Here is a 72,089-nt window from a genome sequence, read left to right as displayed (position 1 = left end):
TGTAGCCTTCAATGTCCAGGATTATTGGACATTATCTTGGTGACCTGCTGATATGTGTTGACTGTGGCACAAACCAATGCAGATGAAAAGCTATTGTGATGTGTTTGTGCTGCAGATGAAAAGCTATCGTTTTCCTGCTGGAGAGGATTGGGGGAAACTGAATGGGAGACTCGAAGGCTAGCCTCTCCTTCCTGCTCAAGCGTCTTGTCAGCTCTGCAGCTCTGGACGATATCTTGGTTACAATGATTGATAGAATTTTGCACTGGTGAAATGGAACAGAAATATCATTGACTTTTTGCATAACAAGTGAAGTCCTGGGAATTCATAGTGCCTTGTGTTCCCTTTTTTCACCTACAATTTGGAAAAGAATACTAACTTTTACACTTGGAGTCATTTTCAAATTGTTTCAAAATTTGAACTCATTTCTATTCATGTTACTAATGTCATTACGTTTTTACAGTAGACATCCCATGTAGTTTTAAGTAAAAGCCAACTCCCACCAGTCAATCTGCACTCTTTGTAAATTTGAATAAAATGTAACAAGCCTAAGAGTCAAGCAAATAATCTTGACCATCATATTGGATCTAATGTGAGATTTCCTTGCCTTTTCTAATGGAAGATACACACGAGAGTATGGAGCTTGGATTTGAGCTATTAGTCAACTTTATTAAATGGTGTTGTTAAACAGTACGGTGTGGACAGTCCCAATCTAAAATTTCTTACATATCTTTAGGGACCATTATTTCTGGGAAAGCAGAGCTGAAAATGTGTTGCTGGAAAAGCGCAGCAGGTCAGGCAGCATCCAAGGAGCAGGAGAATCGACGTTTCAGGCATAAGCCCTTCTTCAGGAATCCTGAAGAAGAGCTTATGCCCGAAACATCGATTCTCCTGTTCCTTGGATGCTGCCTGACCTGCTGCGCTTTTCCAGCAACACATTTTTAGCTCTGATCTCCAGCATCTGCAGTCCTCACTTTCTCCTTTCTGTGAAAGCAGTTTAACAAACTGGAGAATAGTTGACGTTTAGGCCCTTCTTCCTTGTCTTCTGTATCACTAGTTCGTACTTATAGCACAGAGAAAAAAGTACTTCTTTTCTAATAGTTTATTTCTCTTAAGGAACATTTCTGAATCTGCTCACACATGGCCTTATACGGCACATAATGAAATAGGTAAAGTAATGTTTTACCAATGAGTAGACAATTTCACACTGTTATCATTTATGGCCTAATGTCCTGTAACTGTGGATTGTCCAATGAGCAATCTAAGTTAAAATCAGATGGGTTATTACTTTAGCTGTTGAAGTGTGTGTCCTACTGCTGAAGCAAGGCAGGATAGTGTCAGAGTCATGATTAGAGTGGTGCTGACAAAGCACAGCAGGTGAGGCAGCATCTGAGGACCAGAAAAATCAAAGCTTTGGGCAAAAGCCCTTCATCAGGAATGAGACTCAATCTTGTCCACTCCTTTAATTTTCTGTTGAATGAGATGGATAGCCATTGCCAATGGGAGAAGGGTATTTTAGTATCTGTCAAGACTGGCGATTGATCAGTGGTTACCAGACCAACATTCCAAGATGTATTATCAAAAGAGTAAATCTTATTGAGAAATAGTTTTGCCACACCTTATCATGTTTGTTGACTGGCTTGTGCACTAACCGATATCAAGCATATTCAACTACTTCATCTCAGCGATCATACTTTTTTACATATGACCCTGACCCAAGTTAATAATTAGCTGGATCCAAGATGGCCCATCTTGGTACTGAGCATGGCACTGTGCTCACTTCATGTTGGGAGAGATACCACTTCAGCGGTGGAGCATGTCCTCCACCCTCCCCCAAGCCAGAGGGAAGAAAGTGGATTCCCAGCTGCAAACCTCAATTTGTCTGTAAGGCTCATTAATGAGACAATTGACACCCGTTGCCCCAAGACAGTTAAAAGTGAGTTGCATATTGCATAGGGACTGAACACTCTCCCATATCCTTGGAACGTAACCCAGCAAACACTCTTGGGTTTGCCAATGGCCTCCCAGACACTTTGTGCCCAATCGAGGGTGGGGGGGTCACTTTCTTCTGGCTTCCCTGCCCAATACCCCCTGCCTCGGACTATTGCCCCACAACTTCCATCCTGCCTTCACTCTCCTATGGTTTGGGGTGCCATGGCACTGGACTGGAGCTGCTGCCCTCTGAATAGCTGGTGGTTGGGACTTCATCATCCGGGATCTCCACTTGTGGCCAAAACCCAATAATCGTCACTTCACTTCCAGAAAAATGTCTGATTCTGTCAGGTCACAATGGCTCCCTGCTGGTTCTTCAATTCTACCCAACAAATACCCTGTCATTTTCCAACTCTACGAGGCATCATAGAAATTTCAATTCTGGCCTTACGTATCTACAATCATAGTTGGATAGCAATAAGTTGAAACCCATGTTGTGTCCCCGTCTAAACCCGAGCCAAGTCAAATTTAACTCCTCTGCTATTGTTTGTGCTGGGAACAATTAATTTGCTGCACACTTTGAACCAAATATTGAATGTTCCTTGTGTGGCTAAGTCAAATATTGATTGTAGAAGTAACTAACAGGCCCATCCAGAAAACTACAATATTTATCCCATTTGCTACATTAATTCAATGATACTAAAGAAAAGAAAAAAAAACTTTACACACATAACTACAGACTCTCCAGTTCTCTCTCACTCACACGCGAGCACATTGACTAATCATTGGCTGTGTTGAGACCTAGCTATTAATACCAACATAACCATGAATATAAACACCTGAACATGTTCTAAGAAATGGTCAATGTTTCTCACCACAGTCAGATCCACACAGTGGTTAAGTTTTTCATGGTCACATAACGCTGCTTTTTAGGTAGCATAGTTATCACTAGTTGTTACATTTGGGATATACGTTGAAAGGTAAGTTGCTGGAACTTCTGTATTGGTGTCTGGGAGGGATACAAACCATCTACTGCTGTTAGAGAATGTTACCTCAACCATACCCTTTAGTTCAGTATCCTGGAATTGATATTCTTGATATCATGAAAAAAAGCTTCAAAATAATAAAGATGGACAAATATGAAACCACCATAGCAATCTTGGCATATACTAAAGCTAAATACTAGCTTTGATGATAAAAGCCAGAGGCACCATGTCTGTAATATCCCAGCAATGGATTTTGCTAGATATCACTACTATTCGCCAATTGCTTCACCAGCTGAACGTAGCTGGGCAGAACAAATGGATGGAGAAGGTGAGGACTGCAAATGCTGGAGATCAGAGCTGAAAATGTGTTGCTGGAAAAGCGCAGCAGGTCAGGCAGCATCCAAGGAACAGGAGAATCAACGTTCCTGAAGAAGGGCTCATGCCTGAAACATCGATTCTCCTGTTCCTTGGATGCTGCCTGACCTGCTGCGCTTTTCCAGCAACACATTTTCAGATCAAATGGATGCTCAGCAAAATGTTCATGGTTTGGTGGTGGGCACCAAAGCACACATTTTCCATTGAAAAATTTATGAATTAAGGAGAAGGCAATGGAAAGTTAGGTTGTATGGGAAATACAATGTACAGTAGAACATTGTTATTGTAAAAAAGCCCTATCTTTATTTTAGTGTTCACAGCTGATGTATGAAGCAGTCCTTTGTTTCTTATTCAGCAAGTAATTACATTTCTCTGCATTTTTGCTTCCAAACTCATTTTAATTTTGATTTGCTACCACACATGCCACTTACACTGCACTAAACTGCTGCCCTGGTAAATGACCTTGAATTCTGCCAACAAAAATAAAAAAAATCAATTTTGTCATCCATCTGTTACTATGTAAACAAAACAAATGAGTTATTTTAAGCAATGGCTACAGTTATTCAGAAGTCCCTTCTTAAAATCTTTTTAGGTGCATTGAACACATCTCAACTTTCTGCAGTAAAACAAAATATTCTGATATTAACTAAAGGTGGGTGGGGGTGATTAATATATATGTATTTTTATAAATATGATTTTTAATAAATGTATTTTTCAGGAACATATCTATGTGTATTTTAGAATTTGCTATAATAGTTTCCAAGGTAATACTGACAAATTTCTACAGTGTCTTGTAGGTGTAGCCTACCCTGGGTTACATGGTTATGTTTTCATTGCTATTGGTTTGTCTCCCTCGGTCTAGTTTTACATATGTAGAAAGATGTTGCCCTGAAGATCAGTGTGATCAGGATTAAGGCGCCAACTCGAAGATACCTCCTCCTATCGCCCCTTCAACCACAACCTCAACCCCCATCACCAAACCATCATCTCCCAGACCGTACACAACCTCATTAGCTCAGGGGATTCCCCATCCACAGCTTCCAACCTCAAAGTTCGGGAACCCCGCACTGCCCGGTTCTACCTCCTACCCTCCACAAGCCTGACTACCCCAGCTGACCCATCATCTTGACCTGCTCCTGCCCCTTGATACTGTCCTATCTCCTCTGGTCCAGGAACTCCCCATACACATTCGGGATATCAGCCACGCCTTCCACCTCCTCCGAGATTTTCGTTTCCCTGGCCCCCAACACCTCATCTTCACCATGGACATCCAGTCCCTATACAAAGGGTCAGTTAGACTTGTAACATCAGCTGTTTTCTCTCCTTACAGATGAGCTGAGATTTTCCAGCATTTTCTCTTTTGGTTTCAAATTCTAGCATCCGCAGTAATTTGCTTTTATCCAGTCCCTATACACCTCTATCCGCTATGACCAGGGCTTCCAAGCCCTCTGTTTCTTCCTCTCCCCGTATCCCCACCAGTACCCTTCCACTGACACTCTCATTTGTTTGGCTGAACTGGTTCGTACCCTCAATAATTTCTACTTTGAATCCTTCCACTTCCTCCAGATGAAAGGGGTAGCCATGGGCCCCAGCTATGCCTGCCTCTTTGTCAGCTATGTGGCACAGTTTATCTTCTGCCATTACACTGGCACCATTCACACCTTTTCCTCTATACGTTGATGATTGTTTCGGTGCCACCTCAGGCTCACACGAGGAGGTTGAACAGTTCATCAACTTCTCCAACACATTCCACCTCGACCTTAAGTCCACCTGATCCATTTCAGACACCTCCCACCCCTTCCTGGAACTCTCCATCTCTATCAATGGTGACTGACTCAACACTGATATCTCTACAAACTCACCAACTCCCACAGCTACCCGGATTAAATCTCCTCCCACCCTGCTGCCGCATCTGCTCCCAGAAGAACCAGTTCCACCACACAACACAGCAGATGGCCTCCTTCTTTAAAGACTGCAACTTCCCCTTCCACGTGGTTGATGATGTCCTCCAGCGCACCTCCACCCTCAAACCCCACCCCTCCAACTGCAATAAGGATAGAACACCGTAAGGATCCTCACCTTCTACCCCACCAACCTTCGTATACATCACATCATCCTTCGCCATTTCCATCACATACAAACAGACTCCACCACCAGAGATATATTTCCCTCCCCACCCCTATCCGCTTTCTGTAAACACCATTCCCTCCGCGACTCTCTTGTCAGGTCTACGCCCCCTGCCAACCCACCCTCCCCTCCTGGCTCCTTCCCCTGCCACCACAAGGATTGCAAAACCTGCGCCCACACTTTCCCCCCTCACCTCTGTCCAAAGTCCCAAAGGAGCCTTCCACATCCATCAGCATTTTATCTGCACTTCCACAAAGGTCATTCACTACCACATCCATTGCTCCCGATGCGGTGTCCTCTAAACTGGGGAGACTGGACACCTACTCACAGAGTGCTTCAGAGAATATCTCCGGGACACCCGCACCGACCAACACCACTGCACCGTGGCTGAACACTTCAAATCCCCCCTCCCACTCCACCAAGGACATGCAGGTCCTGGGCATCCTCTATCGCCAAACCCTAACCACCCGACGCCTGGAGGAAGAATGCCTCATCTTCCGCCTGGGGACCCTCCAACCCCACAGCATCAATGTGGATTTCATGAGTTTTCTCATTTTCCCTTCTCCCACCTTATCCCAGTTCCAACCTTCCAATTCGGAACTGCCCTTGTGACCTGTCCTACCTGTCCATCTTCCTTTCCACCTATCGTCCTCTCTGACCCATCAGCATTACTCCCACCTCCATCCACCTATTGCACTCTCAGCTACCTTCTCCCCAGCCCCACCCCCCTCCCATTTATCTCTCCGGCCCCAAGGCTCCCAGCCTCATTCCTGATGAAGGGCTTTTGCCTGAAACGTCGATTCTCCTGCTCCTCGGAAGCTGCCTGATCTGCTGTCCTTTACCGGCAACACACTCTCGACTCTAATCCCCAGCACCTGCAGTCCTCAGTTTGGCCTACTTAATCCATCTAATGCCTACTGGCACATAACAATTCAATCTCAAGCTTGATTAGTGGAGCTGGATGCTGTCCCTGGCTCCAGCTGGGAAGGAACTATTATTTCAATTTACATTATTACCAAATGATCCCTTCTGTAAAAAAATTAAAACACTTTTAAATGAGTGCAAATCCTGGCCACAGATAGATTAGCGACAAATCTAAATAAACTGTACTGACAAACTGTGCTGAGACTTGTGTGCTGCTGAAGACACCTTGCATGTTGGGACTGAAACGTATGTAACACTACAGGTGCAGTAAACTCTGCCAGCAATGTATTGCGTAATGTATTATGGCTTTGCTGTATTTATTTTAGGTTCCCTCTTAGAAATAAACACAATGCCATTATCTAATTTGATTGCACCACTTTCAAAAATGTCATTCTTTTCCCCACTGGGAATTTTCTTGATTTAAAACTTTGTACTATTAGTTGTGGATACTTCAAAATAGTCTTCTACAGTTGTTAAATGTGCACACTTGAGAGTAGTAATTGTAGACTTCAATGTAAGTTTTAAATGTGCAGCTCAATGTCTTTCCCATCCCCCATCCCACTCTAATAGTCCAGTAGAAATTAACGTTTTTTTTTGCGGTGGTGTTAACTTGTAGAGATATCACTTCATCCCTGATCAATGATCAGACCAAGTGTTAAAATAGAACTGTAACATTATTCCAGTTTAATACTGCTTCAGAGGGTGAATTCATGATTACCGAGTAGATAGGTAGAATATTCACATATTACTGTGTGGTATTAACTACAGGTAGCCATTACATTAAAAAAAAGACTTGATTATCTGTTTCATGGGTCCAGTCTGAAGTACTACGGATTATAGCCCTTTGAGATTTTTAAAATTACTTTCCAACAGCTAATTCATGTAAAATGTTGTAGTGATGGAGGTGACAGAATTGTAGACAATTACATGATAAACAATTCCATTATTTGCAATCACATGTCCACAGTCATGAAGCCACATCCAGAGAACAGCCAATTTGACCTGTAATTTTAAGAACGCGAGCAGTGGATTAAGTGGTGCCGACTGTCCTCCACTGTGCTTCACCTCGCCACCTCCCCCCCACCCACGCCCCCCCCCCCCCCCCACCTCCACCCTCCCCACCTCAGGTTTAACCGAAGTTGTTGTGCTCAGCATAAAGATGTGGTTTCTAATGCTTCTGTATGGAAGAGCAGCATTCATCCTACCATTCATGATCTGGTAATACCCATCCATCAAGTAGATTTGCCACCTGTTTTATGCAAAGCAATTTGTTTTGATATCACAGAGATGAGCTTACTCCATTCGGGCCCTCCCAGGCTATCTTGTTCCAGTTCTTACATGGATTTTGTGAGGATAAGTAATACTGTCTACCTCGTTGAAATTTCTGTGTCAGTTGTTGTTGCTATGTCAACAAAATAATCCAACACATTAGCTTCCCCCATCCAGGGAAACAGCATTACGTAAGCTTGTGAGGACTTCAAACCTTTCATGTGACACACAGTACAACGTAGGAGCAAGTGGACCAGTCCTTTCAGGACTTGTGAAAAACAGGACATGGTGCAGCAGTAACTATTCAAACTGTTAAATAGGAAACCTCTTAGTCATCTGAAATCAGTGTGAATTTTCACAACAATGTACACTTTTTACACAAGAAACCAGGATCAGATTGGATATAGCACATTTAATGTTGACAGTAGGCCTTCATTATTTAAGGTAAAAACAATGACAGCAGATGCTGAAAATCAAATACTGGATTAGTGGTGCTGGAAGAGCACAGCAGTTCAGGCAGCATCCAACGAGCAGCGAAATCAACGTTTCGGGCAAAAGCCCTTCATCAGGAATAGACATAGTGACAGCTTGAATCACTCATATTAAGAGCCCAAAACTTAGATCAATTTCTCATCAAAATGCTGATCCTTTTATTTATTTGAAAAGCAGGCATTTTCATTCTCTGTTATCAATGCTACTGTCGGGCATTGATTGAATAATGCCCTTAAACAAATGTCCCCTGCCAACTCTCATTAACACCTTTTTTAAGTAACTCCAGAGCTTCAATTTGAGCAGATTATTTCTTCATTGGCTTGTTGATCTTCCATTTGTTTGTACAACTAACAGTTTTATACCCCCTCGTTACTTATTGGTAGAGTTACATTAAAGACGGAGAAATCAGAAGTGTGTTAGTTTATCTAAGAACCTCACAGCTAACAGCTGCTGCCGGGGATTGATCTTATTCTCACGGCCTGGTGACTTAAGAGTGGGCCCAGGCCTCATATCTGGTCAGATTTCAATTCAATCTTCAATGGGTGTTGCATGCATTCCAGCTGGCAACTGATATGATTACTCAGTAATTCCTCATTGGGGTTTTGCTGTTCTTACACGATAAATGAAATAAAAACATAGTACTTGGATGTTGTAATGTGGTTTCTATGTGGACCTTTTGTTTTTTAAAGAACAGATCAGCTAACGTATTTCAGCCATTAGCATGTTAGCTGTAGTTGGATACGAGACAGTGAAAATAATCGTTTCCTCTGGAATGAATGGAAAATTACATATAGATTTCTTTCTTCACAAACTGTACCCTGTGCTGGCTTGTAGAGACCATTATCTATGTTCTTATCTACTGTGTAGATAGCTGCTGAACTGTTTTGGATAAAATGATGAGTTCTCTCGAACTTGGTGTGGAGTTTTCAGGAGCACTTTTCACTATGAAGGAAGAGACGGGTTATCAATTGCCGATACAGAAGACAAGGTGATACTGCTTTTACAAGAATGACCGTTTACTGACCATGCCTTTGCTTGAACTCTACTCAAATGGATCCTATTAAAAGAGGAACAACAGGTAACGGAAAAAAGCTCAGGACAAGTTTGTCTGAAGTGACTAATGGAAGAATAAAGCAAACGTTTATGTACCATTTGACGGGAAAGTGGAGTATACAGTCTTTAATTATTGCAAAAAGCTGAATTCAAGGCAGTGATTGAGGTGATGCATATGTTCTATTCTTAATACTGAACAGCAATTACATACACTGGTGATGAGATCTGACTTTATATATGGTCCCTTCTGATTGAATGATTTAAAATAACTTAGCTGAATGAGATTTTTCTTGAAGCAAGGGTAAAATAATTTACCAAACTTGTGGAAATAGTATACTGAGCTGATTGCAGTATGGACTATCAATGTTAATTAAAGTTTGAAAAAAGAACTGATATAATACTTGATTATGTGTGAGACTGAAACATAGAAGGATGAATACAGATAGAGATATTTTGTGGAACGTAGATATTCTCGGGGTTATACAGGGAAGGTAGTAGCCAGCAATGAACATTGTAAGGTGTAAAGCATGTTCTGGAACTTTGCTTGATTTATAAATGGAAATTAAGTGTTTTTGAAGCATTCCAGAATAAAAATTATTGTTCATGATGTCTTGTGATACATGATTAATTTTCTTGATAAATAGGGCAGCGTTGCACTTTTTTCTCTCACAATTTGTTCCAGCTGTGGTAATAGATCAGATATTATCATTCATGGGAAATGGCTGCCTAAAGATGACAAACATTTTCTGTTCAAGGTACAGATCACAGAATGCTGGAGTGGGAATCTTGGCTTATTTTTCCTGTCTTTCCCAAAGTACCCACATTGCAATGTTGGTGCGAAAGATAATGCAATACAGACTACTAATGTGATCACCATATTTTCGTTAAGACCACATGTTGCACAAGCATGGGAGTCAGTACACCGACAGCTTGTGTTAAATGAGAAATTGGCATTGTCAATAAAAGTTCTATCTAAATGTTATTTTAATCTGATATACTTTGCCTGGAGAGTAATCCACATTCTTGGTATGTTTATTATGCCAAATTATTTCTGGTCTTTGGTTGAAAGTAGTTTAATTAAAGACTAGCAGTTATTATACAGCCTCAACACATCACAAAGGGCTTATAGCTAATGGAATATAATTGAAATGGCATCATGATTGCATGTAAGTTGGTGATAGGCACATGAAAGATAAGCAGATCTTGAGCATTGTTTTCTTTTTGAGAAAGACAGTTATTCATTGGATCTGTTTTAGTTCAGGATATAAAAAAGATCTTTACAATCTTTGCCTGTATTGAATGATGTTGTGTGTTGTATGAATACAGTTAAAATAGAGAATTAAGTAGAACTGTAGACTTTTCAGTCAGTCATTGGCAATTATGTTAGATCAGGACCATTCTGACAATTTCATATTGTTTAATGTAACCGTAAAGAATCACAGACATTTCTGTAGATATGGCCAGGTTTCATTTTTGGAAGTGTGAATCAAATTGATAAAAATGGAAGCCACATGATATCACACCTTGCCATTTTTCCTGTGATTTTTCATTATTTTAGGTGTAAAATATAAAGATATTAGCACATTTATAAAAAGACACATTTTGGAATGAGACAGAAGCCAGCTGGGGGACTTGGCCTGTCTGACTTGAGCATGTCTTACTGCCACTCCAATCCGTCCCACTTGAGAAGGCAGTCCATGACATAATATTGTTATTTCTGAACTTGGGTTTGACTGTGGTGAGAAAAATTGGTGTTATTTTTCAATTCTGTGAAAGTCTGGTACTTTTATAAATTTTAAATTTAATCTATTGCTCAAACCAGCCTGTTGAGAGACATTATTACACAGCTTTGCAGCAGGTGAGTCTTGAATTTGGGCCTCTCGATCCAGAAGTAGGGACATTACCACTGTACTACAAGAGGGCCCTCAGGTCTTTTTATAAAGGTCAGAATATTATTTTGAACAGTAAGTTCAAATCAAGCTCAGTGTCCAATAAGCCACCTGGGACGATGATTGCTAAAGAGTTTGGTAACTTAAGTTTTCAGACAAAGATGAAGGAGGGGGCAAAAACAATTCCAAGCAGTCAGGTCTGGGGAGAAGTCTTCAGAGAAAGTTCCAGAAGCTGAAGGCTCGGAAAGTATCAGAAAAGAAAACATCCTACAGCATTGTTTAGGGAGCACATGCTAAGCAACGACTGAAGATGGATTGGCAATTTGTTTTAAGGATCTTGTGGATCAGATACGAAATAAAATAATACCAAGAGTATACAGAGAAATTTGCCCAAATGGAGCTTTGCAGTTTAGTAAAAAATCTTTCATATGGAGATAGGAGTCATTATTTACTGAAGTTTGAGTGCATGTAAGGGTATTGCTATGATAAATCGGACAAATCTTCTTTTCCAATATTTGCAATTGTTCTTGTCTCAAATAATATAGTCTGTGTTTTCTTTTATGTAAAAATATTTATGTTCAGTTGTTAAAAGTATTTTGGGAGAAAGTGAGGACTGCAGATGCTGGAGATCAGAGCTGAAAATGTGTTGCTGGAAAAGCGCAGCAGGTCAGGCAGCATCCAAGGAGCAGGAGAATCGACGTTTCAGGAATTCCTGAAGAAGGGCTCATGCCCGAAACATCGATTCTCCTGCTCCTTGGATGCTGCCTGACCTGCTGCGCTTTTCCAGCAACACATTTTCAGCAAAAGTATTTTGGGAGTCTGTTATGAATATTTTCAACAACTGACTTCAATGTTAAGCAAAAAGGAAAATCAAACTAAGTTTCACTTTAAAGTGGCTGGATTCTGTTTATTTAGTGGATACTCTATACTTGCCTACATGAAAGCATCCCCAACAACACTCAAAAAGCTTGACGTCATTCAGTACAATGGAGCCCGCTTGATTGGCAGTCTATCCACTACCTTCAATATACACTCCGTTCACCATGAAGCACAGTGACAACATTCTACACCATTGATAAGATGTGCTGCAAAAAAAATCACCAAGGCTGCTCTGACAGCACCTTCCGGTCTCAGGATATCTACTGCTAGAAGGATAAGGACAGTTGATGCATGGGAAGGCCAATACATGCTCCATTCTGACTTGGAATGATTTCATTGTTTCTTCAGTGTACCTGGGTTAGAATCCTGGGAAGACCACAGGAAACAGTACTGTGCCTGTCCCAGTACCCCAAGACTAATGAGAACTCTCCACCACCTTCTCCATTGTAATTATGGATGGGTAATAAACACTGGCCCAACCAGCAATATCCAGTTCACCTCAACAAATAAAATAAATCTACTCAGCCCTGCAGTGATTGATTGTTTATGTCTAAGGCCTGGCTGCTGCAAAGCAATCATGTTCCCTGTCGATTCTGGTTGTAAATCTATATAAGTATCTGTAAATCTCTTCCTATTGTTGTAATATTCTACATCACAATTATCTCAGTCATCAATCATCAGATTTTCAAACACTGGTTGCTATTGAATACCTATACATTCAGTTCATGCAGCACATAGTTGACACAACGGTATTGATTGTACAGATTGAGATAAATAGCAGAAAAATTTAATCAAATATTTAATAGTTAACACAGAAGAGAAAAGCTGCCATTTTGTATGATACATTTAATTCTACAGGGAGTTGCCTACCCCATTAGTTTTCCTTAGACCACCTCAGTCCACAGTCTGGAGTTGTCTTTGAAACAGTAATTGATGTTTCAACAGTATTTCCTTAGCATGGTTTATAGTGTGTGATGCAATCAGAAATAAACGAGCCCTAAGCTTTCAAAGGAGAGATTCAAAAGGATGACCATAACCTTGGTCCAAAGAGGATAACCATAGGGAGGGTTCTGAAAAGAAATGAGGGAGGTGGAGAGGAACAAGCCATTGCAAATGGTATTCCAGAATGTGGCTCTTCGGCAGCTAATAACACAGCTGTAAGCGTCCAGCAAAAAGTTGGTATTGACCAAAATGGTTTAAGTGATACATAGATTTTGAGGTGAGGGCTATTTGGGTTAAATTTAGAGAGATGGGGATGAACTTTAGATGCAATGGTGAAAATTTTAAATTGGAGCTACTGTGTGGCGTGAAGTCAACATAAATTATCAGAAACGGCAGTAAGGTCTGAGCAAGACTTAGTGCAGGATAGGATTCACCAGGAGAGATTGGCATGGGCTGACCCATGGATGTGGGTGAGGAGTTCAGAAAAGCTTGGAATAAATCATGGCTGGAAATGACAAACACATTGAGGATTTCTAGGTAGATGGCAGGAGGCAGAGCCAGAGATAAGCATGGTTATGGAAATAAGTATTCTTTGTGATGAAGATAATAAATATCCAAAGTTCAGCTCAGTCAAATAGGAAGTCGAAGTTATGAACAATTTAGTTCTGCTGGACACAATGGTAAGAGAGACAGGGCTAAAATTGGTGGTAAGGATATGCTACCTGATCTAACATCTCCTGTTGTGGAGCTAATGAAGTTCTTAATTTGATTGTTTGACCTTAATGAGCATATAGAGTTTAAATAAAATTTCATTCAATCAAATGTGATGAAGGATGCTGTTTTTGTTAAAATATGCTTTGGATACATTGCATTGAAAATCAAAGCATGCAGAGGTAATAACTTTTTTCTAGCTCGAATGTTTTGATGCTTGGTAATATAGTCACTGTTCTGGTTGTCGTGACGTTATCAGTTCAGCTTAATAATCTGTTTCTTTTTGGATTGTTGGCAGCTTTGAATTGCACCCATTTCATTCATAGAAAGTATAGTACAATTTGTTCAAACCAAAGCAACCAGCCAAGCAGAGTGTACTACATTTGAGATCCATAAAATCAATCCTTTGTCTTGTGCTTTGAATGCTGCTATGAGATTTTATGAGGCTATTCTTTATCTACTCCTCTTGTACATTAAAAAAATCCAACTTCATATTTCCTCCTACTCTTCATTCACTTTTTTGTAAAGAATTACAGTGAACTAATGCAATGTCCTTGGACATAAACTCAAAGCATCTGGCATGCAAATGGACTGTAATCACAGTGTCTTTTGCTAATCAGCACCTCATCCTACAGAGCCAGTGCCAAAGACAGGTCTTTAGGTCCTTTGTTCCACCTTCTGCAGCAAACAATCATCCATCTTGCAGTCAGAATTAATATATTTTGCACCTATTTGTATCACCCTCATTAATTCCTCCAAAATATTATACACAAGTCAAAAAAGTCTAATTCTCTCTATTTTTTGAAACTTATCTGTATTCGGTACAAGCCCGCCTCCCACACAGACTTATGCTACTAGTAATCTCCGATATGATGCTTTAACTCCCTTTCTCTAGGTCAGTTATGAACACTGGGAATAGTCAAGATCCAGGGACTGAAGCCACTAAGTGGCACTCCCCAACTCAAACAGTACCCAATAATAATTAAACTCTGTTCTAAATTATCCAGAAGGTCTTAATTTTGATTCACTGCTTCTCCCTAATTCCATGAATTCCCTCACTCTTCATCCGTCTTTAGTGAATAACTTTATCAAACGTCTTTTGAAAGTCAAGATATGGAGCATCTGGTGGATTGCAATGGTTTGAAAAGTTGACAAATTGAAAAACTGTAAGAATTGATTTATCATTCATGTTTTTGTTTTCATTTTTAACATGTGATTCTAAATTCTATTTCCTGTTGGCTAATGATTCATTTTAATTGCTGTCTGTGGGATCTTGCCATGCACAGTTGGAGCGTTGCCCGAGCCTGCACAGTGGTCCCCGCACTTCAAAATGTGCAAAGCAACTTGGGAAGTTTCTGAAAGACAAAACACGATATAACAGCAAGTTTTTCTTTCAAATCTGCTTTTTATGTAATATGCTCCAGCATTTTTTCACTATTGCCAATGTTAAGTGTTTTGGCTTTTAATTCCTGTGGCTGTAGCTGTCAAATCCAAAATCCCCATGAACCGCTATTTAGCTATGGAGATCTCGTTACTGCTGAGTTGCTGATCCTTTCTGCCAAACATTTCTTTTATTAATTGTCTAACATGAAATAGTTCATAAAGCAAATACAGATGTAACTTTAAAAAACAGGCGGGAGATCCAGTGTTCAAAGAGTTAATGCAATCTTTTGTTACCTTTTGCTCGAGTTAGAGTAATGTATTTTCCCTGTGATACATGAAGCAATACAGACACTTTTATCATGAGACACAGTACAGACACTCTGTCATTTGTGCTTATCAGTGCTTTGAGAACAGAGACAGAATGTTTTTACAGAAAGTCACAGACTTGATCTGTTTTTCAAACATGATAGTGACAAGCAAATTAGCCGTCTTGTGATGCTGTCCGGTTTAACTGTATGTCATAATATGTCACAGTGGATTGGAAAGTATTCCACATGTGTGGTCAGTCTTATTGTAAACTGTCAGACAAGTGAAAGATTTTCTACTACTGACTCTGTTTAGAAAATGGAAACCCTGACAACAAGGATATATTGTGACCAATTTGCATTAGCTATAATAATCATGTAATATAATATTAAAATCACATTTTAAGAAAATGCCATAATATCCAATTGGAAAGGTCATAGTTAAGTCAGTTTTCAGACACTGAGCTGGGTTCTATTGTGCCAATTTTGTCTCTAGGTTAACAATTGAATTATTTCTTTGTTGCCATAACCTTTTGAGAACATGTCCATTCTGCATTGTCGCAGGGTTTTGGTCTGTTTTTGACTCAGCCTCTACTGTAGCCTTGCCACCATGTCCAGTATGTGGGTTCTTTAAGTCCTTAATGTGGGATAAAACATTAGCCTGTTTTCATCACTTGCCATTAACAAGAATTACCAAGTTCATGATGATGTAAAGAAAACACGGGTCATGTTTCATTAAATTGAAACATTATGTTTTATTAAGGCCATCACAATAACTTAAAACTCGACATGAAACAGTAATTGTACCAACTTTATTCAACATTCATTTCTCAATTGAAGTAATATTATAGCGCAGTATATTGAATTGTCTGGGATTCATTTCCATAACAATATTTTGTACAGATTTATTTTACATTGAACTTTCAGCACACAAATAGACCATTTGGCCCAACTTATCTCTTTCGGCCTTTATGTCCCACATGAAATGTTTCTTCCCACCCTACTTCTTCCAACTTTTCCAGCACAGCCTTCTATTCTCTTTTTTCTCATGTGCTTATCTAACTTCCTCGCTCATGCATCTACATTATTTGGCAGCAGGTTCCATGTTCTAATCACTCCCTGGATAAAGATGTTTCTTTTGAGTTCCTTGCTGGATTTATTAGCAACTATCTTATATTTATCATCCCAGTTTCTGACTCCTTTACAAGTGGAAACAAGTCAATGTTTATCCTGTTAAAGCCTTTCATAATTGCAAAGCTTTTATTTCACACGTCAACTTTCCCTGTTCTAGACAAAGTAATCGCTGGCTGGTTCAGTCTTTGGTATTAGTACACTCTCCCAGCTCTAGTATCATCCCTGTAAATCCTTAACAAATAGACTTGTAGATTTTAGAGATCCAACCAAGTTGGATAACTAGGGAAAAATTGTGAACATAATTTAGTTAGATTTATAATACTTGTGGAAACTTTTGCAAAAAGGCTTTAAATTGGAAAAAATTTGAACTAAGCTGACATGTGACTCGGCAAATGTGAACAGGAAACACTATCTGAAAGTTAATTATTGTTAGAGCAGTATCATTCAAGGAGAAGCTTGAGTATTCAGAACAAATATGTTCTCCCAAATGAACAAAAGTGAACTTTTGCATCTAGATCTCCTGGCTATCAAACAGCACAGAGGGTAGGTTAAGGCAAAAGGAAGGAAAGGTTATGACAGATATTTAGTGCTTGACATTGCAGTAAAACTAGAGGGGTATAGGGAGGGTAGGCATAATATTTCACTGGAAACTAGGAAAGCAAAGAGATAGCATGAAAAAGTATTGGCAGATCGTATCAAGGAAAACTCAACGATGTATTAAAAATGCATAAATTGCAGAAGAATAACTAAAGAAAAAAGCAGAACCAATCGGAGACCAAAATGACAACATGTAGAGGTGGAAAACATGAGCGTGATTCTGAATGATTATTACAGTGAAGGTGAAGCAGATGTTAAGGTTAAATAAGAGGAGGATAGCCATAGTGAGGGAGGAAATATCAACTGTTCAGCAGCCTTGAAAATAGATAAATCAAGAAATGCAAATAAATTATTTCAAAAGCTGCTAAGGGAAACAAAGGAAGAAATAGAGGAGACTCAATCCATCAATCCATCAATTTCCAATCCACTCCAGCTACAAGCATGATGTCAGAGGACTAGAGGATTGTTAATGTATTATTTAAAATAGAAAGAAGAATGGTGTAAACAGTTACATAGAACATGGAACATAGAAAAGTACAGCACAGAACAGGCCCTTCGGCCCACAATGTTGTGTGGAGGATTAATCCTAATGCAACATAAAATAACCCAACCTGTGCAATCGCTTAAATGTCCCTAATGACTCTGCTTTCACCATCACCGCAGGCAACGCATTCCATGCATTCACAACTCTTTGTGTAAAGAACCTACCTCTGACGTCTCCTCTATACCTTCCTCCTAATATCTTGAAACTATGACTCCTCGTGCCAGTCAGTCCTGCCCTGGGGAAAAGTCTCTGGCTATTGACCCTATTCATGCCTCTCATTACCCTGTATACCTCAATCAGTTCACCTCTCTTCCTCCTCTCCAGAGAGAAAAGTCCAAGCTTACTAACCAGTCAATCTAATTTTTATGGTAGGCAAGTTATTGCAAAAAGTACCAAGACATAATACAATACGCCTCGGGCAACTGTCTGTGGAGTTTGCACATTCTCCCCGTGTCTGCGTGGTTATCCTCCGGGTGCTCCGGTTTCCTCCCACAGTCCAAAGATGTGCAGGTTAGGTGAATTGGCCATGCTAAATTGCCCGTAGTGTTAGGTGGATTAGTCGGGGGTGAATGGAGGTGAATGGGTCTGGGTGGGTTGCTCTTCGGAGGGTCGGTGTGGACTTGTTGGGCTGTAGGGCCTGTTTCCACACTGTAGGTAATCTAATCTAATCTAATTTAATCTAACCATCATTTAGAGAGATATGAATTAATTAGGGGCCATCAGCATAGATTTGTTAAATGAAACTCATGCCTGACTAACTTGATAGAATTTTGTGAGAAAGTAATAAGGAAGATTGATTGCATGGATGGTGTTTGATACATGGATTTTAATCGGGCTCTTGACAGGACCCATATGACAGAACCCATGTTGTCAGAGTCACTCTACATCACTCTGTATCATAAACCCATCCAGCAAACTGACCCTTTCTGAAGGATCTAGATAGAGCAATTAGGAGGCACTTATTTTTAAAAGCAGAGAGATCATACTATAAATAGTAAGATTCTGAGAACTGTAGAGAAAGAAAAGGGTCTGGAGTATATGTCTCCCGAACCTTAAAGGCAGGAGTCACATGACACGAGATTACAGTCCAATAAGTTAATTTGAAATCACAAACTTCCAGAGCATAGCCCCTTGGTCAGCTGATGAAGGGGCTACACTCCGAAAGCTTGTGATTTCAAATAAATCTGTTGGACTGTAACCTAGTGTTTTATGGCGTTTGATTTAGTCCACCCCAGTCCAATGCCAGACCCTCCACATCATGATCCATGAAGGAAACAGGACCACGAAATGTGATAGGTGGTCAAGAAAGCATGTGGATATTTACCTTTAATGGCAATGACCTAAAGTATAAGGGCAGGGAGCTAGACTGTCTAAAACCGTAGTTAGACTGCAGATAGAGTACTGCAAGTTGTTTTGGCCTCCATGTTACAGGAAGGATGGGATTGTATGAGCAGCAGTACAGAGGAGATCAAGTATGTTGCCAGAAGTTGAAGGCTTTAGCTATGACAAAACTCTAGAAAAGCTGGTTTTGTTCTCTTTGAAACAGAATAGGCTCAGGGAGGTTTAATTGAGGGACATCGAATTATAAGGGACCTAGTTAGAACAGTTAGGAAGGGATTACCTTCAATAGCAGAGAAATCAATAACCAAGGGAGACATAGCCCTAAAGTTACTAATAGAAGAATGAAAGGGAAGTTCATGGAGTCAAGCTTTCGACCAGGGAGTAATAACAATCTACTGCTCATGACCTGAAAGGCTGGTAGAGGCAGAAACCTTCAATACATTTAAGGAAATGCACTTGAATTTCATTTGCACTATGGACCAAGATCTGGAAGGTGGGATTAAACTAGATTGATAGTTTTCAGCTCCCATCATAGCTACATTGGGTGGAATGTTCTCCTTCCTGGTGTGGCAACAGCAAAGGTTGGAAAACATGGGAAAAACATTTAAATTCTTGACATTGAAGAAGGTTTTGCCCTCAAGTCTTAGATGACAAGTTCAGGACCTCACTACGGAACAATGGCTCCCTTTTATCTGCGCAGCTCACTAAAGCCTCAATTTGCCTTAGTTCAGGCCACTTGCAATTTTCCTCTCCTTCACTACAAAACAGGACAGTGTAAATTCTCAATGAGTGTAAATCAGAGCAGGTAACTGGGAGCTGCAGCTTGCCGAATGTTTGCCTCAACTGTGTCTTCACCACCATTTTCCCGCATGCTCCATGGTGGTCACCTTCCTTGCTGCTTTGTTCACATTAGTCAGTAAACCATCAATTCCACCACATCACCACGATCAGTTCTCAGACCAACTCAGACTTCACTTCAGCCCTTCAACACTTTCCCCTGAAACTCAGGAAAACATATGAAATATATTTCTGCCAGGTTGCTATGTGCTCAGGGACACACAAACACTTATGATGCATCTCCTTGCTTTCTTAGTGTTCATTCACTTTGCCAGCTTCTGACTTCTATACATCACTTTCTTACGACATACTGACTGGCTTCAGCACTGACTTATGGGTTGGGCACCTCTGTGTGGGTCACATTGCTTTCTGTCAAGGTCTTTAGTGAATACTTGTTGGCAGTCAGCCTCTGACTTACATTTTCTTTAATATGGCGGAAGAGGTAGGCAGCTTGTCACAGTGGGAAGCTTTCAACAATCAAGGGAGCGGACGTGTTGATCTTATGTCAATATCAGACCTGTAACGTATACCAGCAATTTCTGTGACAAACAAGTCGATATGGCTACAAACAAATGTTTGTGTGTGAAAGTCAAAGGGAGCAGTTCTCTAATTGGGTAAAGGGGAACTACAAACTATCAGTGGATACCATCACAGTCTAGTTCATTCTCTTCCATTCCAGGAACTGGGCATTGTCCATCCTAAAAGTTAATAGCAACCAGTCCAGAGATTACAGTACATTAACTAGGGGGCTCTGGAGAGATTATTCTGGGGTTGGGCCAGTTTTTCCTGCAATGAGAGAAAGACAGGACTTGAGTGTGAAGTGGATAGGACAACAGTTAGTGGTGATGAATGAGTATGAGACATGGTGAGATGGTAAGATTTTCGCAGCGAATAAGTGGGAGGTTTAGTGGACAGGAAGGGTTAGTAGTGTTGAGAGAATATGATGGATAACAGGTGTCAAGTTGGGCATGATGCAGACAATAAAGAGTTGCAGTCCATGAATTAAATATGACAGGTAAGGAGTGGCAGAGTTAGAGTCTGTAGCAGCCCTGTGTGTCTGTGTGAGGTAGCAGGGAAAAGATTGTTGTATGCAGCTCTGAAAGAGCACAGAAGGTCATCACAGAAGAGTGTACTGCTTCATCTGGGACACAGCATTGACAAGCTGCAAACTCTGCCCAGCTGACTTTGTTTGGCGGCATGGCCTTCTTTGAGACGCAGCAAGAGAAAGAACAGGCCTCCACTCCATCAGCACCTCCAAGTGTCTGTCTGCAAAACCGGGAGAGAGCTCTCCTCTCCTCTGGCCTATGGCTGAATGTTAGAGCTTCAGTGCAACAATGTGAGGGTTAGTTCCTGGGTCGCAGCATCTGTGGTGAACTATGCCACACTTACAATTGACCAATCCTCTAAGTAATGTGCCCAAGAACCCAGCTGTATAATTAAATGAGATGAAGAGCAGAACAGTGTGTGAGAAGGTCCAAGCCATATCAACGCCATGAATCTCATTCAACAAAACACGTTAAATGAAAATGAAAATTTGGGCCTTTGAGCTAATTGACATTCTTCCATGTCATAAATATTTGTATGATAAAACTCAAACACTAATTTGAATTTAGCAATTTTTTCTTAATTGTTAAAGAAACAACTTTCTGATTTTAATCTTAATTTTAAACCTTTCATAATTACATAGCCTTTTACCTGTGGTGGATAACACATGCAACTCTGCAACAATATACAGCAGACGTTAGAAGTCAGAAATGAATCTTAGGTAAATCATTCATAATACAAGGTTTATGGATATACAAAATCTATTAGAACAAGCAGCTATTTAATGATTTATTAATTTACTGCACTGCATATACATAGTGGAGTACTGCTTTCATTGCTATGAATTTAGCACAAATTTCTTTCCGTCGGTTTGTGTGAACGGAGAGCTAATTGTCATTTTATTCTGAAAACATCCCATGCACTGACACAATAGTGATAGTGCTGTGTGATTGCAAACCAACAAGAATTTTTTTAATGAATTAACTATATGACTCATTAATTGGTCTTTGTGTACATATGAGGAACTGATTGAGCATAACTGTGGAAACATTGTGTTACGAATCATCCACTGTTTGGTTAGATTGGCTAAAGAGGTTAATATTGTAAAAGCAAAAAGATTTGAATCATTGGGCAGATATATAACAAATGGAAATTTAATAATGCAAAGAGATTGAGAAAAAATATATGACCTAAGTTCACAATGAAGTATTAAATGATTACTAAGAGACATGGGCTGGTTTATTTCAGAACCCATGAGATATTGTGAGCTGGCTCTCAGCGTTTACATTATTAAATTAAGCATTCTTATCCTGATAACTGACTCATCTGGGTCTACAGATCAAATGTGGGAATGAAAGGAACAAGCTCAAGCTCCTGAAATATGAATAAAGGCAATGCCACTATAACACAGTTTGGGTTATTTTCAACTAAATGTGAACCAAATTAAAGCATGGAATTATGTTGTTATCTCTCATACACAGACCCTTATTTCTCTTGCACAATGCTGTGTTGCTCTGAATATGATTGCCTCCATCTCAGGTGTTCAAAGTCATTCTTGCATTATTTTGGTTGATGTTCTTCAGGTTGCTTGGTCTTTGGTTATCTTATATTGCAATGTGGACAAAGTGTTTAGAACACCAGCTGAATCCGTGAATTATTAATATATTGGAAAAATAACTTTTACTTGGCCATCTTAAATTTTCAATCAAATTTTTTTTTAATTTCAAAGAATGTAAATGATTCTTAAATGTACAAACAATTTCCAAAGTTCCCTTACCGTCTTTAGAATCCTAGAAATATTCTTTCACTAGTAAATTGAATACCATCATGAAGTCTTTTATTTATTAGTTTGGTATCAAGCATGCTTGGATTAACTTTACAATGGACTATGTTTTAAAGTTTTCTAATCTTTGTAACCCAGATGGCTATTTGTCTTTTCCCTCTGAAAATGCTAATTTTGGAAAGCATTTCTGGCTACCATAATATAAACTCTACTGAATTTTCTCATGTGTCTAGCATGATATATTGTCTGTAGAAATATACCCTCCGAGAAGTGCAAATATCATATTAACCCTTAGGAATGCTAAGCTGCACTAAATAAATATAATTCAAAATAAATAGCATTTAAAAGAATAATTTCTTTCCTTGGAAAAAAATCTTACCAAATATTTCTTGTACAAAAAGCAAAGAATATTTGGGCTCATTGGGTCCTCTCAGTTTCTGGACCTCAGTAAAGGTAGGGCCAAAGAAATGCACTAACTTCTAGGTTAGGGACAAAAGCATCAGTCTAGGACTTTACCATCCAAGTTTAAGACGCCAATACTGACAGGCAGTCCCATCATTATCAAGTGTTTGTGCAGTTTCCTGATAACGCCAGTGTATTTCCATGGAGTGACTGAACAAATGCATGAGAAATTCTTCACAAATATCAGAAACTGGTATAATCAAGTGAATCTGCTAAATTCTAATTGCGATTTATTGAGCAGAGGTTTCTTGGGAAATTTCAACTGCAGTAAACTGATCCAATTACTGCAAAATTATAAAAATATTTTTAGAAGTCTGCTAGTCCTGTAACCAAAAGTGAAAAGTGTACTAACCTGAAATTGATCTTGTCACATGCAACTGAGAATGTTTAAATACATGAATTAGCCAACATGGCTGAAAGGGGAAATGTGTCTCTTTCTTGGCCAATTACAAAAACATTGGGATCACACAGAAAGAACATATTTACAATTCACTCGATCATTAACATTAAGTAGTAGTCTCCCAGATGTATGGTAGCAAATAACACAGTGAATGTACATACCAGATTTTAACTTTACCATTGCCAGCTTTGGCAATTTGTGTGTACATTGAATTTTATTATGACCATCAGATTCTATATTGAATATCAACCATTTTTTAAAATAATATCAGATGTTGCTCCAGGTAATGAATATGGGATGCAGTTTTGTAAGAGCATGAGAGTTATGACATGTAGTACACAATGGTTTAAGATGTGCAAGTGGAGAAATATAGTTTTAAACCAACAAATATTAATTGTTGTTAACTAAATCAAGCATTTAATCTTTGTTTAGTCAAAAGTTTCAAATGTGTCTGCTGCTGCTCAAAGCAGACAACATTTTGAGATTGATTTGCACACATTACAAAATGTAACAATGACATACCATTCAAAATATTGTATAAATATCTTTAATATAATAAATGCATTCTGATGAAATGCAAGCTAACAGGGAACAACTGTGGAGTATCAGTTTGTGTAGGAGCCTACAAAATCTTGATGCAGAGCTGCCAAAAATGTAAAGCCAATTCTAAAATCAACCCTCCAAATATCCTGCCATTTATTACATTACAATCACAGGGCTTTTATTGATCCCACAATCTCTATAGAGGGAAATCCTGTATTCTGTTTCTGCTGCCCAGATACCGTCAGTGTCCAAGCATGATTGTATCAACACTCCAACGGATTTAATCACCAGTGCAAATATAGTAACTGAGATAGTGAGAATGACTGGTGGCTCCATTTACATAGAATAAAGTCTGGCAATCACATTCCATTAGTAATCACAAAACCTTATGAAGCCTTCTTACAGTGTGAAAGATTGTTTGCAAAACTTTCTGATCAGAAGGTATCACGTAGAATTTGTCAACAGTGTTCATATCATTTTGTCATCAGTGTGTTATTGAATATTGCATTATGTGTAAAAATGTAATTTATTACACAGAAACTGCTAATTGCTGATTTTAACTAACATTGTTTAAAAACATTATTTTAGACAATATAAACACGTGAAAGAAGCAAATCACTTCTTTCATTGCATGATTTGTAAGTGCCCTTTCTTAGTATGATGGTCTGAATTTTGTGGTCAGCAGTAAATAGTTCAATATTGACCTCAGATAAAGCAGTCCAAAAGAAATCAACTAATTAATTCAATTAATTAAATTAAATTAATTAAATCAACTAACTAGGGATTTTCCACCATCAACCTCTTTCCAACACCAGTGATGGGAAATCTCTGCAATCCATCAATAGTGATGTTAAAAAGAGTCTAACGAGAGATTGGCATTGAAGGAATCTCATGGACAGCACACCAAGGACAGCAGTGAGAACTGGAGAAAAGCATTGATTATCCTCCTCCCTCTAATCATTTTACAGGAAATGATATAAAGATTGGGACACCTGCCAAGCTGAAATATCATTAGTAAACTTTAACAATTATATTTACATTTTTTAAGCATGGATATTTTCTATTAGAATGGATAAAGTTTGCACTTTACAGGCATAAATTTCGTTTTTTTTCAGGAACAAAGATTGTTGAACAATAAATCGGGACTTGTTGTTGAGTTAAACACCTAGTTACACCTCAAAAAGGCATAACATTTCAAGGATCTTGCAAGTGAAGCAATCATTTCACAATGCAAGTTATTATCAATTCAAATCAGTGATGATCTCTAACTGCAGAATTCTCTCAGTGGAAGCCTTGACATTAATTTTTGAACTTCTATGTTTAACTGATCATAAACAGGTACCACAAAGCTTCTCTGTCTGCAAAATCTGGTTCAATGTTTTCTATATTAATTCTCAAAAGGTTTAATTATCCTCACCTTTTCAATTCTCTCATTTTGTGTCCAGAAGGTCTCGCTTGAGGCAAAGGCATCAAATATCATCCAAGCTTTCCCCAAAATAGTCAGTCTTCAGGTGTGAGACCTCACGATTAGATTCAGTCGGTGCTTGGCTATAGGAAGATCATCAGTGAAGATTGGCCCTACCCCTATTCTTAATGTGCTGCTTCATTTGAAATAGGAGACACATACCAATGGCTAGATCTTTTTGAATCAATTTGTTCAGAGTTGTTACAAAAACACCTCTGGAACAGGTGGGATTTGAACCCAAACATTCTGACTCAGAGTAGGGATACTACCACTGCACCACTAGAATCTTTCACATCAATGGCTACAAACTCACACATCCAGCAAGTCATCTGATGGAGGTTAGGCACTGGCAGATTTTACTCTTGTGTCATGAGAAGCCTAATGGTCATTGCAGCTCAGATATCTGGTTCTATTTGAAGAGGAAGAACGTAAGGGTTGTCTGAGATAGCTCAGTTGAAAGGGAGGAACTGGCACAGGCCCGATAGTAATATAATTCTGCACTTAACCCATCTGAACTAAGAAGACACCATATCAAACTATGAACACTGCTTCAGCTGGGTTTGTGTGACAACAAGTACTATCATTATCTATCTAGCTTGCATTTAGCATATTTCACGGTTCAGAATTTGTAGTTAACAGTGAAAATACAGCATGCACCATTCATAGCACTTACATTTGCCTGCAGACTTTCCTTAGGCTTGTGCATTGTAATATGTGGTCATTGGAGGGTCAAAAATGCACTCCAGAGATCTGGAACCTGTATGAGCTTTTCAAGTAATAATATGTCTACTGAACAATTCAATGAAGAATCCTTACTGAAGCTCATGTACTCTAAATCAGGGATATAAGTTAAAAACTTAATTCAATGCAATCAGAAAATCAAATAATTTGCAGTGAAATAGTGCTCAGATTAATAGAGAGACGAAATTAACTAAAAGAAAGAATAAATGAAAAAGTATTTGAATTGTATTCAAAACATTGATTCTGTTTCTGTCTCCAAAGATGTTGCCAGACTTGCTGAGTTCCTCCAGCACTTGGTATTCATTTGATTTTTTAATTGTTTTAAATCTCCCATTGTATGAAAAGCTGAAGGATGATGTTCCACACTTGTAAAAGTAAAATGTTGGTGTCAGTGAGGTTATATTTAATACTTATCACACTAGTAAACATATTTTTACTTGAATGGTAGCCCTATTTTTTTTCTGACAGGTGTTGAGGAATCAAGTGGGAATGCTTTCAATTTCCTACATTTCCACATATGTGAGACATTATCTGTATGAAGCTATTGAAGATGTAGAGTGTAGGACCTACCAAACAGTAACTTACTGATTTCCACAAGTAGGTGTAAGAAGTTGCTGTCTGCTATGCTCCTTAAAAACCAAAAACTGTAAAATTAATTTATCAGATACATCATCCAGTCACATGTTGAGAGTGCAATGCATGTTTTGTGAAGTATTTACATTAAATAAATATTTGCCCTCTTAAAGGCATCTGAACTGTAATTTCAAGCAAATTTGCAATTAACCCCACCCTTCAGAGGTGAATTATTTCAAGCAATACTGTAATTGCTGAATGACCTCACTTCTTCAACCCAGTTTGTCTTCTCTCTCTCTCTCTCTCTCTTTCTGTCTATCCCTCAATTAACTAGAAAGAGCAAAGCAAATATGAATGTGACCCTGTCACATATATTTATGGAAATTTGGCTCCTTAAAATATGAAACTGTGCTGATATGATTCCACAGGTGCTGTCTGTTAACTTCATATGTCTATGCAGGGCTTAATCTCTCTAGTACTATTCATCTGAGACCATTTGAAATGATAGGACACGTTTCCCCAATGTGGGCATGTATTTGTAAAATTACCTTCATGTTGCCTTAGCTAGCCCACTATCCCATGCTTAATCTTAAACTGATTGTATTTGATAAACCTTTGTTAAGGTGAAATCTTGATATCAATTGGTTTACTACCAGCAACATCACATTAAGCCAAGTTATAGTGTGATTAAAAGTATTTTTAGCCTGCAATTTGCCTTCTTTGTAGTCAGTACCCTTAACTCCACTCCCTTCTGAATGTAGTCAATTCCCACCCTAGTGCATATTGGGGAAGCCATTTTAAACTGAGTTTGAGGCAAAATACTTGAAAAATTCAATGTGCCAAATGACTGTATAGATCAAGGTCAGTAAGAGTTATTTTGTTTCCATGAAAAGCAGAAACAATGTTATTAGTTTTTAAAAATTCATATTAATGCATTACTAAATTTTTTAGAGGTGGTATTTTATTGAGCAAGTTAGATCATGTGAATTGTGATTTTAGATTAACTTTAGTGTACTCCATCCATGGAGTATATGCTTCAATAATAACATGACTTCTTTGGATAATGGATAAGCATTTTTTAAGATAGTCATAGATTTCAGGAATGGAAAGAATAAAAGTTGATAGTTCACTGAACTTTAAAATGTTGCCAGGACTCTGTAGACATCTCCAAGGCATTGCAGCAGGAGCAAAATTCTCCATTCCCTTAGTCAATGCCTTTTATGTGAAGCTTATAAAATGCCTGCCCATAATAAAGAGATAGTTCATACAATAAAGTTAGTTTATAAATATACCGATGGCTTGTGACCCCCATATGTAATCTCTTCTCAATTTATCCCTATTCACAGAGAGCATCTTGCTCTCTGGGAGAGTATAATTGTACGCACCTTTCAATCCACATATTACCACACCACAGCTTTGTTTCCATATTACACGGTTTTACATTTCTGCTCTTGGCAAATTATAATAGCCCCTCTGGCAGAGTCAAGAATGAAGGATTGTGTACCTTGTGTCCCTGAGGTGTCCAATACTCTGCTACATTTTCCAGGCCTGTGGAGTTTTCTATAGGCAAATATTATTGCTGTTGTTTGATTGGGTCTTTTTCACTGCTTCATATTATAACTGAATGGTTCCTCCATTCCTCAATGTTCATACACTTCTACTGAACTTGATAGTTGGTTGAAGATAGCTCAAGCCTAGTTGGTATAGCCTGACTTCAGGTCACACTGAATGTTGGAAATTTTCAGTCTGTTAATTGCTGAAATCTTCAGTACAACATTACCCATGCCAGGCTGTGTAGCTACCTCAAGCTACAAGTGGAAAGAACCATCAGTCATATCACACCAGCTTATACTGTCAAAAGTGCAGTAACACCACGCTTCCAGAGACTTTTTAAAAACTATATACAGAATATTAGATGTTTGGAAGTGACAGTGAAGCCTTCTTCCCTTAAAAATATGTAAAAGAGTTTTTGCAAAGGTAGCAGGGAGTTAAATTCATCGACAGTAGTGTGCAACAGGCTCATAGTCAGTTTTTCATTGTGAGAGAGTATGTTTAGCATTGACTTGGAAAATACTGCCAGGACTCTGTTTTTAGGTTTCAGGCCACGTAAAAATAACAGTGAGACTAGGAGAGAATTCTTCAAAAAGCGTATGTGTTATTGTTCTGTGAATGTCAGTGAAAAAATGTTGGATTGTCAGCTTGACCCTCTTAAACACTGGCCCCAGCACATGCACACATACATATAAACAAGTAAGCTATGAAGAAAGCCCAGTCACAATGGCATAATGCTCTAATATCCTTTCTAAAGTAAATACTGCAAGGGCTGTGGAAAGTAGAATGCAATAGTTTCCAGTTAAGAGATTACTCAATGACTGACAGTCCATACTCAATTTTGACTGATCCAATAGAGAGGCATGACACTAATAGCTGAGAGATTATTTGAATTTAATAAGTTGCCTTTATTATTAGTCTGAGCCATCAATATAGAACTAGAACTACTTACACTACGAAAAAATAATTTCTCTATGAATGCTGTTGTATTTTTACCCAAGGCAAGGTCTGTTCAAACTGTCCCATAGCTGCAAATGTCCAGGGAGTACATGCCAAAATATCCATTGTCAAGTGGAAAGCCAGAGGCATAAAGCAAGTGATGGTCCAAGAAAAAGGCACTTAATTACTAACAATGTTGGATCAGAATTGCACCAAGGTCACCTAGAGAGTGAATTTAAGTGGTGCTTAGCCTTGGCATTAAGACATAACTTTTGTATACTCAATTTTTAAAAATTATAACACAATATGATCCAGCACTCCATTTGATTTTTTTTTCCTGGCATTCTCTTATCTTCTTTTTATCATTTCCAGTTTTCGTTCTGATAAACTGAATCTCAGTTGCATACTCCATCTGTGTAGCTTCTGGAGAATTGTTTTGGAGGTCACTTTAGTGTCAGACTAGATCCATGTTGCCCCAGGGATAAGGTTTGCCTCCCTTGGAATCTCTACTTGTGGCTGCTTCACCTGGGTTTGTCAGTTTTAGAGATGGAATACTGAAGCGAAGGCTATTGTCGCCTGTCACTGAAGTGTCCTGGGAAGCAAAGGATATGGGAGCTGTTAAAGTAGAGTGTACATAATGTTTGGCAAGTCTATGTTATGATAGGTGTGCAATATCAGTATCTCACAATATGAACCACTTGTCCCAAAGAAATCTGGCAGTAATCTCAAATCCTATTAACTTAAGAACTATTTTGCCAAGAAGTGTTTTTTTTTAAACATACAAAGATCTTAGCTCACACAAAATGGAAATTCAACGAACTTTATTTCCTAATGAATTAAGGGTGAGTTAGGAAGCTTTAACCATCAGAGATAGACATGTCTGGGAACAAATTGGAAGTTAAAAATGTGAAATCTCGAAAACTTTACCAAAGCCCGCTCACTTCCATTCTAAATGAAAGCAGTTCAGAAGGTGGGGAGGGGGGTATGGGGGGGTGGAATTGGCAGGTAATCATGCCACCGTTAGGAGATGAGTACTTTTCTTACTGTGCAGCATAATTCAGGCACAGACATTGTTCAGGAACTGAGAGTGAGGCTGAATTTAGATCGTCAAATTTTTTGCTGCTTCAAGGCTTCGCTGGTGAACTCTGACTCTGGGGCAGGGAGGGCTAAAGTGGGGATAATGGCAAACCTTCTGGTCCCCCTTCATAAGCCAACTGTATGTTAGGGGATGTCTGAGGGTGTTTCCCAATCACTCAGAGAATATCCCCAAGAAATACCCCTGATCATAGATTTAGACAGCCTACAAGCTGACAGCAGGTGCAGGTATCATGACCCCATCGAGCAAGAATGAATCAGGAGTTTTTCTCAGAGTAAAAGCCACAGTAAAAAAAAAACCTGATCCAGCTATGGGCCCCCGTTTTAGGCATAGCAGCTTCATCTCCTTACTGGATGAGAACCCCATTGTACCATTATGGAGACAGATAGCTTTGCTGAACATGGTGATGACCTCTATCTGGAACCTGGAAACGTGCTATGCTGAATCCAAAACATGGGTGGGGGTTTTCACTTATTACATGCACTTAACTGCTTGAAGCACAATTTGTATATGGAAAGTATTGATGTAGTTGCCTCTCTGTGAATAGTGCAACAAAATCACCCTTTTTTCCCATTCACACACCCTACCTGTGAGCTGACCTTTTGAATTCTGCACGCAGATGAGTAAAGACCTGGTTCAGTCTTTGGTGTGATAAGTTCTAAAGCTCCAGCAGCAGTGCTACTAGGGGTGGATGGCACACTTGAGAAGGGTACTTAACGACAAGAATAGAAACATTAGAGGTGTACAAGTATCATAGTAACACAAACAAAATAAGAACTAAAATAAACGCATTTCAATAATAAGTTCAGTAAGATGTGGCTTTTGATAAGAAACATTGCTGAGAAAGAGAGCAGCGCTTTGAATGGTCATTTTGGAGTCAGTTTACTCAGTTGGCTGGACAGCTGTTTTTGAATGCAAAGTGACTTCAACAGCATAAGTTCAATTCCCACACCACCACATGAAGGGCTGTCCTTTTCAACCATTGAGGAGGTGATGACCCAGTGGTCCTATTTCTGGTCTTAATCCAGAGACTCAAGTAATGTTCTGGGGCCCCAGCTTCAAATCCATGGCAGATGTAATTCCAATGTAAATCTGGAATTAAGAATCTAGCAATGACCATGAACCCATTGTCGATTCACTCATGTCCTTTAGGGAAGAAAACTACTATTCTTACCTAGTCTGGCCTACAGGTGACTCCAGATCATCGCAATGTAGTTGATTCTTAACTGCCCTATGGGCAATAAGTATTAGCCTAGCCAGTGATGTCCTCATCCCACGAATGAAAAAAACCCTCTCCTGTCACCTGAGGTATGGTGACCCTCAGGTTAAATTACCATCAGTTGTATCTCTCCTAGAGAAAGCAGCCCTATGATGTGGTAGGACAATGGTGACTTTAACTTAAAGGTATATCAAGATATTATTATGGGAAAATATTGTGATGTGTTCTGAAATGATTATCTAATATTTGGAAATGATGTTTGTTGAGTACTTTATTAGACTACTAGATGTGTTGCTGAAAACACAATGAATCAGTATTAATTATGAGTATAGGTCTCTACTAAGTCCAACTAAACAAAATTAAAAATACTAGGAATGAGTAGCAGATCAATCAACATTTGCACCTGATAAGATGAGCATTTTGAGTCAAAAACCTTTCCTAAGAAATGAAAACTAAAGATTCATTTGTTCAATTTATTTTCTGATTGTAGCCCAGTAACTTAGTTGAAATAAAGCATGTTGGAACAGATTTTATTTAAATATACATCCTGAAATCAGTCTGTGTATAGTTGAAAGAGAAAATAACTCTCTCCAACTGTATGTGCATTTGTATATTTGTGAATTGGGATTGCTAAACTCTAAAGTATTGCATTCTCATAAACTATGAGGAAGGTGGCTCACATTATTAAAACTGATAAATTTAGATTTCTATAAAGTATTTTGTGGGATATTATGAATATTATTAAAATCCATATTAATCATGTCCACATTCTTGATGACTTATACTGACATAAACTAACAATTTTCTTCCAAATGTCAGGCAAAAAATAAATGTATGAGGAATATTTAAGAGCTTATTCAGTTTCATTCATGGTTTCTTAGGCCTTGTATGTTAGACACTGGAGGTGTGTATATTATGAACAATCTTTGCTGACTGCATTATGAAATAAGGTATTTATTTAATTCTGACTTTGCATGTGTCAGGAAAGATTAGTTGAAGTAAATTGGCAACATTCATAAAATCATGAAGAAGGTTAAGGGGAGAGCTTTACATTTCTAAAGGACAAGAAGACAATACCCACTGGAGGATGTAATTGAATATTATGAATTATTATTTTGAAGTATCATTCCACCTGTGAATGACTTGGTTTATTCCCCACTGACGTAAGAACATTTCTAAAAATTGAAAACGGGTCTTTGAAGCTTAGCACTACAGCACTCTACCTTTCTTATTATTAGTTTCATGTGTGCACAGTCCCTCATTTTCTAAGCTTGTTTATTAGATTATTTCATATGCTTCTTGTTTTCCCTCAAACAGAAATACATAAAAATGTGCAGTTAATTTAAAACAAACTACTGCTTTCAAGACATTTAAGATTCTGAGAAAGTATTTGGATCTTTAGAAAAACATCCCCATAACACTAGGAATCTGTCAGGGTCCTCTGATCTAAGTAAATGATCTGTGCTAGCATCTCCCACTTCCCTTTGAATATTTCTTCATTATTTGTAATATTTAGATCATGAATTATGAAAGTCTCTCTCACAATTGTCTTCAAAATCTGCAGTGGTGAAATGCCTATATGGAACAAGTATTTTAGAAAAGATTCACAGGTTGGGCTTGTAATAATGGCATTATTGCACTGATGGCTCTACCTGTCCCTATTTATGACTCAGAATGCTTTACCAGAAAAGCTAAAAGATTGCGTAATAAAAATATCAATACTGGAGACTGGTGTTTACCTGCAGAAGGGGAGTCTTTGTTCACATTCTTTGGTTTGCGTTTCCTGGTCTGAATTCCCTCTTTCTTCATTGCTAAAGGTCGTGGTATCTGCCAAGATAAATGATAAGTAAAAATATTTCGTTTTAAGAAGGGGGAGGTTTACAATTACAATGGGAAAAAGAACCAGAACAGAAATGCAACCTCATAACTTCAAAGCGTTCTTATTAATTCAAAACATTACATTGAATTAGTTTGGACACCATTTTCATAAGAAAGTAACATTAAACATAGAGCAAACTGAACTGAACTGAATGTGACCTCATAGTGTAACTTAATTCATGTTTCAACTGGTAGCAAGTAACTCACACTTTCAGTATCCAAGCAGGAACAAAATGGTGGAACTTAAATTACCTTGTTGCCAAATAACTTCATCTCACAGCTGAACTGAGGGCTAAGACACGGGAGTAAACATATCTCTAGGAAACGTAGTCACAGAACAGTTGCCTATGCTGTTATATGTGCACAAGAACCTAGCCAGTATATTCTTTACTTTTGGACTTAGTAGAAAGTACAGGATCTACATTTTTCCTTTTCTATTTGTATTCAAATCAGAATGTGATTTTTATTAAGAAAGAAAAATCCTGCATTTATATTAGTGCCTTTTATGATGTGAAAATATTCCAAAGCACTTTACAGTCAATTTGGAGATTTCAAAATGTATCTTTTTTGAAACACAGTTACTGTTGTAAGGCAGGAAACATGACAGCCGATTTCAGGACAGTCAACTCCCGCAAAGATTAATGTGATGACGACCAGATAACCTGTATTCATTGGTGCTAATTGAGGCATAGACATTGATTAGGACACTAAGAAAAATATCCCAACGCTGCTTTGAAATAGTCCATCTGAGGGAATTTGCTTTAACATCTCATTGGAAAAGTGACACCTGCAGTGCTGCACTCCCTTAGAGATGCCTTGGGGTGTCAGCCTAGAATTTTGCGCTGGAGCATATGAAGTGGGATTTCAACCTATATACTTCTGAGTGAGATGTGGGAGAATTAGCAAATGAGTCCCTTCAAGAAAGATTTTCAGTTGGTGATTTATAATTAATACTGATATCCACATAACACACCATATAGCTGACATGGATAATACAAATAAAATAGTTAATAGTTTTCTTTTTTCCATTTAAGAATTAAATTAACAGAATTGAAAGAATCTGGTCAATAAAAATTGAAGTTTCACGTGTTTTCTACTGGAAGGTAAAGAAACTAAAGAAGAGTAAGCACGCTATAAAGAACAAAGGGATAAAAAATTTAATTAAATGTTTTGTTTCCTAGATTCAAGATCATATCTAAACATAGGTATATAAGAGTAGAAATAGACCATTCAGACCTGTGTCCATATTCTGCTTTTCAATATGATCATGGCTAATCCTCCACTTTAATGCTATTTTCCCCACATGAGTCTTATATCCCTTTACATAGTTGGTATTTAGAAATCTTTCAATCCCTACTTTAAACATACCAAAGGGCTGAGTTTCCACAGATCTGGGGCAAAGAATTCCAAAGATTCAGATTCCTTTGGTAAAAGGCTTTGTGCTTGTCATAATTGCAAGTGGCTCCCCCTTACTTTGAAATTTGTCCCCTGGTTCCAGGTTCCCACACAGGAGAAATATCTTACCTGCATCTACCTTGCTTATTCCTGCCACCCCAGGAACAAATCCAGTGAACCATCATTGCACTACCTCAATGGTGACAGTATCCTTCTCAAAGTAAGTGGACCAAAAATACACATAGTACAACAGGAGCAGTCCAACCAAGATTCTATAGAAGACTTCACTACTCCTCCACTGACATTTTCTTGCAATGAAAACTATCAACCATTGGCTTTTCTAATTGGCAACTGAACCTGTCTGATAGTTGTCTCTCACTTACTGACCAGGACACCAAGGTCCCTTTGTACAACTACACTTTCAAACATATTACCATTAAGAATGAAGTTGCACATCTGTTCTTCCCACCAAAGTGAATGACTCCACATTTTTCTCCCTCATGTTCCATCTGCCATGTTCTTGCTCACTCATTCATTAAATCAGTCCAAATCCTACTGAAGCTGCTTATATCTTCCTGACAGCATGCATTCCCTTTGGCTTTGTGTCACCTACTTACCTGGAATTATTAAATTTGCTCCCCATATCCAAATTATCGATCTATATTGGAACAACTGGAGCTCAAGTACTGTTCTTTGTAGTACTCCACTTGTCACAGTCCACCATTGTGAGAATGATGTTTTTCCTATGATCTGTTTTCTGCCTATTATCCAATCCTTAATTCATGTAAGTATATTCCCCTGAGGGACTTTATCAAAAGACTTCTAAAAATCTACATGTACAACGTTCATCAACTCCCCTTTTATCAATGCTGTTCCTAACAGCCTTAAAAAAAACACAACCAGCACATCAGACACAAATTTCCATTCACAAATTCATGGTGATTATGCCCAATCAGATCATTATTATTCAGTTATTACATTTTTATAGTAGGTTCTAGTTTTATCCTTACTACTGATGTAAGGTTAATCGGTCTGTAGTTTTCAATATATTCCGTACCTCTTTTCCTGAATAGTAGGGTGACATATGCTGCCTTGCAATCTGCAGGAACCATTCTAGAATCTATAGGATTCTGGAAGATGATTGTTAATATATCCACTATCTCCATTGTTACCTCTTTCCACTGAGATGTAGAATATTGGGTCATAGTGAATTACTAACCTTCAGTCACATTAATTTTTTCAACTGATTTCCTTCAATTCCTCATTCTCCCTAATCCCTTGAATCTCTAATTCTGGGAACGTTCCTGTATTTTCCTCAGTGAAGACAGGTACAATGTAATAGTTTAGCTTCTCTGCCATTTCTTGATTCCCTATTATAAATTCACCTCACTCTGCCTGGAACGGATATGCATTTGTCTTAGTCAAACCTGTCCTTTTTGTTTCATTTCTCTGTAGAATGAAGCTCTGACCTGTAACACTGACTTTAATTGTTGATTGAACCTGGTGGAGTTACACAGCCTTGGGTTCTGCTATGTGACGCGGTCTTTATGTCTACTTACCCCGTGGAGCTTCATGTACAGTCCACAGGCATTGCAGACAGGTTCCCCCTCAGCATTACGACGCCACAGGGTGGTAGTCGTGGTGTGACAGTTAGAGCAGGAGAGTCCTTCTCTCCGAGATGCAGACTGATAGAAAAAAAGGCAGAATTACTAAATGTAAATACCTGAGATTTTACAACAAACTCAACTAAAACTCCATCATTTCTAGATGAGTAGGAATGCTTGGATGGGAAAATTAACCTTTAGGAAGAAAAGTATGAAATTCATCATTGTGTAGGACCTATGGGAATCTTGCTTTAATCAAAGAATAGCTTTCCCATTGGCTCTCTAGTTTGCACTAACCTTTACCACCACAGACTGCCTTAGTTCAAGAATCATTTAACTTGTTTCCTAATTTATTGACAGAACAATCACAGACTGGACCTTTACTCTTGTCCCTAAATCATTCAGCCTATCTGTCAAGACAATATGTTTTAATATTGACTGTTGCTTAATAATTAAAGGCTATTAAGATTGACTGTTAGACTTTAATATTGCAATGTGGCCTTTTTAGAATGACGTGCTATTTACTGGCTGCCACTAACAAAGTAAAATCACACAACACTGCGCTCCAAAAGCTTGCATTTCAAAATAAACCTATTGAACTATAACCTGGTGTTGTGTGGTTTTTGACTTTGCCCATCCCAGTCCAGCACGGGCACCTCCACATTATGACTACCAAAGTTCACATTACAGGATGCAGGCTATGTTATTCCAAGATGGGTTAGCATAACAATCGTAATAATGAGTTCTTGCAACTAGTTGGTCCTTCACCATTGTTGGGGGTATAACTACGTGACATGTCAATTCAGAAGCAGAAATCTGAGGAGTAACTGTGTCCAACAATTCTTTTTGGACCTGCTTAATTTATCAGCTACTTAATCTTAAACTGAGAGAGGAAAGATGATTTGGATATACAAATGTGTTATAATGTGAAGAGGAGAGTTTACAGTGTGAATCCACGGCACTGGTTTAGTTCAGTTTAGTCTTGGATAAGACTGAAACAAACTTGAAACGCTTTTGCCTTCCTCTGCGAATGTTCTTTTATTAAATTTCAGTCCATTACGGGTTTTATATGATATATTATAATCTCCACCTTTAGCCTGTTCTTCTCCCTCATTACATGAATAACTCCTCAACAAATCAATTATCTTTGGGGAAAAGGGTAGCTTCAGAATTTTTTATTAAAATACTGAGTTGCCGTTACTTCCTCATCCTTTGGCTCTCCCCAAGTTGATTATTTATAAAGAGATCTGATAATTTCCGCGGCCATTTGCTGAATAAGGAAGTGGGGAATTTGGGTATATCTGTTTCATTGGAATGCACATTTTGCCGAACAGAAGAGACAGGATAGGATTAAGTAAAGTGTTGGATTGTAACTTGTGTTTCCGCTGCTGATAACTGTGATTTGGAAAGTGGTCTTCCGCTATTAAAAAAAAACTGATTTTTTTTTGTTTCGTTTCCATTTTTAAAAATAAAATGCCAGCTACGCGCATGGTAAAAGATGACTGTCCTGTCTAAAACAGGGCAGGTGGAGCAACCCTAATCTCAAACCTGGATCAACTGTTGATCAATCATTGACCAATTTAATGTCCTGTTTTCCATTGACTGGGGCGTGGCCATAGAACAGCACTGTGCACATATTTGATCTGCGTGTCCAAGCAGCAACTAGCGAGAAAGTTACAATAAAGCAAATACTGAATTGTTGTTTTAATCTTCAGCTTGTTAGCTGAGGAACGGACATGTGTATTTTGTACCACTGGTACCACATTTATATGTTGACATCACGCAGAACACATTTATTCAGGAATGGTACAAGCAAACCGCGGGACTCGTTCAGATTACATTTCACAGCCAATACATTATATTGGCAGCTAGCCTGTTGATAAACCAAAGGCTAAAAATCCCATTCCCACAGTGTGCATAAAACCCCTGCTCGCTTTACCGAGACAGTGATTAAGAAATACTGATTAGCTGCGGTATTCATTGCCACTTGCTTAATATAAGAATTTTCAGCTCATCCAAATATCAGATTAACCAATTTAATGAGCAATATAATATTAACGAACGAAACTAAAAGTGTGGTTGTCACAACTATTGTTGCTCATCTGTAGTCAGCGTTACCAATGGGCAGATTTAAACATTGACAAGTTAAATCTCTCGATTTAAATCTTTTTTTGACCAGGCTTGCCTACAATCTGCTTATATTTGAAGCAAACATTCCTTCATGTTCCTGCCTGCAGGAAGTGTAAAAGAAGGTCCCGTGAGGAGAACTATTTTGTCACGCGTTTTCAATAATGAGCTTTAGCTGTCTATTAGAGAATGTGTATTTATAACTGCGATAAATCTGGAGAGCTTTAAATGGAAATAAATAGCTCGCAAATTAGACTTCTGAGAATAGCTGCGCGAGACTCAATAAACCAGGGGCACGATTCCCGCAAAACAAAAGCATCACCAAAACCCCACCGTGAGTCCTCCTTATCTGCACACGGGCCACAAACTCCCGGATAGCTCCCAAACAAGTTCAACATTTGAGATTTTTCTAAAAACTATCGAGTTATTTACGCAGGAGTTCAAGCAGTTAATAGACCGCAGCACTCTGCTCTTGAATTTGGCCATCTGAGTTGCTTCGTTATGGAACAAACTTGCGATTGCTTCCTGTATATTAATTAATCCGTAATATTCACTTGGTCGAATGACAACTTCTATATACTTTTCACAATCAGTCTGAAGAATATCGTTTTTCACTGTAACAGTAATCAGTCGGTAATCGCGCGCACTCCCTTTCATTTCGAAGTCTATTCGAATCCACCTCGCACTTCAGTCTACCTTGGGTTCTGTTGCTAGCGAGGCGAATTCCGCATAAAGAACATCACTATCGTCCCTGTGAATTTGGAATTTGCCTGCACAAACCAGCAGTTCAACTGAAAAAGCGAATATGTGTCAACAACTGCTGGCCCCGGAAGTTTATATTAAAACTTTCTTCCAGTTTGTTCTATAAATGGGAGAGTGGGAGCTGCCACAAGATATCATTTTGGGGACAAACTTGTTTGAACTGAGTCAGTGCGATGCTGTTCTGTTCGTGAAATCAGAAAGACTGACAGATATTTTTCAGGCGAGGTTAAAGGGAACAAGGCAGACAGATAGAATTCAGGTAGAGAACAGTCAAAAACTATCAAAACAGCGAAACACAATCAAGGGTCTACCCCGGCTCTTAACTCGCTGAAATTAATCGTTTCTTGTTGAACTGAGACGACGAGACCGTCTTCCATTCAGTTCGAGTGCGCACAACTCACACAAAGGATAGTGTTTGGTGGTTAGCACTGCAGCCTCACAGCATCAGGAACCCAGGTTCAATTCCAGCCTTGGGTGACTGTCTGTGTGGAGTTTGCACATTCCCCCCGTGTCTGCGTGGGTTTCCTCCGGGTGCTCCGGTTTCCTCCCACAGTCCAAAGATGTGCAGGGTCAGGTGAATTGGCCATGCTAAATTGCCCGTAGTGCTAGGTGCATTAGTCAGAGGGAAATGGGTCTGGGTGGGTTACTCTCCGGAGGGTCGGTGTGGACTGGTTGGGCCAAAGGGCCTGTTTCCACACTGTCGGGAATCTAATCTAACCGGAGAGGGCGAATCGCTTTCTCTTGACTGATGACATTACCGTCACTACAATGCACCGTCCAGAGAACCGAATAGAATAAGGGGGTGGGCTATAAGCAATCTCTAACAGAAACTGACAGTGCTATGAAAAAAAGGAGTAAAATAAATTCAAATAATGCATTTTCCAAAATACTGTGATTCCCTTTAATGAATTGTTAATATGGAAAGTTTAGTTTTTAGAAAAGTTTATATTTATAAAAATAATTAAGTAGATATTGAAAATTGAAAAAAAAAAGTCAGTTGAGGTATGTTAACGCAGTGATTCTTCAGCTTGAGACGCTATTAAATTTCATCATGTTCTAGTTTTTTAAAATCCCTTTTTTTTCTGAGCGTTTACATCTTTCAAACAAATCCTCCTGCGTAACGGGGACTGAGTTCAGAACAAAATGCCTGCTCATCGAAAGAGAAGTCCCACTGCTGTTGAATGAGCGCTACTAATCGAGCGAGTATCTGCCAGTGGAGACTTCACTCGGAGACTGTTACATTGGTGACTTATTGAAAAATTACAGAATGTCATGGCTGATTTAGTTGCATATGAACTAACAAAAACTGCAACCACGCTTTAGCTAAACCGTCCTCCAATAACTTACCAGCCGTTTCAGAGGTTTGATAAGGGGTCGATTAATTCCATTAATTCTGTTATAGAGTCCACATGCATTGCACAGATAGTGACCAGTTCCATCTCTCCGCCACAGAGGCGTGGACATAGCACCACAATTCACGCACTCTCGGCCCTCAAGGACATCATCAAGCAATTCTAGGCAAAACAAAATCCAGAGTATCTGTTAAACATACACACACTGTTTGTGATTTAATGGCTCTAAGGTGCGAGGCTAGGCCTTGTGCCGACAGCGATTCTGTTGCCACCTTTGGGAAACTGGAAGCTGCGGGGCTGATGACCCGTTCAGCAAAACTGAAAACTGCCAGAAACTTCAATGAAGAAATTACAATTTGCTCTGGATTCAAGCGGATGGCAACACAAGAGCTGTGAGTCTGTGACCTGTGAGTTTCCGAACGTTTTCGTGCTCAGATTGTCAGAGATAGTTGAAAGTGAATGTTTTGAAGATATTTTAGTCTACCTATTCAGGCATGCTATGCCACACTTCTAGCAGGCCGGATCCTTCCCACTGTGTCGTACCCGAGAAGCAGATAGTCCTTGAAGCCACTAGAATGCATATGGCCGCGCATCCGGAGAACAGGAGGTGGATACCCCTTAGGTTAGTCAATACTACATGACATGGCCAGACATGGAGTGGTGTTTTCACTCTAGGGTAATCCCACACTGAGTTTAAAGGGAGTTAGGGATGTGTCTTATCTTTCTAACATTTCATTAATTCAAGCAGAACTCATTCCGATATTTTCAGCCACAAGATTTTCCCATTATTGCTCCCATTGCGTTTCTTGTTTAACATGGAAAAGGAAGACCCCACATGCCAGTCTCCAAGTACAGAACTTTCAACGTTGTGTGTAATACAATCCCATTTTAGGATTGTACTGTCTTTAAGATATATCAATGATGTATGAATAGGTTGCTTGCCTGGATTAGCAATAACTCTTTCATACATTCAGCATAAGTTATTTTTATTTTTGGAAGTTGAAGCTTTAGGAGTTGCCTCCTCTTGTTATCAGCTGGCCACGCTGGTTTCCTCCCACAGTCCAAAAAAAATGTGCAGGTTAGGTGAATTGGCTATGCTAAATTGCCCGTAGTGTTAGACGCAGGGGAATGGGTCTGGGTGGGTTGCTCTTCGGATGATCGGTGTGGACTTGTTGGTCTGAAGGGCCTGTTTCCACACTGTAAGTAATCTAATCTAGTCTAAAAAAAAGTGTATAAATGGTATAAACTCAATCAATTGTTCGCTTTGAGTGGTACAGACATTCACGAAGATTGCTGTGCAACGTCTCATCTTATATCCCATAAGTCTCATCTTATATCCCGTGCTGTGTGCTTCCTGAAACATACAGCACGGGAAGCAATAGCAGAGCTCCCTGTTTGAGAGATACATCTTTGAATGATACACACCCTATTTAACGTGATGGAGGCTTCGCCATGTTGCTAAATGGGGAGACAGGTCGGGTGCTGAAATATCTCCGGAGACAAGGGGAGCGAGGTTCCTGGCGAGTTTGGTTTTGGTCTCAGTCTGACCGGGCCTGAATTCAGGATTGAGACACCCTGGGTGAAGGCAATTCCAGCTGCCCCGCCCATCCCTTCCTCTCGCACAATGCTACACCTGTACACTTCACACAGCGGAGACCATTCTGATTGCAATGCTACCCCGACATTACATCACGGCCCACAAAGCGGGGTGTGTAACTGCATTTCAATCCCCACCATGGAAAAGACTTTCAAATGCCACTTGGCGCGAAATTGGGAGCCGGGTTACACCCAGACGGTGGAACGAGCGGAATACCGAGTACAAAGCGGTGTTAGCAGCAGTGAGGACAAGATGGGGCGTTAAAGGACAGTCTGCAGAACTGGGAGATCGAGGGAGATGTCAGCTGGCGCCATCCAATTACACAACTGACCAATAATCAACGGGCAGTGACAGCTTTGGAACACAGTGAGGAAATTGTATTTTCTCGGGGTACAGACGGAATGGTTGGAAATGGAAACAGTTATTTCGGCTACTCCGCGTCCGTACCATTATTTCTGGATCAATCTACAGTGAAGCTGACAAAAGTGAAGATAATTCCAATCTGTTCCAGCATTCCACCTGAACTCCTTTATTGGGTGTGTCAAATAACGCCCTTTATTGGAGAATCACTGTCTCCATCGCTTCTTTGAAAGTGGATATTCTTTGTACCATTGCCCAAAATTCAGTTCGAAACTGAATTAAAGCTGTCCACGTTTACTTCATACGGGAGTCTTACGGCGATCGGTAAAAAAAATGCTTTCCCATTTGTCTAAATTGGAGTTAAACTATGGTGCCAAACAGAAATGACAAGCTGTTGAACAAAAAAAAAACACGATCTAAAAACCCTGTTGTAGTTAACCTGCAAGAAAACCATTAAGAGTCACGATTTGGAGATTGCCGATGTGGGACTGGGGTGTACAAAGTTAAAAATCACACAACACCAGGTTATAGTCCAACAGGTTTAATTGGAAGCACACTAGCTTTCGGAGCGACGCTCCTTCATCAGGTGATAGTGGAGAGCTCGATCGTAACATAGAATTTATAGCAAAAATTTACAGTGTGATGTAACTGAAATTATATATTGAAAAATTGATTGTCTGTTAAGCCTTTCATCTGTTAGAATACAGTGATAGTTTCACTTCTTTCATGTGTAAATCATTAAACCTTTTTTAAAAATTTGCATTCTCGGGCTAGCTGTTAACAATGGTGATAACTAGACAATATGCTGAAGGTGTTGGTCCCCTGTGTTCTCTGTCTATGACCTGATGTTTAGATTGATTCTAATCTAAAATGTGAGATAACAGAGTTTTACATAAATTCATGCAGTTTTGAGCTCAAAAACTGCATGGATTTATGTAAAACTCTGTTATCTCACATTTTAGATTAGAATCAATCTAAACATCAGGTCATAGACAGAGAACACAGGGGGCTAACACCTTCAGCATATTGTCTAGTTATCACCATTGTTAACAGCTAGCCCGAGAATGCAAATTTTTAAAAAAGGTTTAGTGATTTACACATGAAAGAAGTGAAACCATCACTGTATTCTAACAGATGAAAGGCTTAACAGACAATCAATTTTTCAATATATAATTTCAGTTACATCACACTGTAAATTTTTGCTATAAATTCTATGTTACGATCGAGCTCTCCACTATCACCTGATGAAGGAGCGTCGCTCCGAAAGCTAGTGTGCTTCCAATTAAACCTGTTGGACTATAACCTGGTGTCGTGTGATTTTTAACATTAAGAGTCACGGTGTGGATGCTACAACTTCGTTAAATTACATGTGTCCACTGGGAACGAAGATGAAATACATTTCTCTGGCTGTTAATATGTCTTTCATATACGCTCGCGTTGCGGTCTGTAATTTTACGCTTCAATCTTTACTAGTCGCTATCTTCATAACCTTGGTAGATTTGACTCAATACACAATCAGTTTGGCAGCACTGTTCGCTGAGACAATGGGCAAAATCTAAAATGAGCGGCACATTGCGTGATAATTGTCCCATTTCATAGAATCATTACCGTGAACTCTATCACTAACAGGGTCATCTCCACGTTTTAGTAATTCACAAAACAAAAACAGAGCAAAGCCATTTACATTAATCGATGACTCGATGCAGAGGCGGGTCAGAGCCCAACAGTAACTTGTTAATTGTTGGCATATTATCTCCTCACCATCCCCCAACCCAAACCCCAACCCCAACCCCTACCCCAACCCCAAACGCAGTAATGGCGGCACTTCAGCTCGATGCTTCCAGTCTGAGGATAATATAAAAGCATAAATTGTCTACATTTCATAACTAAAAAAAAACAAGCTGTTTTGAGAACCCTCAACCAATACTTTGTACTTTCATTTATAAAGGGAACGTTTGAAAGGACTTTTAGAAACATAAATGAACTCGTTGCTCTTTCTGTAATTTGTTCATATAGTTTAATCCCAAAATTCTTCCGTTCCCAGTCCAAGACAGTTCTAAATATTTAAAGATACTATTAATAAAATATTCATAAAATATGGAATCATTTTTCATCAGTAAGCTAGGAAGTTATAAACGTAAACCTTGCCTGAACTACACATGCGGATCGTTCAAATCTCGTTTTCTTGCAAGCACTGACTACATTGCTCACGCTAGCAAAATAAAACTCAGTAATTCCAATTTATGTTTAAGGTATTATAGCAGTCCGTCTTATTTAATCCTCGATTTGAAAGTGTGCACAAAAAAGATCCATTTGGAAATAAATTTCGATCTGAAAGTTCCACGATCAGTAAATTACACATTATTTGATCCCAATGATCACGGATCGGAACAGGAATCGATCATAACTTCAATGTGTCCACTCACTGAGAGTGGAGTCAGGGTGTGATAAGCGTGTGGGGAAAATTGCTGTGTTTAAACTGATACGCTCTTTTTTTTTAATCGCACAACGAATGCCCGAATCCGATGAAACAGCAATCAGAATGCGTGCTCAAATAAGACAACGGCGAGTTGTTGACATTTTAAAGAAAAGTTTAATGTTATTCCCCCCAAGAGTTCACTACTTTTACAGAATACGAGATAATAGCGATGGGATAGGAATCTGAACTTGAAATCTCTTTGAGCTTGGATCTCTCCAGACTTGGGTATCTCCAGTGAAGAGCTTTTAAAGGGTGTTTAAAATTTGTGCGTGCCATTTTGATGGAACAATGTTGTGAGGAGGCGCAGGTTTACGGCCTGAAAAACTAAGCCAGACAAGAGACCGCCCTAAAGCTCACCCCGAGACTGTCGGAGCGCAGATCTTAATGAAGTCTAACACACGGCAACTTGATTTATTTATGTGCCGCGACACATTTAGTCATTCGGGATTTGTACAAATCCGCAGGAACTCGGCAGCTGTGATCTGCTCAACCCCAATGTGTATCGATGACAGCGCTCCGTTTGGATTTGAAACTGTGGATTCTGGTTGAAACCCAATGCTTGTGTCGATCTCTTTCTCTCTGTGTCAAGCTTCAACTTCCTGTTTATCATTTCCTCTATACCCGTCTTATTTTACTATGCTTTCCAACTCTCCTTTACTCCCTGATCTGTAATTTGGATCATTAATTTCAATATACGAAAAGCAGCTGACTATAGGATGTTACTCAATCTCCTTCCAAGTTTCGCTTTCAACTTATACCCCAAAAAAGCCTGTTAGCGCTTTGCACTCTAGAATAGAGCGGGTCAAACCGTAGACCCTTGCCTGATATTGAGAACGTTTCGTTGGAGCTGATCCGATAATATGGTTTCTCACTTGCAGGAACTTCTGCATTAAACCTGGCCACACTTCTAGTAACTGCTGCAGTAAAGGGCACGTTGACAGTGGGTCTTAATGGAAATGTAAGTCCGTGCTTGTATTCCCCAGGCGAATGTCCATGGGTCCCAATTAGTGATCGGGATATTCGGTATATGTTAAATGCGAGCCGCTTTGATTTCAATGCAATTGAACGTTTGTGCAAGGTGCTCCCGCTGCTTTATTCAAACAGAAACCCAATCAATGGTGAGAAATCCTCATGGCTTTGAGGTGGGTGAACGCTATTTCCCAGGATCAGTAATTGTAGAACTGCTAGACTTTATTTATTTGAAAAGCAGTCACCCAAATGTCGCAACAGCACATTGCGTACATGAACTTTTCTGAGTTAATGACACTCTGTGAAGCTTTACAAATCTTTACTGTCTTTCTGAAATTAAAGTAGGGAACGGAAGGCCTACTCCTTCCCTGCAAAAAAAAAGCAAAAGTCGCCAATATTCGGGCATTGGCAGATTTGGTTTGAATGACGATCGACGTGTAAATATAAAATCTGTAAGTATGTTTCCACTGGCGGGTGAAATTAAAACTAGGAGACGTCGCCTCAAAATAAAAGGGGAAGATTTAGAACTGAGTTGAGGAGGAACTTGTTGTGAATCTGTGGGATTCCCTGCCCATTGAAGGTTTTTAAGGCACAGATCGAGTTTTGTACAGGAAATGAATTGAGTGTTAAGATTGAGAGGGCGGGATAGCGGAGCTGAGCCCACAGAATGACCAGCCGTGATCTTACTGCAGAGCAGGCTCCCTCCTCCTGTTTCTTATCTTCTTATAAAATGTTTTACTGGCAATTAATTTTGGGGATATTTTAAGTGGGGTCTCACTGAGCAGCCTCTGTCTCCTCAATCCACGACGGGTTAAATGCTCAGCTTCAACACAGGAATGCGAATGTTGGAGATCTGCAACAAATAGCAAGTGCTGGAGAAACCCAACAGGCCCAGTCGCATCTGCGGTGAGAGAAACGGGCTTAACACTTCGAGTCCAGTGACCATTGGACAGAACTCCAAGTTCAGTCCACAGAGGTTCAGGAAGGCAGTTCACTACCACCTTCCCAGGGGCAACTAGGGATGGGCAATGAATGTCATAAACGGCCACACCCCACAAGTGAATTAAAATCCACCTGCTACCAGACTTCCTCCTGTAGTTCCTGTGTTGTTCGGGTTAAACGTGTGCAGTGGAAATAACACTTCAATAGGAGCCGTGAAACACACCGCCTAACCGCAGTCTGGGCACTTGTGAAATAAATTATTTGGATCTTTGTTTTCGGAGCCCTTTGGGTTTCACTAGGGGAATCCAGGGAGCGGTGTGAGAAAGCCAAGCTGATAGGATGCTTCCGGGCACATAGAGAGCTCCTAGCATTTAGTGTTCACCACACCATCTCAACTCAACCAGCGGGTCCAATACCGACAGGGTGGGTCCTAAACGAGGGTACTGCGCCTTTTTCGCCCCGATCTATATTCCGCTCCTCCCCCCCCCCCCCCTCCCAAACTGCTCCGAGATACAAGATGGGCAACGTGCAGTTTTGCATTTCAGTGCCCACTCTTACACCCCGGTCCTGTCTCCATCTCCCTCCCGCTTTGAGCCGTTCCTCCCGCCACATTGCCAGCCCTTTGCCCTCGGAGCTCTCTAAACGGCGGACGCCGACAAACGGGAAAGACCACAGGCTTGTGCTGAAGGCGCAGAGAGAACATAAACAAAGGCCACAAGGCGCGGTTTCCATCCACGCCACTTGTATCAATTCTGTATCACCACATCTCCTCACCATCCCCCCTTCCCCCCACCCTCAACCGCGGGTCCCTCAAGAAATCGAACCTTTTCAAAACAGGGTAAGGTTGGGAAATCTCCAGTGAAGGTTGGGATGGGGTGGGGGCACATGCAGTAATGTTCCCTTGATGTGACAACAATCTCAGGCCCATTGTGTCGCTGTGAAATATCGAGTTGTCCCTGGGATTTTCCAATCGCCTTTGGCTCCGGGCAGTTGCAGTGGACTCTAAGCGCAGCCGTGAAGATTGTTCGGAGCTGTCCTCTTCCACATGTCCCCACTGCCTTCGACAATTCTCACAGTTCCCAAATCGCCAGGCTTCACAGCGAGGTGGGGGACAATGATAACGTTGTCGAATTCCCCGAGAGGAAGGGGCGCTGCTTCTCCGTTTTTAACCTCCCCCCCCCCCCCACCCCGTCTACCTTTGGTTTTTACCTTCCCTTGGGGGAGGGGTGTGCGTGTGTGAAGAGGCGATACCCTTTTATAACCTCCAACCCCGTTTTCGTTTTACAATGAAAAGTGTTTTGGACTGAGCCAGCAGCCCCCGTCCAAGAGATGCCAGTTCGGCTGCGACCACCTCTCCTTTTCCAGCCCCAGCCCTGCTATCTCCCAGCTCCAATGCTGCCTTTCCAACGGGGACACCGGAACAGAACACACTGACTCTTTGACGCGAGTGGATTGTGAAATCTTTGCCCCAAGACAGAGAGACACTGCCGAAAGGAGTCTCAGACCGTTAGTTCACCGCCAGCCGCCATTTGGGAACGAATTAAACCTGAATCCAAACACTATCAACCTATACTCGACATGGTGTGTGTGTGTGTGTGTGTGTGTGGTGGGTGGGACGCTGTTGGCGGGGGGGAGAGGGGAGCGGGCAGGGTGGTGGGCTGTTGTGGACCGGGATTTGAAGCAACTCCGAGCCAGCCGCTACCCGTGAAGTCGCTGTTTCAATCTGCTACAAACCGGGCCCATTCTAACAACAGGTTTCAATTCATCGTATCCTCCAGGAACATACTAAAACCAAACTAAGCGATTTGTCCAAAAGGTGGCCGGAAACATTTTGTTTCATCCATTTATTAATCCGTAACGGTTCCCTAAAGCAGAAACAAGTGAGAAAAGTTTTGGAAAAACTGTGGCAATGTAACGCCTCCGGACACTTGCTTTATCTTCTCGAATGGCCTGTAGAATTGGACTCTGTTTCTGATCCTGTATCCACATGGCAGTGTTTTATTTTGTTCTTAAATACCACTCAACAATCTTTCTATATTTCAACGAACGAAATCTTTCCGGTTCAGTTAAAACAAAAACTCGACCCGTCTTTCCCGGTTGTTGCTGAGAAATGGCCACGTTTGTGTCGAACATATTCCAAACCCCTTCCCCGGTACACTTCCACTTACAGCCGAGCCGTTCTGGCTGCAGCTAGGGACAAAGCAAAGGGCAAAGACAGCAGAAATTCCGCTTCAGCACGGCTCGAAACCTCCCTGCGCAACACTCGGACAAAAGTGAGCCGAATTACAATGATAACGATAGGCCTCGGGCAGCCTGCACTGAGCTGTGTTCTCAATGTCGTATCTGCTGCACGTAGCTTGCTCCTCAAGCTTACATTGAAACAAAAGATGAAATTGTTCAAGGTTGGATATTGGATCCATTAGTTTTTCCGATTGCTTTGAAATTTGCAATTTAGATGCTGTTGTGTTTGCAAATACTCATGTCAACCTCCCGACTTTATATCGTTCCCAGAGATCAGGAGAGAGCAGGATAAGAGCGGAGGCGCAAAATGTGGGTTCCGAAAGTATCGAAATGCTGTCTGCCTCCAACTGCGGATGAAGTTGAGCTCCTTATGAAATCCCCTGAGAGCTGAGCTCCCGACCGTTTCTCCAACAAACACTAACCGGGGCCTTTCACTCCCACACGAATCAGAAGCGAGCCGCCGGAGCCGATTCGGTGGAAAGGCCTGGGGTGGACCAAGTGTACACACCCGATTGAAGGAAAATGAAACTCGGCGGCAGACCACTTTACAATCCAGACCAGGAGGAAGTTAGAGGGAAAGTTATCTTCACTCTCCTGGTTCCTAATGAAAATAACGAATTTCTAATCGCAGCATCTTGATGCGGGTTCTAGTTATTAAAATGTGGGGTTTCAATCCAGAGTAACTTCTAACTGTGTCTGACAGCGTTCTGTAGCTGAGCGATAATAGCAGACTCATGGTCCTTAGCTCTCCAGGTAGCTACTCTGTAATTTTGTCATCATTATCGAAAGGTTTGGATTAACCGAGCGACGGAGTGAAACCACATTCTGTTTCACTCGTTTCAGAGTGAAACATTATGATTACTCAATCGCCATTTGGATCAAACTACATTTTTGGGCAGACTCAAGTCACAAAATGAAAATAAACCGCCGGGTTGAAAAGAACTTTACCCCGTGGGTGTGTTCGACACGTTCAGTATTTTTTTGTAAGAGAGTGACAGAACCCTCAGGGCACGGTCATCCGAACTTGCACCAGCCAGCTAGCTGACCTGTTTATTTTTCTTATTCTCGTTGCTATGAATTGATCAAATCACAGTGAAGGGAATTCTCTCTTCACCTCTCTGAAGAACATGACCAAACGAACAAATTTGTGGTTCAGCTGCAACACATCTCACCCACAGATATTCAGCTCGGTGGGTGCAGCAAACTGAGTGCAAGGCCTCCGATGTGCCCCCGTATCTATCAGTAAGAGAGCCAACACTGCTGTTAACTTTTGATTCAATGCAGCGTCTAACCTAGCCCAATATTCGACAGATTACAAATCTCTGGCGCGACATTAACACAGATTATGAAACGAGTGTCTGGAAGAAAATTGCTTTTCGCACCAGACTATCAGGTGTGTATTTGTATAATTTCAATCCGTTGGGACAGAGACCCGAAAACCTCTCGCTCGAGCCTTCCTGCCGTTCCTACCCGTTACAACACAAACATCACTAACTCCAGTCAGATCTCGCAGATCTTTCACGTTGTCAAAGGTAACGATTTATGCCCGAAACGAGAATTCTCCTGCTCCTTTGATGCTGCCTGACCTGCTGCGCTTTTCCAGCAACACATTTTTGAGCTATAAATGCTGCCACACTATTACATATACATCCAGCAGATAATCGCACAGTCAGAAACCGTGCTCGCTTTCTGACATTACGCAGATTTCTGTGGGTGAACGAACTGACACACGTCCTCATCACAATCTATACCCACTGGCTCACCTCAATTCCCTGGTATTAAGCTGCGAGTGTTTCAATTCGTTGTAAATTGCGGCTGTCGGATTTCGGGAGAGGCCAATATAGCAGTGCTAGTGAGGGCCAGTCGTTGTGGGAAGCTGCTACTAGGCTACTTTTAGTAAAGTAAAACCACCACAACCCTTGATTCCCTCTGGTTGGTTCTGATACTCTCCAATTTACTAATATTTACCGACAGACACAGCCGAGATATCGCCCCGTTACTCCCCCCAGCTTACCCTAACCCCCAGTCTGTCCACATGTCACCCCGAACCCCCCCCAGTCTGTCCACATTCCCCCACCACCACCCCCAGTCTGTCCACATGTCACCCCCCCACCACCCCAGTCTGTCCACATGTCACCCCCCCACCACCCCAGTCTGTCCACATGTCACCCCCACCCCCAACACCCCCAGTCTGTCCATATGTCACCCCCAAACCCCCCCAGTCTGTCCACATTCCCCCCCCCACCACCCCCAGTCTGTCCACATGTCACCCCCACCCCCAACATCCCCAGTCTGTCCATATGTCACCCCCACCCCCACCACCCCCAGTCTGTCCACATGTCACCCCCACCCCCACCACCCCCAGTCTGTCCACATGTCACCCCCACCCCCACCACCCCCAGTCTGTCCACATGTCACCCCCACCCCCACCCCCACCACCCCCAGTCTGTCCACATGTCACCCCCCCCCCCCACCACCCCCAGTCTGTCCACATGTCACCCCCACCCCCAGTCTGTCCACATGTCACCCCCACCCCCCCCCACCCCAGCCTGCCCTTTCCTACCTTCGCCGTGCCTGCGAGCTGGGATCAAGCTGAATGCAGGGTTCTCCAGTGGAGCCGGGCTCCAGGCACTGGCCGCCTCCGAGCTCATGTACTGCGGGTAGTGGTTGGGGAAGGAGCCGCTGAGGGTCCAGCTGATGCTGACCTGGTCCCGGACGGCAGCGGCGGCGGCAGCGGCGGCAGCAGCGGCGGAGGAGATGGCGAGCGGGCTGCTGAAGGCGGTCTCCCGGGGAGAGACTCCGGGAGGGCTGGATGAGGAGGAGGAGGACGAGGAGGAGGAGGAGGAAGAGTGGCGGCTACACGGGGTCTCCTGCCCTCCGCTGCCCGCCGCCGCTGGTGCCTGTGCCCAAGCTGGGTGTGGGGACAGCGGGCTGGCCTGCTGGGGGTAGGGGAAAGCCCCGCTCAGCCGGGAGCTCGGCACATAAACCGCTGAACTGGCCGAGTGCAGGAAGCTCCCTACCGGGTCCGGGTGCGCCGTGTAAGGCGGTGGGTTCGCCAAACTCTGGTACATCCCCAGACAGAGAGAGGGCAGGGAGCCCTGGGCAGTGCCAGCCTCTCAGGGATGGACAGAGAGAGGGAGGGAGAGAGAGAGAGAGGCAGAGGGAGAGAGAGAATCTGTCACCCTGCGGTTCCACAACGTTACACTGTCCCTTTGGTGGCAAGTCCCTTTGGATTCCAAACCGATGCGGAAGCGAGGAGAGCTGATCCGGACCCCACTGACATCCACCGGGGTTTGAGGAGGGGGGGGTGGGGGGAAGAGAGGGACAACTGATTTCCCAACACGGAAGAAGGTGCTACTCAAGGCGAGACACACACAGACACACACAGACACACTCACAGAGACACGGGCACACAGACACAGTTCATGAAGTGGTCAAAGATCGAAGTGAAAAGGGAAGGAAATGAAATGCTGCTGGATTTGACTGAGTCCTCCCATTCTCTGACAAGTCTCCCACAGTCTCCTGTCAATCTGGCGCCGGGTTAACCCTTTTAAAGGCAGCACCCAGGAGGAGGAGGAGGTTGGGGGTGGGGGAGGGATGGGAGCGGTGGAGTGGGGACAAACAGGGTCTGGAGTCCTTCCCCACCACGCCGCCGCCTTTACAGTCTCTGTCCTTTCGGCGGGTTTGACTGGGACTGCCCCGCTTTTGAACTCACTGGTAAACCTTCACACCGAGTCCAACAGCGTGCCCTCAACATTCGTGGAAGCCGCTTGGCTAGAGACGGATGGGCCCGGGGAGAAGTGATTAATCTCAGGACGAACTCGGATTAACTTGGACGATACAAAAGCGTCAGGCTAGTGCCCTCGACCGACACCGAATAATCAGGAAAACGCCGGCTTCGTTCCCCTGCTGGCTTGATCTTGGGACTTTCCGGCTGTGTGCCCTGATTTGGAGGGTAGGCAGCTCAGAAGCAAGCTGCCTCACCCTCTCACAGTCAGCGCCGCCACAGTGCGACTGGGAGCCGATTAAAATCTGATAATCCCAAAGAAACCCGCGAAGAGTCGCCCAGCTGAAAAGTTGCTCACGTTTCCTTGGGACTTTCTGAGAAGTGAATATTCTTGAGAAGGGCGGTCAGTGGATAATTGCTCATTCTGACAGGGAGGGAGGGAGGGGGTGGGGGGCGGATAGAAATAACGAGGGAGAGTTGGTTTGGTTGGAATAACTGCACCGAGTTGGTCTGTTTGTGTTGGGAAAGATGGCGACGCGTTCAGCCCTTGAGCCATCGCATTGGAGATGTTAGAGCCACTCAGCACAGTCAGTGTAGACTCTGGCCAATATTAGGCCAATTATTAAAGGCGCAGCTCAGTTTCTGCACCATACTGAACTGTATTTTAATCACACACATGCCCGGCCATTATATACCCTCGCACATGGTGACCTGTCCTGCTGCGATAAAGATTTTCCACAAATATAACCCCGTAGTCGAGTTATTCATATTACACCTTCCTTATGGAGGAAGTCAACAGTTTCAAGCAACAAGAGAGATAAGGGACCAACTATTAACAAATTAAACTGGTCACTAGTTCCTATCTAGTAAACGTTTACGGTTTCTTTATACATTAATAAAGGAATCGATCTCCTTTACCGCAATTTTCTTGGGAAAAGAAACGATTGAGAGTTAATTACACTCAATAGGAAACCGCTGAGTCCCTGATACGACTGTAACCCTCTCCCCAGAGGCAGATCAACAGCCTTACTGCACTTTGTTGCCATTTCACCAAAATATAGAATTGCACTGAGTTTGCACGGTAGCCCACGGCTGGGGCAGAGTTTGGTATCGCCATTGTAGAAAGGACAGGGCAACGGTGGGAAACAGCGGCCTTCGAATGAAAGCGGAATCCGGCGGATTCTGGTTCCCTCCCAATGGATGCTGCCAGACCTGCTGAGTTTCTCCAGCATTCCGTGTATTTGTTATAGACCTGGCTTCCTTCCAGAAACGGGACACTGTCGTCATGGAAGACCAATGCCCAACAGAAAGTGCCGGAGAAACTCAACAGGTCCTGTCAGCATCTGAGAAACAAAATTAACGCTTCAAGATCCTGCCGGGTCTGGAGAGACGAGCTCTGTTTCTCTGTCCACAGCTGTACCGAGCTCCTCCAGCACATTCTGCTTGTTTTATTTCAGATTTCCAGCACCCGCCGTATTTTGCTGGAATATGGAAGACAGACTTGATGTGTTCTAATTATTCTACCGGAGAAGGAAAGCTAAACTGAAATTTAAGTTCGCTTTTTAGTTTTTTCATTCCTGAGTCACTCTAAAACGTAATGAGGAAGGTTTATTTCCTCTGGTTAAAGGTTGAGTGATGACGGCTAATCAATTTAATTGTTATTAAGAGATTGGGGACAAGAGGTTAGGCACGCGCTGTTTATATGTAGATCTATTAGTGTGTGTAGCAATTTGTCAGAGCAATGTTTGAAACAGGAATATTGATGATTAAACATATGAAATAGGATTATGAATTGAGATTAATTGCAGATTGCTTTTGCTAAGAAATTACACTGACATTGTGGGCCGAATAGCCTCCTGTGCTACAAACAATGTGCCTCTTATCTAATGCTGTAACTTTCCTAAGAGACTGGGTATCGTCCTAACTGACGCTAACTTTCGATAATTCTGACAATATAAACCTTAGAAGAGGTCAAAAATTGATTTATTACAATACAGGTGACATATCAACTGATCCAGTTGTGCCAATATTTAGGAATAACAGTCTAAACATTTTCTTACAATAATAAAAATGGTTCAACCAGACCATACTATCAAACTATCAATTTCTATAAACTTCACCCCCTATTTTATGTGAGATTGTGTTCCTTCAAATATTATGAAGTTATTAAGAGAATGAACAGACCAAGTTGTTCTCTGTTTGTCTGTTGAAACATGGGCTGTGTCAGGGTAGATCTCTCTCATATTGTGATAGAATGGATTAATTGATAGATCTGTCCCACGCTGTTACAATACTATATAACTGAAATGTAAAGTTGGTAGATTTATGTGTCAGGTAGTCTTGATACTCTGCTGCTTGCCCTCTGGAATATAATGTTGTATACTTACTACTACATAGATTAAGCAAGACCTTGTATATAATTCTTCAAGGTGTCCACCTGTGACAGGGTCTACTATCAGCTAAGATTCAAGTATACCCGCACTCATAACAAACACACTGCCAGCCTATATAATATCTTGTGTACATCTATAGTTATCTAATTGAAGCCCTCAGTTGAAGTGCTGAGAGAGGGAGAAAGAAATGTGTTTACCTTGGATTTTAGTATTATTCTCAACATTTGGAATATTTCTTTTCATCCACTAATCTAATCAGTGAAGACTTTTACATATTGAAGGAGCAAAAGTACTGCCCCTTTTAACCACTGGTAGTTCATCCCAGGGCATGATTTGACCCTCTTAATAGTAAAAGTGTTGGTTTTGGCTTCAATTGCAAGAGACACATTAAGCAAGATACTGCTCCCCTTACATGTACGGTAAAAAATGTGTCAGGAGATAGACAAGAAGACTGCTTTAAATGTGTTCCATTTATTCTTTGTTGGGTTGAGTCCCTTTTCACACTCACCCCATTAATTATAATAATCAGAGACAGTGTCATGTGAAAAGGTTTTTTAGCACATTTTATCTCACCAGTCTAAAATTGTTTGAGTGAAAGAAACTTTTTATTTCCTTTGTGGCAAATTCTACTAGTAAAACTGTAGATGATGTGCAATCAAAAAAAAACTAGACTTGCTACGAAAATGCAAACTTTCAGGTAACAATATTTACTGAAATGGCATACAAAAGATTGCTAGCACATGATATTCATAATCAATTATTACATTGGAGTCAAATGATAGAAAATGGTGCTTCCTAGTGAGAAATGATCCAGTGAGAGTAACTCTGGCTTGCTTCCAAAGTAATTTCATTGGATTAAGACAGTTCTTAGCTGAGGAATCACACTTGGTCTAAAAGAATCCAGAAGAGCAGAGATCACAAATATTGCTAGGGAAAGAGGGAAGCAAGAAATAAAAAGTAAAAATGTTAAGTGAAAGAGACTAAGAAAAACAGAAGATTTTTTGTTGCCTTTTCATGATCTCCTTTTGAATATCACATCATTATCACTGCCTGAAAACATGAACCAGCTGAAATAAAAAAAACTACTCACATTTATCTTCAAATTTGTAAAGTATCCAAAGGCGTTTCTCTGGATGGTTTTCAGATAAAACTTTCCCTGCAGTACACACTGCAGAGCGAGTCCAGATATTGAATCAGGTAACTCTTACATTTTGCTGTATATCTTGAAAGGTATTATGAGCTAGAATAAACTAATTGAATGTGTCCAGACTAAATTAGAGGGGATTTTCATAAATATTTTTCTTAGAATGTAAATGACCACTTAATCATAGAATCATAGAATCCCTATAGTGTGGAAACAGGCCATTTGGCCGAACAAGTCCATACCAAACTTCTGAGGAGTATCCCCCTCAGACCTATTCCCCTACCCTATTACTCTACATTTTCCATGACTAATGCACCCAGCCTACATACCCCTGAACACTATGGGCAATTTTAACATGGCCAATTCACCTAACCTTGGACTGTGGGAGGAAACCGGAGCAAATCCAGGCAGACACGGGGAGAGAATGTGCAAACTCAACACAGACAGTCACCTGAGGTTGGAAGTTTTGTAATTTACATCAAACATCATGAAATCTGTTGATAGGTTTATCGATTTAAACATGAATATTTATCACTATATCAGAGTTAAATAGAAATATATCTGCTGGTCATATAGACTATGTTGTGTTTATTCGCCACCCAGCATGAGACCTTAACTTAGTGAACTTTCCTGCTTTCATAGGCCCTTACTGATCTTTCCTTCAAATATTCATCTAAACTATTCGTAAATACTGACATTGTAGAATGCAGATAACTCATTGAGAAGCAACATGGAACATAGAGAGCAAAACAGAAGATGATGGCGTAAAAGTGGTTTCTGCTTCATTCAAAGACGCATTTTCTGTTTTTATTCAGCAGCTGGCTGACCTGGTGGATATTTCCAGCATGAGTGCAGATATTCCAGTCTGGTCAAAGAACTGACAAGTAATTTTTACATAGCCTGTACTGTATGAAATGACACAAAATAGGTTTCAACTTATAACATAAATGGGCCTTCTGATTTATCTCTGAGTTGATGTAAAAGAATTAGTGAAAACTGTGAGTGAATCTGTGCTTTCTGAGCTAAAGATAATGAAATATATAATCAGAAAACTTCAATTTTTATCAACAAAACACTTCAGGATAAGATTGATAATCCACATCTTCACAAAACATAGCGCTTAAATTGGCTGAAGTAAAACATTGACTATATCTTCAGTATTTCCTCCCGTGGTGAACTTCAGTCACCCATACGTAAGTAATATTGATGAGTAAAAGTGCACTCTAGATGAAGGGAGAAGAAAAAATGTAGGAATATTATGCACACTCAGATGACCCTGATTGGAGTGAACACAGTGTGAGCATACTTAATTGAAAACAAGTTATTACATGCAATAGTGATGGCCCAAGATCCATAATTTTAAATAATGCCATACCACGTGGTCCTTTTTAAATCATTCAAGCATCATTGTCATTAAAATCCAAGCTAGCTCAGTTGGCTAGATAGCTAGTTTATAGTACAGAATAGCCTAGGGTTGATTCCTGTTATGGTTGGGGTGAACCTACAGCCTACCTCCTCATTGCCTTTCTGAGAGTGGAAGGAAATAGTAAGCTTGCACTGACAAAACTTGCTGAAGAAACACTGAAGGTGAAGTTTCAGCAGGTGACTGAATATTCCATGTGTATAGTTACATGCTTTACATATATTTTATTGTAAATACCTGCATTTTATCAAAACTCTGATGTACAAATAATCAATTAAGAAAGAAACCTGACAGGAAAAAGCATCGAGGAAGAGTTGCATAATTGTAAAAAAATTGAATTACCACAGCAAGGTGAAAATATGTACTCTACCAAGTGCTCTCTTCGCTTGTAGAGCTTATGACAGTTAAAAGTACTGCTGAAATGACATTGTTGTTGGTTTTTCAGTGGTTTCTGCAGCATCTAACAAGAGAGAAACAAAATAAATATTTCAGCCTGATGATCTTTTAATAGATTTGGTTCTGCTGAGTATTTCCAACATTTTCTCTAGCTCAGATTTCCATTATCCACTGTGATTATGTAAGACAGCTTTTGCACTCTGGTGAAAATTGTCATAGACACTGGCAAGTTGACAAGATTTAGCAGTAATTCACTCTGCTTTTTATAGAAGGCATCAGCTTATATTTTAAATAGTTAAAATCTTATTTAGAAGAATAGAGAAACTTAATAGAAACACGTTGCTTTCTCATTATATCATTTTCATAGCACTTACAAGGCTGAAGGTGAGAAAACCTTTGAAAGATTATTGTGAGGGAATAATATTGTCAGCAAAAGGACCATTAAGAAACAATTTTGCAATTCTAAAGCTAAATTATCTCATTTACAGCTGAAAATATGTTCTAAATCAAATATGCCACCGTGCAGATTAATCAGCCTGTGAGTACAACTGATATCATTGCAGAGTTTTAGCACAGAATATTAATTATCTTGATAGAAATTTCATGTAAATATCATTCAAATGATAGTTTTACTTAAAATGCTTGATCACATATAACATTGGTAGATTTAACCTTCCCTTGAATTTGTAAAGTAACAAAGGCATCCAGTACATTAACAAATTGGTTTCAGTGTTTATTTGCCATACTGGACTTCAAGTACAACATGAGAACATATGAAAGCATGGAAGAAGAAAAGGTCATTGAGCCCTTCAAACTTGCTGCTGTTTGAAAAGTATAAAAGATCACAACAAAAGCTCCCTTAATGTCTGAGTGGATTTATTAAAAACATAACTTCGCTGTAAGTCCAGGACAGAGGGTTTCTGGTTCAATCCCCCATCTGAGTTGCTTGCCTTATGTGAGGGATCCATGTGATTGGTTCAACACATTTAAGTAATGGATGGAAAGAATTGTATCAGTTATGGTATATTCACAGAATCAGTCCCATACTAAAGCTGTAAACTTATATGATATCGACATATGATATCCTTGTATGAAATTTCTCTTTCATGTTTTTCCCAAAGGTGTTAATCCATTTATTCCCAATGAGATAATAGCCTGGATTTTGTTGTGATAAGCAATGGCAAGGCCATCAGCACTTGCCATCATTACTCCATGGAAGCTGCCAACAACTGCTGGAAATCACACATGAGCAGCTCAATCCAGAAGATTCTATCAATACTTCTATACATCTGCAGAGAACATATTGTTTAAGGTCCCTAGATTGCAACTGATATTGACAAAAACTTTCCCTTTTGCATTCCCTTTTAAGAAACCTTTGATAAATTTAAATGGGTGTAAGTGAATTGTTAAATGTTCAGATTTACTGCCACTCATTTTTTGGCCCTGCAAAACATAATTTATATTTATGGCATGTTAAATCTTTTCATTGTGATCAAAAATGCTAAGTTTTGAAAAAAATATATATTTGTTTGTCATTCTTTAGATTCTGCCTTAATCCTGTGTGTATGTCTCAATTATTTATTTTGCTCTCAGTAAAATTTAGTGAAAAGGGAAGTTTGATCAATGCATTTTACTTCCTGCTTCATTGCCCATGTTGTAATTGGCTATTCACCTTCGTTGATAGTGTTGTAATTGCTAGGTGCCTGGCAGTACCCTTACTTGGTGCTAGATTCAAATGAACAGCAGGAAAGGGCAAATCTGCACTATAGAGGTGGCTAAATCTTCATGAGCGACTTTCTTTGGGATTAGGAGTTTGTGGCATTACTTCATAGCTAGCTGCAAAATCCAGACAAACCCATCTCCGCTAAAATAGTTGAAAGATAACTTCCAGAAAAACACATGAAGAATCTATACACTCAAATCCCATGGGATAATATATCTTAGCCCATTGCTAATTTCTGTTTAAAGGTCATCAATCCAAAACATTTCTGATGTGGCAGATGCTGTCTGACCTGCTGATTATTTGCAGGATTTTCAATTTTCAGCATTCACATTATTTTGGTGAAGCACTATTGAAGTGTAATTCCTGTTGTAACACAGGAAATGTGCCAGCCAATTCATGCAAAATAAGTCCGACAAATAGCAATGTGATAACATATTGTGTTTCAGCATGTTCGTTGAGGGAAATTGTTGGCCATTATATGAGGAAAAATGTTCTCTTCTCTTCGTTGTGGCATCTTTTATGTTGATCTATGAAGGATAATGGACCCTCAACTAATGCCTCATCTGAAAGATGACATGTACATCATTACAGCAGTCTCTCAATATTTCAATGATTAGGTCAAGAAAGTCTTCACACAAGAAGTTCTGGAGTTTTCAGAGCATTTAATCAAGAAGATAATGTGCAAAGGTTGAAAGGTGCTCAATGTAATGCCACCAAACATCATTTTGGAGATTTGGTTCACAGATTAACAGAGATCCACAGTGATATCCTACACTTTGGAAAAGTATGTATTCTAAACCAAAAAGATATAATTGAGTTACTCTTAATTGTGGAACATTTAATGTTAAAAGAAACCTTACTTTCTGCAACAAAAAATAGCCATCAAAAGAAGAATTCAAAGAGATAAGATATTTCCACATTGCTATTTGCGTGATTAAATTTATAGATAACTTTGGTAACACATGAAGAGGCACTGACTGTGAGGAACATGAAGGACCAGTTCCTTTTGTATCCATTATCAGTTAGCACATTCTTCCTTTGCAGGTCTTCATTATAAATGTAGCAGCTGGAGAATAAAGTTAAAAACTATTCAGTAATCTGATAATTAACTCCTGGATTAAATGACAGTAGTCCGATCACCCACAATTGTCCAACAAATGTTGGTTAGATATAAAGAGACAAATGTATTTTTATGTATGTCCAGGTACATCTTGGATAATTTTTCCAGTTCAAGAGGTAACGATCCAGCCAAAATATTTCTGCACTTTGCTCTGATTGACTGTTGTTGAATTTGAGTAATTAGCTGATTGACACAGGCCAAAATTGCATTCCCATTACCAACTGGTAAAAACTGAGTAATTAAAGAGTGAGTTTTAAAAGATAAACAACTACTGAAATAATACGCAGCAAAGGAAATTATTAGATGACACTTTCCAATGCTTCAGAACTTCCAAAAGTGCTTTAGTTATTTAAGTACTTCTAATGTTTAGTCACTGTAGTCTTGTAGGCATAATGTTGTAATATATCAGTCATAATGTTGTAATGTGGCGTCAGTCACTAGAACTGCAAGCTGCTTTTCTCCTATTGATGGGCCTGCATGAAAGATCAATAAGTTTGGCTGTTTTCTTTAAACTAGGATTACTTAGAACTACATGTATTTTGTTACTCACGTAGGATGGACTATCACCTACACAAATGAGTTCTTTTATACAAATATAGAATGTTCTTCCTCATCCTCTTTTTTCTCATCATTACAATGTATGTAGCATGTTCTGAGTAACCAGGCAATAGAGAGAATATGTTCATTTGAGTAGCATCTTTTTGGAGACTTGAAAGATCTCTGTAGAGCTGCTTTATATAGATCATAATGTTCCAGATTACAAAAGTCAATGCTTTCATTTCTTATTATGGAAAATACTTTGTGGTTTTCCTCTTTCCTCTGCACACAAAATGGTATTGACTTCTTGAAATAAGTGTACAGCAAAGCCAAATTGATAGTTTTATGTCCAATCAAATCATTTTGTGCTTGGGTTATATAAGCATTGCTATAACATCTTACATTGTTGTGAGACATCATGCAAAGCAAATGAGCAGCAAGCGCAGACTGCTTGAAAATCCAGACTGTCTCTGTGCTCTTCCTCAAAAACACAAGTTCCTTCAAAATGCTAAAGTAGTACAATAACTTTAAAAAAATTGCTATTTCTGTATGTCTTTTTGCCTGTCTGTATGGGATTCTTGTTGTCTGTCTGCCTCTCTGTTATTCCGTATTTCCCTATCTGTTCTTATCACTGTTCCTTTTGTTTATGTTTCTCTCCTTACTTGGGCCTGAACCGGGAGAGGCTTTAGAAATCAGTTTCCCTATGAGCTTTGCGCTGTCTCTCTCTGGTACAGATTGCTCAGCAAACAGTCCTCCTCCACAACTAACTGTGTTTTCATTTGTTTCAATTTCAAAAGATAGAAGTTAAAATCCTACAGTTTAGTAACATCCTCCCTAAAGTGTCTTGCCACAGCAGAGTTGCAGAATGCATCCAATTAGCAGAAAGTTTCATCAAAACCATCTCTGACATCAAGGTCTTCTCAGAATTGTGTCCTATCATATATGTATCTGCTATCTTTGTGTAAAGTGAAAAACATTGGCAACCTTGTATGCAGCTGGAAGAATATTTTCAGTGCCAGTGACAGTTAATAATTCATTTTGAGTGCTATTAGTTCCCTTACACTGAAATTTACTTCTTTTGCACCATTTGCAGCCTAATACATCAAATATAAGTCATGCTTTTACCTTAGTAACCTATATTACATCCCATCAAGGATTGGTGAACGATACTGAAAGCTCTAAGTGGAGAACATTCAGAAATGTAAGCTACACCAACTCAGGCGACTGAACAATGTTAACATAAACCAAGAAGTTTGTTATTGGCAACAAAAGCAAATAGAAGCTGACCATATTCATATGACCTTTCAGAATGAGTATTTTAACACCGATGTTCACCTGTTTACTTTAAATAGGTTAGATTAGCAGCTAGATCAATGCCACATCTATGTCCCGAGTGTTAGTCTGATCTGATAACATAGGTATCACAAATTCAGAGGTTAGGATAAACCAAAAATATGTTTCAGGTAGGAGAAGACTTTAGTTCACCATTAGGTTATTGAGCTCCTCCATCCAATTCCTTGCAATCTTTATGACAAAATATAATTTATAAACTTTACTGTGAATCCCTTCAATGGTAAAAATTATTACATTATTATCATTTTGTATTTTTTAATTTCAAACCAGTTAAATTTTCATATTAATTGTACAATCTACAGTTTGTTCTATATTGATCACTACTTTTGGAAAGTAAATGGAATTTGCCTGAGCTGCTTATTTATTCTAATTTTCATTATCATTATCTTCAATCTCTGTTTCTAATTCTACATTTCTACATGCAGCATAAAGCAACTTCTTACAAGTTATCAAGTCAGTTCCTGATCTTAAAAGAAGCTTTTTCCTTTATTTTCAAGAAAGAAAAGTTTCAAGGATGGTTTGCCTCTCGTCATGATTCATCTGTTTAAACTCTTGTGCTATTCTTACAGCCTCACATTGAGCATTATTCATTGGCATGATACCGATTTTGAGACAGCGCATAAAATATGGTAAACTATATTTTAATAAGATCACATGCAGTTTTAAAATCATCTCTTTCAATCACTATCATGCACCCTGTCATGTGTCCTTGTTAGCACTTATCAACATTTGGATTTGTAGCTTCAGTAATTCAAGTATTATATTATAAGATCTTCCAACTCTGATACCTTCAGTATATCACCATTGTGTACATATTGCACATCACCTTTTCCTTTTGCCAATCTCACCATTTTACACTTAGCTGCATTTTCCATTTTTCTGCCAGCTATTAGGTATCTCAAAATCTTTCAGGGGCTGCATTCTTTCACCAGTGCATTCATTTTGGTCTTCTCCGTACATAGAGGCAATATTCCATTGAGTTAGGGTTCTAACATATTTCTAAGAAGGTGAACAATAGTATCACCCAGTATCACTCCTACAATGCAACACCAGTTGCCACGTTCCATTCATTTCCTTGACTCCTTATTTATTTCTTTCAACTAGTCATTTAAATTCATTTTTATGTAACATATTTTCCAAAGATAAATAATACCCAGGGTCTGTCATCAAAAGGTTGGAAATCTAAATATAAAATCAAGTGTTATCTCAAAAACAATCTTCTACTTCATATTTCCGCTCCACATTAATGTGTACCTCTCAAATTATTTCTTACGCATACCCTCAGCACCGTTGCAAACTAGCCTTGTACACTGCAACTTAGAGGTTTCAAATTAAATGATTCTACACTAACTTTATGAAGACAGGAGCTATATTTATCACCTTTTAGTCCATTGATCTGCTCTTATTGTGATGATATCTGGATAATATTTGTAAGTGGTTCTATAGCCATCTCTGCCTTCTTGGGGATTGTGTCTTTTCCACCATCAGTGTCTGCAACCTACTCGGCACTTCCTCTCCATGAGTCAAAATGATCACTCCTCTGTAAACATTCATTATTGCTAATATCTCTTTTCCCATGTTAACACTGGTGTTAGTGCATAAATAATTCGGCAGCCATACTGTTTTCACATACAACGTTTTTCAAATTTTTAGTGTCTTGTTTCCTTCTCTGCTGTCTTCTAGCATATTTGAAGAAGGCTCTACCATTCTTTCTTTATGTTTGCTATCATATTTTCCTCATGTGCTCCCTTTGTATATCTTTATACTTAGATTTTTATGCAGCCTTTATATAGACCTTTCCAACCTGTTCAAAACTTAAATTAACTAACTTGAATATGTTCTCTTTTTCTCTTAATTCTTTTTTGTTTTGAAAGCAGTGGTGTTTTAAAAAAAAATTATCCTCTATTCATTTTGACAATAAATAGCTTTTACACTTGCATCATATTTTTAGAAACCACATTTCTCACAATTCATTTTTGCTTTTGTGTTAGTTTGTCCCAAATCAAGCTCTTTAAAGTTTTCCTTCAATTTTCCAGTCTGGTTTTGCCCTGAGTGATAGCAAGGTGATTCCTTGATCCAACACGTTCCTTTTCTGATACCCCATTATCTCAATTAACTAAACTCAGTCCAAGGACTGAACTCCCTGATGCTGTTTCGCTTGTTTGCTGTTATAGAAACAAATTCTACATCACTTCCATAAATTTACACATACGACTGGATTTTCACATTAGCCACCATAGTCAATATTAAAGACAGCTGAAAAAAATTGCCTTTAATTATTACTCTGCACTAATCACTATTTTATTACCACCCAGAAAACTTGACTGAACTTTCCTGGGTTTATCCACAAATATTTCTTAAACTGACTAATCCTATCTGCTGTCCTTCATTTCCATCTAAATCAATGCTGCTTCCATCCTCCTTACTTTCAATTACATTGAGTTGCTCCCTGACAGATTTTCTACTCCACATCCTGCTCTCCTATCGTGCAAAAGATATGAAAGCCCCTGTGTTAATTTTTCATTCTTTTTAAAAAATAGTCCTAATTACATAGATTCTTGCCTTGCTTACAAAGGCTTCAACAGTTTATTATTAAATCATTTTTATTAGTATAGTGATGCTCTCACTTATGCTTTTTGTAGACAACTTTATTTTACTTTTTAAATTAATGTTTGACTGTTGTCCTTGGTTTAAATCTTCTTCCTTCCTTCCCCCTCGTCTCTAATGTTTTGTTTTGTAAATTAACCTGAGTATCGGTGGTGAGCAATATTTATTGCTCACCACCGACTCTCACTTTAATTTACAAAACAATGTTTATTGCTCAAGCTTAGTTGCCCTTTAGAAAGTGTCAGTCAGCTGCATCTTTGATTCTTTGCTGTTGTGGTATTGTTAAGTTGGAAATTCCATGGCTGTGATCTGGTTGAGTTGCATATGGGCAATATATGTCCCCATGTTAGGATAGTATGTAATGTGAAAGGAAACTCATAGATGGTGGTGTACTCATGTCTGCTGCCTTTCACAGTCCTGACTTTTGCCTTGATGCTGGTAATAAAGTGGGAGGTGAGTCACTCACCACAAAATATGTAGCCCCTGGCTATTCTTGTAGCCGCAATATTTATGTAACTAATTCTGTTAAGTTTTTGGTTGATGCTGACTCCCAGTTTGTTGATAATTGGGCATGTGATGATGACAGTGCTGCTGAATGTCAAAGGGAGGGGAGTCAGACTCTCTGTTGTTGGAGTTGGAACTTGTCGGGTGCTTGGCTTGTGTGACTACTACTTGCCACATAGCAACACAACCTTAGATGTTGTCCAGGTCTTGTTCCATACTGTTGTGGACCATTACATCATTAAAGAAAATGCAAATGGACCTAAACTCTGCTATCATCAGCAAACATTCCCATCTTTGATGTTATGTTGGAGAAGTCATTGATGAAAAGAGGCTGCAGATAACTATTCTGTGTACTAACCTGAGGTCCAGAACTTAAAACTGCAGTAATGTCCATGGGCTGAGCTCATTAGCCTCTAACAAACACAACCATCCTCCTTTGTACAGCTCCAATCAGCAGCATTTTCTTGTCTAATTCCTAGTAACACCATTTTTTAATAGGTTCCTTATTGTCTTAAATTCAGGGGTAGATAATCTCATCTCACCAATATGATTCAAGATTTTAATCTATGTTTGGATTAAGGCTATAATGTGGTCCAGAACTGAGTGATCCTGATGAAATTCCAACTGAGCTTCAACAAGTAAGCCATGTGTTCCATAACAGCACTGTCTGCAAAACCTGTCTTCATTTTACTCATGATTAATAATGATCTGACAGGGCAGCAATTGTCAATGCTGCTTGTCATGGGCATGACATACCTGGACAATTTTCGCTTTGTTGGGTAGATTCACAATTAAAGGTTTTATGGTGCAGTGGTTGTGTCCTTACCTCTGAGTCAGAAGGCCCGGTTTCAAGTTCAATCCACTCCACAGGAATGTAGTAACATCCCTGAACAGATTGATAAGAAAAATATCAAGATGTCAATATTGTAGCTATATTAGACTATCTTAGTTCAAGACAGAGTCAGTCAAAGGTTGGAAGTAACCACACAAATTATTCCACAACACATTCCAAAGAAATTCCACTTGGATTCCTTTTCTATTTAAATCTTGTGTTTTAACTTTACAACTGACATCAGTAATCTGTTTTCCTGACTTTACTATAGGAACTGGAGTTTATGAATTGTTGCCAGGCATCAGGCACTCTAGGAGCAGCTTGGGTGGTCACTACACCAGTCAAGGCAGAAGAAGCAGCCAACAACTCATTCTGCTTAATGGGCTGCCAGGACTCAGTGCATTTTGTAATAATTGGCTGGCCCTTAACTGGATTGCGTTCTTGTTTGGATCGATAGATAGCAGCAGGGAATCCAGGTAAGATACTTTTGAAAGCTGATTTACGTCCATGCATTCAAGTGTCCACTGGATCCCAGGTTGACAACGGAGAAGCACCTCACCCCCAAGTCCCTTCCTGGTTAAGCAACTTCTGTACAGATCAGATTTCTATTGGCTTATTGCCAATGGACTTGAAGTACTTCGGAATTCAAACAACTGCAAGTTTATCAAATCATTTCAGAGCTGAAATCCAGGTCAGGTCATGCTCTTTGTGAACACTCAGCTACCTTTGTGATATTATTCAATGTGACTTGGTTTTTCTTGCAAACCGGTAACCTTGATGGGAACCAAAATAATACTACAATATTTGTCTGAAGTCAGGTTGAGGATTTGGTTTTCAAATAGCTAGATTTTAAAACTCTACCATTTAAATTGAATTCAGGAATGATTACCAAAGTAAAACTAGACAAGATAGTTAACTTTTGCTTTCAATCCCCTGTTACATTTAGTCTCCTGTTCAGGTTGTCCAATTGTATTTTGGAAACATATTATTCTTTTATCGCATGTTGAACAGTTTAATGGACTGTTCCATTTATAACTCTTAAAGAAGTGTGATCTTAATTCATGTTTTCTTCACATTATCTTTTATTTAACTTGTATTTTGTGCCCTTCTCCAGAACATGCATTGCAGTAACATTCTAGGTACACCTAATCATTCATTAATAGATACTTCATTGAGGAATTTCATTTCATCTTGTCTTTCTAGACTGTAAAACATAAACACCTACCATCTTATTCTTGTTGACTTGGTCCAGCAGTGCATGAGTATACCCTTGTTGAAGGCAGTGGACTTGCTTCAGGAATTCTCACTTTTTTGCCTGTTTCCCTCATTTGTTCCAGCAAAGAGTGGGAAATAATGATCTATAACAGTAATGTGTCATGAGTGAATGGCCAAGGAGGTTGGTGAGGTGGGTTCTGGAGTGTTCAGGTCAGGAGGTGGCAACAGCAGGTGGGGTTCTTCAGCATTCCCTCTGAAGCCTTCCTCCCTCAGAAACTTCCCACTTCGTGCTGATCCAATCCTAAAATCTTAAAATCCTAAATCCCAGCCTCTGCTCCTGGGAAATTTGGAGACCAGGCTGAGGCTGTAATAACTGGAAGATAGGATCATCGGAACATGGGAACCTAGGAACAACAGAAGGCCATTCAGTCCATTGAACCTATCCTGACATTCTAGATCAGGATTGATCACCTCCATAATGCCAGTTTCCCACATTACCTCCATGTCCCATACTGTTATTAGTTTCCAGAAATCTATTGAGTTTTGTCTTGAACCTACTCAACAATTGAGGTTCAATATCCCTATAGGATAGAGAATTCCAAAGATTCATCAACTTCTTAGTGAAGAAATTCTTCCTCATCTACATCTGATATGGCCTGTCCTTTATCCTGAGACAATGTCCCTAGTTGTGGAGTCACCAGCCAAGGCTAATCTGTATCAACCCTATCATACCATGTAAAAAATTCACAGACCGAATCTGTACCTGCAGAATTCACTGCTGTTAATGTGGTGCAAGCATTTGAAGCAAATGCAGTCAAGCTGTTCCTTTTTAAACAAATGAGGGCTTATTAACCTTTCTTCCAATATAAATGAAAGATTTTAATCTATGTTTCCTATATAAATGAAAGGCAGTGCTTCAGCATTGGAGTGGTCATATTAAATACCTGAGTTTGGGGAAATAAGACTTTCTTCTGTGTAGGAAGTATTGATGCGACATTTTGTCTAGACGTTTCTTTGCACTGTTTATCTCCCCATTATTACTTTAGGCACTTTTTAAATAGCTCCTTTTAGGACTGGGAATGGTGGGCAGAGGGTTAAAGGAGTTTTGATGATGTACATTGGATTAAAGGACCCAGAAGTAGGAAAATTTCCATGATTTCTCTGCCCAGTCTCGATTTAACAGCGTTGGTCCTGAAAATCATCATTGCGGTCAGGAGTAGGATGAAGCAGGAATTGAAAGGTGGAGGTAGGGCCCGAAGAGCAGTATTAGTGATATTAATGATGGGGTTCTGAAAGGTGAATTGAGGAAGCTGATGGCTAAGGAAACAGTCACAGTCAAAGTGGAAGTGGTATTTGGTACGGGGCAGATGGTGCAGAACCATATTTGGGGAAGACCTCATGGGGTGAATTATGGGAGCAAACAAAAACACGGAAGAGGTGTCCTGGAGATGCAAGGTCAGAATGAGCATTGACACGATCATGGGTATTGGCACAGGGGGAGAGATGCTGTGTGGTTACAGGGTCCATGAAAATGAACTTTAAGGATAACAGAGGGGAAAGGAATGCTGACATTGGAGGGGTCAAGTGTGTTGGGAGGTTAGGGTGTGGCAAACAGAGGGTGGGTGGAAAGTACAGGATTGGCTTTAGAGTTAACACATATCATTGTCTGTGGCTCACTAAAATGCACTTTTATTGTAAGTAACTTAGATCGAAGTTGGCCAGTTGGGTAGAATTCATGTTGCTCAGAATTGGCCAACTAGAAGGATCCCCAATGAATAGCAAAATGAATGAACTCTGTGGATAAACATACTCTTACATGTATGTCTGCACATTTCACACAGCGTGATTACCATCAGAACCATGGGTCTCATCCACCCCATTTTCCTACAACTTTCAATGAGGGATGAGAGAATGTGGAGTTTGATCAGGCCGTGCCAACTAACTAACTGTATGAGCTCCTGCTCATGGTGTAGGGTCCTGGCACCATCCTCTTTCAGTGTAAGAGATGACAGAGCCTGCTTGGTGTAATCTGGTGGAGGAAAACCACTTCCTGGTCTAACTAGAAAAGTCTTTTATAGCTAACTAGACACAGTTTATTGCACATTAGCCACATGTTATATAAATATAACAGATATCATTTAAGAAACTTTGAAGTGGACCAGATGTTAAGATTCAGTCCTTTGAGATTCTAAACCATTCTGCCCACAAATCCATAGGACATCATTGTGAGTGGTGGCTCTGGCATTCCTCAGGATTAATCCTTTCAGACTCAAATACCCAAGAAGAAGGAAAGCTCTTGCTGACAAACAGCAGAGTGTGTGAAACCAACAGCAGGCAGTATACAGTGGGGGGGGGGGGGGGGGGGGGGAAGGGGGGAGGCCATTCTGAATGCAGATATCCAGAAAAGGCATCAGTGAAGATAATGCTGATGTACCAGCACATCCACCAGACAAGAACACTCCAAAAATGGGCATGGGCTTGTGCCAGAGATGCTTGAGGATGTGCTAGGAAATGGACTCCATGATCTGCCCGATTATTTATCAAGATATATTCAGCTGGAGTGATAGGGAAGAGAGCCCATCTCCTTAAGTTTATGGTGATGATCAAATTCCATGCCAGTGGCAGCTTCCAGGGTGGCATCTCTCAGGCTGCCACACATAGGGGCATAAAGGGATTCTGATGCTTTATTTTATCACGCCAATGATTTTATCCACTTCAAACAGGTTGTAAGGTCATACATTTTTGATCTTATCATTGGGTTTCCTCAAGTGTGAAGGGTCATAGACTGTACTTAAGGTCATAAAAACTACCCGGTGACAGTCAGCTGAACATGTGAATTGTAAAAGGTGTCGCTCCGTGAATGTACAGCAGGTGCGTGCCCAGAGAGCTGCTACTGTGTGCCGACTTTGTGCAGCTTACAGCTCACCAAGCAGCTTCCAACTCCAGGCTGGGGTGCTGAGTGGACCTTGGTGATGAGGGGGATCACCTGTGTATGGCTGGGTGAAGCCTATGAAACAACTCCAGAGTGTGACCATAGAGACAGGTCATGTATGCACCAGAGTCACCATCAAACACACCTTTCCGTTTGTTAAAATCTGATCCGGTTCTCTTAACTAGCCAGGAAGGCCACTGGAATACACACTCCAGAGGGTGTGATGATGAATAGTGGTATATGATGTGCACTGTACAATCTGGGGTGGAAATGTCGACAGATGCTGCAAGGGGAAGAGCCTGGAGAATAGCAGTCTGACGTGAGGCAGATTTTGTAGAAGGTGAGGAGAAGCCCATAAATCCAAATAAGCTTTTCAAGGAAGCCATGACCATGGAGAAGCTTAATCAATGCAAAGACCACACATCATTAGCAAAGACGATTGATGAGGGAAGAGCGGTAGATGTGATCTATATGGACTTCAGTAAGGCTTTTGACAAGGTTCCCCATAGGAGACTGGTTAGCAAGATTAGAACTCATGGAATACAGGGAGAACTGGCCATTTTGATACAGAATTGGCTCGATGGTAGAAGGCAAAAGGTAGTGGTAGAGGGTTGCTTTTCAGACTGGAGGACTGTGACCAGTAGAGTGCCACAAGGATTAGTGCTGAGTCCACAGCTTTTTAACATTTATATCAATGATTTGGATGTGAACATAGGAAATATAGTTAGTAAGTTTGCAGATCACACCAAATTTGGAGGTGTAGTGGACAGTGAAGGTTGCCTCAGAGTGCAATAGGATCTTGATCAGATGGGCAAATGGACTGAGGCATGGCAGATGGAGTTTAATTTAGATAAATGCGAGGTGCTGCATTTTGGGAAGGCAAGTCAGAGCAGGACTTATACACTTAATGGTAAGATCCTGGGGAGTGTTGCTGAACAAAGAGA

At 40.1% G+C, this 72,089-nt stretch overlaps 1 protein-coding gene across 2 annotated transcripts; it reads right to left on the bottom strand.

Annotated features, from left to right (window-relative positions):
- Window positions 1-29,156: 29,156 nt before the first annotated feature.
- On the bottom strand, window positions 29,157-53,366 carry LOC140453577 (transcription factor GATA-4-like). 2 transcript variants are annotated; one of them, XM_072548380.1, is made up of 6 exons: window positions 51,803-53,366; window positions 40,647-40,813; window positions 36,366-36,491; window positions 33,273-33,360; window positions 30,914-31,026; window positions 29,157-29,810 (listed from the first exon to the last, which is right to left on the bottom strand). In XM_072548380.1, exons 1-6 carry the CDS (start codon window positions 52,308-52,310, stop codon window positions 29,673-29,675), a joined length of 1,140 nt encoding a protein of 379 aa, XP_072404481.1. In that variant the 5' UTR covers window positions 52,311-53,366; the 3' UTR covers window positions 29,157-29,672. The 2 variants fall into 2 exon arrangements, with proteins under 2 accessions (XP_072404481.1, XP_072404480.1); XM_072548379.1 differs by having other exon boundaries at window positions 30,902-31,026; window positions 51,803-53,361.
- Between the last annotated feature and the right edge of the window lie 18,723 nt (window positions 53,367-72,089).

The sequence above is a fragment of the Chiloscyllium punctatum genome, chromosome 27 (genome assembly GCF_047496795.1).
Source record: "Chiloscyllium punctatum isolate Juve2018m chromosome 27, sChiPun1.3, whole genome shotgun sequence".
In the NCBI taxonomy this organism is placed as follows: domain Eukaryota; kingdom Metazoa; phylum Chordata; class Chondrichthyes; order Orectolobiformes; family Hemiscylliidae; genus Chiloscyllium; species Chiloscyllium punctatum.
This window is presented reverse-complemented; position numbering and strand designations above follow the sequence as displayed.

What these genes read in the sequence shown, in the direction of transcription:
- LOC140453577 (XM_072548379.1), bottom strand. Translation starts at nt 52,310, where the DNA reads ATGTACCAGAGTTTGGCGAACCCACCGCCTTACACGGCGCACCCGGAC. An exon ending in TCAAACCTCTGAAACGGCTG is followed by an intron (nt 36,492 to 40,646) that starts GTAAGTTATTGG and finishes TTTTTCTATCAG; the next exon opens with TCTGCATCTCGGAGAGAAGG. An exon ending in TGTACATGAAGCTCCACGGG is followed by an intron (nt 33,361 to 36,365) that starts GTAAGTAGACAT and finishes TTATCTTGGCAG; the next exon opens with ATACCACGACCTTTAGCAAT.